We start from the raw sequence: 70,438 nt of genomic DNA on the forward strand, positions 1-70,438 counted from the left end.
TCGCTGATGTTCAACATCCCTTCACGGCTGCTGATCAATAGTTTATCAGTTCTCTCGGGGGAGACGCCGGCTTTGATTCTGCTCTCAGCTCTGAACACTGGGTCCCCATTCAAACCACGGACCTGAACCGGCTGCTCCGGGCTTCAGAGGACCCTCCTCCTTTCTCCACCCGCTGAGAGGGGCCCCCATGCTGAGCCGAGGGGCCCCTCCATCTTATCAACACACTGTAATTCTGTCTGCACAGCGGGAAGGAGTCGCTTCTGTTAGAGCAGCAGCCTCTGATGTGAAGGTGAAAGACAAGTGCTCCACATTTACAGCGCACTGTTACTGAGAGTTTGTCTTTGATTTGTCTGACCAACGTATAAATCACAGAGATTCTGAGTTTACTGTGATGTAAAGCAGAAAACTGAATTTTCTTTTAAAAACAGAAAAGTTTTAAAAGCCTCAGATCAGCAGGAGGGGTTTAATTTTACACTGTTTAAGGAGAAAACCTAAAATATATCTATGTGCCTCTCAATGCACACTGTACTCTACATGTTTATGTACTTTTGTATGTGCAAAATAAACTTTTCATGTGTTAGAACGAGTCTCTGACATGTTGATGATGATTTACAACTTCACAGACATGAACCTGGTCAGATTTCAGTCAGAGTGATGTGTCAGTGCTGTGTTTCTGCCTCGCTCAGCCTCACATGTTGGCCGGCCTGCTCCTTCTACATTATACAGGTTTTCTCTTTTTTCTGCTGCCAAGTCTTTCCATTTTCTCTTCGCCAGCTGGTCAAGGGTCTCCTGCTGCCGCTATGGGCCCATAGCTCACTTCCTACTTTCTCCAGCACCTGTTCCTATTTGGCAAGGCCGACTGGGATCCTGAAAGCTTGGATAAGAGCCATCTGCTGCCCAACTCTGCACCATTTTACCCCACAATCCCCTCGAGTCTCTGCACACAGCCGGAGTTTTCTCTGAAATGCTCAACGCCGCTGAAAGACGGAGGGAAAAGCTGAAATGAGCCGACTGGTAAATCCCAAAATCATTGTTTAGCTGAGGGGAAAAGCTATGAAGACTCAGATTAAATCAAAGCTGGACATGAGTAGCAGGTGGACTGACTGATAACTGTCACTTTTCATCTCAAATACTCAGAGTTATTCTGACCTTGACAGACCAACAGGGGTTTACTTTTAATGCCCTGGTCCAAAATGATGTTTTCAAATTCATAAGGATGAAGGAATTCATTATGAGACACTTTAAAGCTGCAACATGTTGTTACTGTGCCACTAAATCCTGCATTAAACATCACAAAACCTTGAACGTGTCTCCAGTTTTAATGGTTTTCACTCTGACTTTAAAGATTATACTCCTCTGCTAGTGTGCAGCCAAACAGGAAGTTAACTGATAAATAAAAACTTTTTCTTGAAAGCATCCTCGCATCCTCAGGTCACATAAATCACAAAAATAGTAAGAAAGAAATACATGTAAAAAGCCACATCATATAATAATAATAAAGTAAGCAGTACCTTATGTACAAAAAAACTGCTCATATTAGCATTAAAATAAATACATAGACTAGTAGAATCAGTCAATAAAAATAGAAAAATAAATGAATTAGTACATTAAACTGATGCACTGTTTTCATACCGTATTTAACAAAAAATTCTGTCTTCAAAGTTTACTGCTCAATTGTAAAGAAGCTAGCTGTTTTGGACTACAACTCCCACCGTACACGGAGAGCTCCGTCTGCTGCGCATGAGCAAAGAGGAGGGACGCGCGAACCCATGCGGATGTGCCGCTATGTAAAATGGCGGCGTGAGATAGGCTCGTTCAAAACACAGCGGTTTGTTTAGTTTTACCTGTGAAGGTGTTAAAGTCACGTTTGTGAAGCGGTGATCGTCACCTGGAGCTGTCACACAGTCAGTACGGATTCACATTCCACAAAAGGTATGACAGATCTCTTCAGCCCGGCTGTGATCGGAGCTAATGTTAGCGCCGAGATGGGCTTTAACATGACGTTAGCCGCTAGCCACCGCTAGCTGCGAACGTGCGGGCCCGGTTAGCTTTAAAGCCTGCCGTTAGCTCACCGGCTAACAGCCCGAACATGGACGTTAAACACCCGATGAACTTATTTACAGGGTTTTTAATCTCTACACAGTTTAATCAAACTGTTTTACCCGGTTAACTGTCAATCTCACCTGAGTCTGGGCGGTTATCTCGTTAAGTTGAGGCTCTGATGGATGTTAGCCGGGTGGAGCTAACTGACTGAAGCTAAATGACCGATCATTAAGTTAAAGTTTACACGGCAGGTTTTTAATATTTAACTGTGGAGCTGTGTGGAAAGAGAAATATTAGGCTTAACTGTCAGATCAGGACGTTAATGGACTGATGGATGTTACGCACTGAGCCTCAGACTAACTGCTGGGGTGATTGTTACAATACAATGAATTATTTACACCAACAATGTGCAGTTTATTTATCAGCTGTTGTACATAAATGTTTATGTACATATAAGTTATATCTTAATAAAGTTATATCTAAATAAATATTTACTGCGATTGTTTCTGTTACTTAAGGTTTTTTATTTGTGTTGTGCCATTTCCTTTTCCTATTCTTTGGTTATTTGTCTCTTTAACTGTCTGTATTTTGACTTTTTATTGAACATTAACCTGCAGCTACTGATTACAGGTCCACAATTGTATGTAAACTCACTCGTGACTGGTCCCGATCCTGGTCCAGCTGTTGATGATGAATGATTAAGATGAGCCAGTTGATGTTTGGCTGCTAACTTTACTCCTTCTTCTTCTGTTGTTGTTGTGTTACAGAGCAGGTGGGATGGCGAAGAGGATCGCTGATAAAGAGTTAACGGACAGGAACTGGGATCAGGAGGAGGAAGGAGAGGAGGTGAGTATCAGATAATTTAAACTACTGCAGCGTTAACTGGACTGAGACTGAAGATTATAAACAAATAAAAACAAAGATATTAAAAGGAACAAAAAATGAATCTAAACCTGGTAATATTTTGTCTTTCATCAGGCAGGGACGTTTTCAGTTGCAAGTGAAGATGTGTTGAAGAACCGAGCGATTAAAAAGGCCAAACGCCGAAATATTGGAACAGAGGTAACACACGCACACTTACAGCTCCCTACAATGGATGAAATGTGCAGCAAATATTCACAGATTATTTGATTCTGTGGTTGATTTTCAGTCTGAAGCTCTCAGTTCTTATCCAGCAGTTGATCTGTGAATGTCTCCGTCTGTTTCAGGGTGAAGGTGGAGGTGCATTCAAAGGGTTTAAAGGGTTTTCTTTGACCACGTCGGCCACCAGCGGAGGTGCAACTCCCACCATGTTTTCAGGTTTTGGGAACGGTGGAGGCTTCAAAGGCCTTGGCAGTCTGACCAACGGAAACAGCATCACTCCTTCGTTCGGAGGTTTCTCATCTCCCGCAGCATCCACTGCTGCTCCAGGTCAGTTAAAGCCGTCAGTGTTGCATTCTGGGAGCACAGACGTTGTCTATCTGGTGACTTGGTGGGGAGCTCTCTTTGTCACATGGTGGAGAAGGTTTGAGTTTGGTCTTCAGCTCAGGGTGTCTGAATATTTCACAGCGTATTTCTCTCAGCTGTTTCCAGATCAGTGATGATGGGAGCTGCAGATGTCAGCTGTTTCTCTGCTGGGGTTTGACCCAAATACAGAACAGACACAGGTTCATCATGTAAATTACTCATCAGTTTATCATTGTGTTTCATTGTGATAATTACAGAGACAGTTTTATCTTCTGCTCTCATCAGCAGTGAAACAAGGACACATGTTTTTATAATAGAACTCAGAGCTGCTCAGGTGAAGCTCAGTCTGTTTAAATGTTTAAACCAGACTAGCTGTTAGGACCAGGTCTCTGTGGATTTTATGACCAGACTGATCTCAGCAGACCTGGTCAGTACCTGGTCTGTCTTCTCCTGGAGAATCTGATTGTCTTGAGTTTGTGATCCTGAATTTCTCTGTTTAAGATGACACTGTTGTAACTGACTGAGCTTCTCTGTTCTTGATGCTGCAGATGTTTCGCTATAAAAGATTCAGGAAGTCTTAAAAAAGCAGCAAATAAATAAACTTAATAAGATATAATTTTCTGTTATTGGGATAAAGAGCTTCACCTGCATCTTAGAATCTACTTTTGCAGCAGAAATCCATGTATTATTATTTTTACTAAAACAAACCATTTTAATTTGTTTGTGTGTCTTCCTGTAGAGTTTCTGTTCCTGGTGTTTGATGTGATTTTGTGACCTGGTTCGGCTAATGTTAATGTTCTCCTCTGATAAAACCCTGATCCTCAGTCGACTGTTGACCTGTAATGAGGTTGAAAATCTGCTCCATTGTTGAGGCTCCTGCTCTGGCATTAGAGTGTAATGGAGCTGAATCAGCGAGCGTCTGTGTGTTTGCGTCTGGCTGCTCGTTCATTTCATGTCGTCGCGTCGCTGCAGGGCAGAGGGAGGGGAGGGGGTGAGGGGGGGACTGCAGAGAGAGGGGGGAGGGGCTCCTCGCTTCTCTTCTTCCTCCAGCTGTAATGTTTCTCCCTCCATCATCTCAGGTCTGACATTCAACGGCCCCGCCTCCGCCAAACCCACCGCTGACATCACAGCCAAGCAGACCAATGGCTCCACCCCGAGCCCGACTCAAAGCTCCGGCAGCAGCAACAAGGAGTACAGTCGGCAGCTCACGGCGCTCAACTGCTCCGTGCGGGACTGGATCACCAAACACGTCAATGACAACCCTCTGTGCGACCTCAACCCCATCTTCAGGGATTATGAGCGACACCTGGCCAGCATCGAGCGCCAGTACGGAGCCGGATCCTCCGCTGCTCCAGCCGATGGAGGCTCGGAGGAGAAGAAGCAGGGAGGGAAGCTGCCAACCACAGCCTCCCCTCCTCCTCCTTCATCCACCTCCACCTCCAGCAGCAGCAGCAGCAGCTCGGCGGCTCCGGCTGCAGCTGCTTCTTTATTCTCCTTCAGTAAAAAAAACACAGAAGACTCGTCCCTGGACAAAACCTCCAGCGCCGCTCCGATCCCCGCTGGCGTCACGTTTAACTTTGGTCAGAAGGTGGATAGCTCAGTCCTCGGCTCCTTAGGGTCCAAGACGACGACCCCCAGCTTCTCCTTCTCCTCCTCCTCCGGCTCCTCTTCCGGTCAGACGTCTCTGTTTGGAGCTGCTGGATCTGCTGCTCCGCTCTCCTTCAGCGGGACGAAGGCGGAGGACGCTCGGCCTGCAGGTACACCGACAGGATTCACTAAAGTCCTGAGACGTTCAGAGGAGGCAGACAGACTTCTCTCTGATTTATTAGTTTGTAAAGGACAGTTCTTCTTCAGCCAGAGTCACAGGAGGAGGAAACAACTTTTAATTAGAGCGGCAGCTGATACTGATAAATTATTATTGATTAAAAGATTTGGAGCTGCAACAACCAGTTGACAGAAAAAAATGAAGAGTGACGAATTGTTTAATTAAAAAATATCAAATATTTGCTGGTTCCTGCTTCTCAAATCTGAGGATTTACTTCTTCCTCTCCTGTCAGACAGTAAATGAAACATTTTAAAGTTTTTAACTGTTGGTTGGATAAAACAAGATGTTCCAGATCATCACTCTTGAGCCCCAGGAAGTTGTGATGAAAGTTTTTCATCAAGAGAATCGAATGAGAAAAATAAGTGTGAAGGAAAACTGGATATTTTCACATTTGAGCTAAAACCAGAAGATTTCTGCATGTTTCCCTTAAATGACTTAAAATTAGTAAATGTGTCAGCTCTAGTCCTCATGTGAAATAACCTAAATGACAGAATTTCTGTTGATTAAAATTCCATTGAGTGATCATTTCAGCTCTTTGATCAGAAACTTCAGTTTCAATTAGTTTTTAGGATCGTAATAAATTAAAAACTCAGTTTTGTGTAAATGTAAACTGCAGTGTAGTGTCAGTTAAACTGTGGTTACATGGATCCAGTCGTCTGTCCTGAGATTATTAGGAAAGTGTGAAAAGCAGAGATTATTTTCATCTTTGATTTGTCTGTCGATCGTTTCTTTAGTCAGTCATTGATCGTTTGTAAAGAGTCAGAAAATAGTGAAAACTCTTCGTCACAGTTTCAGATTGTTTCATGAGACCAACAGTTCAAAACCAAAGATGTTTAGTTTCCCGTCAAACAGCAGCTTCACATTTTAGAGTTGACAGTAGGCATTAGAGAGAGAGATTTAAACTTTACCTTCAAACTGAAGCTTCATGAGATGTCGTATTTTCTGTTCGTAGACGAGAACGGAGACGAGGAGTCGGAGGAGCCGCCCAAACCTGAGGTGAAAGAGGTGAAAGAGGAAGACGCCTTCTACTCAAAGAAGTATGTCTGAGTCTGTATTAAACCTCAGCTGCTGCGTTTCATCACTTATCTCTGTTCTTTCACACGTGAATATTGAGATATATCAGCAGTAACTGTCTCTGTGTTCAGGTGTAAAATGTTCTACAAGAAGGACTCCGAGTTCAAAGAGAAAGGAGTGGGAACTCTGCACCTCAAACAAACAGCAGAGGGAAAAACTCAGATGATCATTCGAGCCGACACCAACCTGGGTAAAAAAAAAAAAAAACCATAAAGATTCAACTACAGCAGCAGGAGTTAGAAAGATAATGTTCATGAGGAAAGAAGGAAATTAAAGTTGATTTAGTTTGATTTACAACTACTGTAGACAGTTTGGTCGTATCTGTGATCATTTAAATATATAATAATAATCTCACACAGGCTGAAAAGTGGAGCAGCAGCGTTTTTTCTATTTTACCATCAGCTCACAAACAGAAATCCAGACTGAACTGTGATCAAACAGCTCCACCTGCTGCTCACTCACAGGAACTGTTTGCTCTATTATGTGGCGCTTTTACTTCAGTAAAGTATCGTGATTACTTCCTCCACCCCAAAAGTCACACAATAACACACACACTATTTTTGAACCTGGACCTTACTACATACTACACACTACATACATATATATATCAGTACCAGACTCCAAAGTATTGGCGTTATCCTTAATAATCTGATGTATTGATAATGGATTATGGATCTGTTAGGTGTGTTAACGACCTGCCTCTCTCCTCTCCGACAGGAAACATCCTGCTGAACATCCTCGTGCCGTCATCCATGCCGTGCTCTCGGGTCGGTAAGAACAACGTGATGGTCGTCTGCGTCCCGAACCCGTCCATCGACGACAAGAACCCCAACAGCCCCGTCCCCCTCCTCATCCGGGTCAAAACCGCTGAGGACGCCGACGAGCTCCACAAGACCCTGGAAGAGAAGAAAGGCTGAGCCTCCCCCTACTCCCCCACCTCACTCCTTCCTGAGCTTTTAGCAGACTTCACCCGGTCATCCTCAGACCCTCCAGACTCACCGACCTCCCTCGTCATCACACCGGTTTCACCCACACACACACGTAACTTCACACATCCTGGTAAATCAGCTGTTTAATTGGTGGTCATACTGTGAAATCTTTTTGTTTTAAATCAGAAATATTAGAAGCAGGTCGTCGTCGTCGCCACTCCTACATTCCTCCGGTCCGACGCTGCTGCTGCTGACAAACAGAGCGACGTGTGTGAGATCTGTTTCAGTTTTACTGTTTTAATTTGGTCGCCGAGTGACTGAACGTGTGAATCCAGAAGAATTATTATTATCAGAACGATCATCTATGATTCTGATCCTTACCGCTGAGGTTTTTTGGGGGAAAAGCTCCAAATAAAAGGTCCAGTCGATTTGGTTTTACAAATTAAACTCTTGCAGTAACAGTTAATTTTTTTTTAAATGAGCGTGTGTCGAGGATTTCGAGCACAGAGTGTCTGAGTGTTTTTCTTTTTGTGCTCTGGAAACTATTTATTGTGTCGGCAGGATTTGTACTCCCACTGATTGAACCTGGTGTGAATGTTTCCCCCTGAAGAGCTTCTGAGAACGGTGTGAATCAGACCAGATGTTTTATTTTTATTTTGTTTTGTTTTTTCTGTAAAACATGGACTCTGTTGTTTTTCCAAGTGTCCTTTGTGTGGCCTTCGGTTCGGCCTTGGAGATGAGGCATGCTGTCATCGTCTGAGAACATTTGTAAAGGCATTTATTGGGGAATAAAAGGAAACAAACCAACACGGCTGCTGCTTTGTAATTTCTGTGTTTTTAGATTAAAGATCCATTTCCTGGTTTTGTTCTGGTGCCTCTGAAAACCTCAAAATGTCTTGAGGAGCTGCGACAAAACCAGACAAGAAATGACCTTCATCTAATGAATAAATGAACTCCCAGCGAGCATCAGTTTTTCTGATAATGTGTATTTCAATAAATAAATAGAGGAAAATGTTACATAGAATTTGGAAACTGAGCAACAGAAGAACGGACTGAAACATGCACAGTAACTGTGTGTGTGTGTACAAAAGCCGTGATGAAAGCGTTTCAACGTGACGCGACGACAAAAAGGTTTTTAACAAACAGGTTTCAAAAAGGTTCTAAAAGCGTTTTACAGTGCAAACTGTCATCCTGCTCTTCATTTCAAATGTTTGTCAGGTAAAGCAGTCTCTGCTATTGATCAGCGTGGATACATTCAGCTGGAGAAACTATAAACTACATCATCATCATTATCATCGTTATCAATAACACTGAAGAGACGAGCGATCAACTCGTCTGAACTCAAAGAAACAAAGTTTCACTCTTTAAATACGACACGGAGAAAAACACTGTGGACCGACTGATCATGGATGGCTTTGTCTCTGAGTGCAAATCAATCACTGATAATATCTGATCAATAACAACAGCAGCCGACAGACTGAACTGTTTCCAATCAGATCAATGATTCTCGTCAAATTCCAAAATCTTCACAGCAGATCACAGACTCTTTAAAATCCATTTTACAATTAATTCTAACTTTCAGTTGATTGATCCAATAATCAATATCTGTCAGTTGTGTGTGTGGATTTAAACACTGGAGGATTTAAAATGATCAGTATCATCAGTATCAGTTTTCTGTTAATCTGCTTTTTCTGCACTAAATTAATAAAACTCCAGGTAACTGAAGTAATTTGGATTAATCAATATCCTGGGAACTTGACTGATTGATCGATGATCAGTTCAGTATCAGTGTGCAGCTGAGGAGCTGATCAGGTTTAAAGATCCTGGTTCTGAGAGGAGAAATGAAAATGAAGCGAGGGGAAAGAAGAGACGTCAGAGTTTAAGGCTTCAGGAGCACAGAGGGAGAAAAACTCTACACACCAACCAACTGAAAAACATCTGTCCACATCTGGATCCACAACATCAGCTCGTCCCGTTAACGTCCCACAGGTTTTCACTGTGTCCCAGTTTCCCTTTAACATAATCTTCACTGTCGTTGCAGTTTTTCAAGTCACTTCCAGTTTGTGAGTCGCAGTTTTTAAAGTAAAGCCGCAGCAGTAAAAAGTCTGAGCTGGGTTTCTGTGACATGGTTTTTTGTTTGTTTGTTTTTCGTCTTTTTTTATTTTTAACTTTTTGGTGAAAAAAAGCCACAGGAGGGAAGTCGACTACGAATCATCACACAGCTGGACTCGTTAAAATACAGATGTGTCGTGGTCAGATCCATCTGGAGTTTGTGTTTGATCTGATTTCACTGGATAAAACAGAAATAACTTTTTGTTGCTTAATTTAGTAAAAAATAACAAAACTGTTGCTTTGTTATCATTTCAACTCATTTGCCAAGTTTTTAACTAAAAAAAAATCTCAGATTTTACAGAGTTTTAAAATTTATAATTGTTGTTGTGCACATTTCAGATCCAGTTTATGGCCCAAAACATCTCAGTTTAACAGACAGTAAATTATCTTTATTGTTAATTAGTCATTTAACTTAACACTGAAACAGATTTCTGATAATTAATTGATTATTTAATTCATTATTTAAGTCATTTTTCAAGTAAAAACACCAAATAGTTGATTGTTACAACTAATTCAAATCCCTTAACCCCTGACCCTGTGTGTGTGTTTATTGTTGTTGGATTTTAAAGATCCAGATCCAGTTTATGGTCCTAAAACTCCTTAGATGTGACTAAAAAACACAAGAAAATAAGTAAGTCAAACATTTAAATCATAATTTTACAATTTTATCAGAAAGGAAAATAATTATTTCAATAATAAATTCATGTTTTTTGTTGTTTAATTAAGTAAAAACACTGAATATTTGCTGGTTACATGTTGGTAAATGTGTTTATCTTTGTCCCAGAAAAACTGTAGTAACAGAAATTCAAGTTGTGCTGAACATTTGCTAATAACTAAGTAACTAAGTATAGTATGTGTAAAGTAACTTGTAACTGAGTAACAGTTGGTTTCCCTGTATAAATGTGTATGAACAGATGGATTTGACCTGTTTCCCGTCGCACAAAAACACGAGTCAGACGCAGAGTCTCGTTCCCGTCACGTCGCTGGCGATATTTAAAAAGAAGAAAAAGAAGGAACAGACTCCACGAGGTCACGACGAGTCGAACGGGTACGGGACGTGTCGTTAAAAGCAGAACCTTTGTTCAAGGCGTCTCAGTGAGTAAAGCAGCAGGATATTTACAGAGAGACAAACACACATTCTTCCTTCCTGGTCAGAGTTCAGCCAATGCCTGTTCGCACTGAGGTCATGTGACCCTGACGCCGGGCCCGTTTCCATGGAGACGACCTTTTGACACAGCAGGAACTGAAAAGAAGAAGAAGAGGAGGAGGAGGCACTTCTTGAATGGCTGGTTTGTTTGTTTGTTTGTTTGTTTGTTTGTCGTCGTCCCTCCGACAGCGTCTGTGTGTCGGTCGTCTCCTCCGACCGCCTCCGGCTGAAGCAGGTGTTTGGTTGTCGGTCTGGGGTCCGGACACCGGGGGGCGCTGCTGTTGGTCTCAGTGGCCTGATGCTGGAGGCACTTGGTAGTGATGCTCTGAGGGGGAGTCCAGCCCTGCTATGTCATCAGGATGGGCTTCTGCCGCACCTCCAGGATGTCTGACGGACGGACACACACACACACACACACACACAACCTGCTGTTAAAAGGTACAGTCGTCAAACGACAGTTAATGTAGCTGACTGACGGCCCCACTGTTATTGCTGACAGTGAACTACCCACAGTTTAGCTCATGGGTTAGTTCACTGTCTGTTGTAACAGCGGGACAGTCGGGTTAGCCAGCGATGCTAATCTGTGGTTAGTTCACTGTCTGTAATAACATCAGGACAGTTGAGCATTGATGGTTAGTTCACAGACATTTCCTACTTGACGTTAAAAAAAAGAAGGAAAAATAAAAACATTAAAATCTTCACTAAATGTTATATTTAATGTTTAAATATTAAACAATTTTACAGTTTGTAAATTAGATAATAAGTTAGTTTTAGATAAGTTTAAAGATGAAACTTATGATCTGATTGGACGATGGATGATGTAACTCAGAGTTTTAACAAACATTAAAAAAAGAACAGAAACCTAAGTCTAATGTATTTTTCATATAATTAACTCAGATTTTATTTAAATCTGCTCCACCTGTTCTGCTCACTCTCCTCTGTGGTTTTACCTGTTTCTGTCTCTTCATTCAGTTTTTATGTTTTAAAGCTCTCTGTAACTAGAAACCTCCTCTGTAAATAAAGTTTTGATATAGATTCAGATTATCTGTGTGTGTGTGTGTGTGTGTGTGTGTGTGTGTGTGTGTGTGTGTGTGTGTGTGTGTGTGTTGACCTCTGACCTGTGGTGATGCGGTGCAGTGGCAGGGTGACGTAGGTCAGGTGTGAGTACAGCAGGAAGTAATCCTCAGTCCGGTTCAGTTTGAGCCAGGATCCGACCAGAGAGCGACCGGTGCCCGACAGAGAGCGGGACCGAAGGTTGGTGGCTGTGTGGAGATCTGAAACACAGATGTACGTCACCATCGTCATCATCCTGAGATCTTTTACTGCAGTAAACCTAGCATTACGTCTGATATGAGTAAAAGTATCAGCATCAAAATAAATTTAAAGTACCAAAGTAAAAGTACTCGTTACACAGAACAACCTGAATAATGATTCTTCTATAATACTAATTACTGACACGTCATTAAAGTAATTAAAGTCTGATAATAACCTGTAAAAATAATAATCTATAATAATCTATGTAGTGATTATAGTTGTATTAATAAAATAAATACAGAAGTAAAAACAACAATATTCCTTAATACTGTACTTAGTTACTTTACATTGCTGTCAGTTATTTGGAATTAATTAAGAAAAGAAGAAGGTAAAGTAAAAAATAAAGAGAAACCTCTTTGTTTAACCAGAAACATCACTATCTATAACTACCAGACTCCACTGACAAAAAAAATGTATCTCTCAGAACACGGGAGCTGCTGGAATACCTCTGCCTCCATCTGTTAGTCTGTGTTACTGTAAGATTTTCAGTGGTGGACGAAGTATTCAGATACTTTATTTGAGTAAAAGTACCACACAATGACACAAACTAACTAACAGACGGGGCAGTGGTATTCCAGCTGCTCCTGTGTTGCTGCTCTGTAAAATCACTATTTTTGTCAATGGAGTCTGGTAGTGATATATCATACACCCAAACACATGAGAAAATAATGTCCAGGTTCAAAAATACCAGAGTCATCACATATTTTAAGGGTCATAGTTGCAGTTTTGTACTTTTTTAAAAAAAAATCAGATCACTTGACTGTAACTCCAGCAGGATGTAGTGAATTTTGTATTTAGCTCGAACTTGTCCTTTGTGACATTGGACATCTGCCTGAAAAACATCTGTGAGGATTAAAATGTCTCTTTTCTTTAGTTAAATCAAGTTCCTGGAGTTTTAATCCTGTGTCATGATTTCCTGAAAGTAGAAACAGACTCATAAAGCAGTAAAACCAGTCTAAGCAGTTTGGTGGCATTTTTTTTTTTTTTTTACCTTCGTCCTCTTCCTCCCTGAAGAACTCCTCGCTGTCATTGGCGGAGTGAGATTTCTTCATCTCTGCGATTCGGTTTCGGGGCATCTTACGCCTCAGAGATGGAGAGAAGAAGGAGGGACGGTTCCTCTCCGGGGTCGGGGGAGTGCTGAAGGACGTCACCTGGTTGGGAAACACAGGAAGACATGTTTAAACAGAGAGTTTATGAGCATTTGAAAGCTGGTTAATCATCATTTTAGGACATTTATCAAACCGATAAATGAGACTTATAAACTTGCTGGAGAAATTTTAAATGTGCCTGCTGACTGGTGTGTACCCAGGATAATCAGCTGTCAGCAGTTAAAATGACTTCAATGAGACTAAGACTTAGTCTAATTAGCCAATTAGAGTCAGCTTAGTCCACTTCCATCCAGAAACTGCTGAGTAACTGGTTGCTATGGTGACTGGGGCTCATAAAGGTGGTGGGCCTCAAAGGAGCCGTTGTCTAGCCAAAACTTTCCTTCGAAATTGCCCTCACAGCTCGAAAAGTACAAGTCCTATCAACAAAATGTCTTCACTATGAGCTCCACAAAGCTTCAATAAAAACACTGATGTATTATAGATGTATGTACTGTTTATGGTTTAGGCTCCATTGCAGTTTTAAAACACCCACCATCTCTATTTTTAACAAGAACTTCAGAGCTCAGTTCAACATGGCAGTCTATGGGACTGTTGGTCAGCACTCTCTGCGCTTGCAGGCGATTTATTAAAAAAATACATGAGTCATGTCGCAATGGGAGTCACACTAGATGAGAAAGGACAAATTTCTCTACATTTTTATATATAAAGTGTCTATATACGTTGGAAATTGTGGGGATTAAAAGAGGTTTGAATGGGATTTTCTGGAATTTTTTTCACAAGTGGCAGTTAGAGTGTCGGTGATGTCACACACTCTAGTCCAGAACATTCTAAGCAATACACACCTATTATAAAATCTGAAACTGTAAAAACAAACAAAGAAAAAAAACATAAAACTTAAACTGCGATTTCGTCATAACCGTAGTAGCTATCAAAATGGAGATTTAACCCAAAAAACTCTCCAGTCTTGTGACCTGTTTAAAGTTTCAACCATGTTTTTATGTGAAAGTATGACGAAATTATGTGGTCTCAAAGAGGGGTGGGTTTGATCATCTTCGTGACGACTTCCTGTTCATTATCAGTTGGAAATGTTTCGCATTTTTTGCGATTTACATCATCGTGGTTATTAAAACGTTACTAAAAGACATAGAACACTATTCCCAATTGAACTGCATATTCAAAGCTGCAGGACTTGTAGTGCACCAAAACTGAAATTTAAACAAGAAAAATAAATGTGTCAGATTATAACATAATTAATAATAATATCGGACTGATCGTTTCAGCTCTAGTCTTTTTAACGATCAGCTGCCACAGGCCCAGATGTTGAGATCAACAATCAAAGGGTGATTTCCTCCAGAACTCTGATCAGACGACTGTGAGACACATCTGGAGGACAGACTTTTAAATGATGCATAATCCAGTCCAGCAGCATTTATTATTCATCATGACCTGATTTCATCTCTTTGTACATAGAGCTCTCTGTCTCAGTCTTTGTGCTGCTTCACACTCGACTCTGTTAGTTTCTGGGGTTTTTTCAGTTCAGTTTCTCGCAGCAGAGAAAACCATAGACGGGAGGAAGTGAAAACAAACTCCTCGTTGGTTCACTGAGGAAAAAAAACGCCTCAACCTGTAAATAGGAAGTTTGGAGTTCCTGCTCTGTGGAGTTCTGAGATGACTTTTTATCACGGCTTCAGATGTGATGTACATGGTTTGTGTGTTTTTTTGTCCTCACCCTCTCGTGCATGGGTGACACCTGGTCCTCCTCGGTGCCACAGGGGGAGGTGTCACCCGTGGGGACCCGGCTGACGGCCATCTCTGCATGACCTTTGCCCTGTGGACCCTTCATCCTCACAAACTCCATGTTGTTGTACTTGTAGAAGCCAAAAGACATCCGCTGGGCCATCTTAGCCGCTACACTCACCTGCAGGAAGAATGAGTGGTTAAAGCCACCTAAACTCGAGCTAAAGGTTTAGAGATATCCTGTCATGTTTTCTGATCCTGACAGATCCAGGCTTTTTACTGATTCCTAGTCTCTGGTTTCAGTTTCTCACCCGGTTGTCGTAGACTTTCTTGAGAGCCTCGTAGCGGATCGAGCCCTGGAAGATGACGCCCTGGAAGGTGTTGCTCTTGTCGCTCGCCACCAGCTCCACACAAACCATCTCCCCCTCACCCACCTGTCATGTCGCTGAACACCTGCACAGACACACCGCATGACAACACATATAAAAACACAAACAGCCGAACTGTGCAGGAAGCAGATTTCTCTCCTCCGAGCCCCAGAAACTACTCATTGATTTCCTCCCTGGAAAGAAATCGAGTGTTTTTCCCTCCAGTCGTCCTGTTAAAAAACAACATCTTAGTGCAGGAGCTGGTTTTTAAATGGAGTGAATTGCACTTCATTACATCCTGCAGCATCAACTCCACCCGACCACCAACCAGGAAACACTGTAGGTTCATTATTGTGTCATATTAAAGCATTTGTGCAGCTGCATAAATACTGCATTTTCACAGACTTATACATAATTCCCTGCTTTTATTCTGAAAACCAGGTGCATATTTCATATACGTTTTACGGAACTTCCTGTTAATCAGTCCACATTAATATTATTTTAGGGATACACTTCAGCTTTTATGTCCTAATTCTACGCAGGTTTTCGGGGCTGTAGAGTGTTCACACAGCAGACTGAAAACTATTTAATTTTAGAGAGCTGTTGATGGACAATATACTCCCACTCTTCTCCCACAATGCACAAAAGGAAATGGAGGAGCTGCTCACAGCAGCAGATTGTTGTTTGACAGCTGCAGAAAAAGACTGAACAGTTCAGTTAGGTACTGAATCTTTAGAGAGACAAATTCTCTCTGTAAAAGTTTCCTCTGGTTCAAGTTGTTTAAATGTCATGAGCAGGTTTCTTTTCAAAAAAAGATGTGATTTCTGGTCTCTTACAGGAGTCACAACACTGTCACCTACTCTTCTTCAGTATTTATTATTTTCTTTAAAGGATAACTCTGGTCTGTTTCCCAGAAACATCACTCTATATCTCTACCAGACTCCATGGAAAAAAGCAGCAATTTTATCTCTCAGAAAACAGCTACTGCTAAAATACTACTACCTCCATCTGTTAGTTTGTTTGCGTTATTGTATGATTTTCAGTGGTGGAAGAAGTAATCAGATACTTTACTGAAGTAAAAGTACCACACAATAACACTAACTAACTAACAGATGGAGGCAGCGGTATTCCAGCAGCCTCTGTGTTCTGCTCAGTAAAATTCCTGTTTTTGTCAATGGAGTCTGGCAGTGATATCTATTACAACAAACAAACATGGGAAAATAAGGTCCACGGTCAAAATTACCAGAATTATCATTTAAGGGGGAAACTGCATCACATATTTTAGGTGTTGTGTTTTAAGTTTTATACATTTTTAGTCAGATTTCTCGACTATAACATCAGCAGGATGTAGTGAATTTGTCAAGAACATCTGCCTGAAAAACCTGTGAGGATTAAAATGTGGCTTTTCTTTAGTTCCAACAGTCTGTCCCGGTGCTCACGTATTTGCCTCGTTCAGTATTGTGTTTCGTTACCTCCTCAAAGTTGTCGATCATGAAGAAGATGTTGGGGTAGCTCATCTTGGACTCCTCTCCTTTGCTGTCCATGGCGTGTTTACTGGGCGACGCGAACACTTCCTGTCAGAGGAGGAGACAAAAAGATCAGCAGTTTCATTAAACTCTGCTGTGATAAATGAGGCCTGGAGGGAGCTGATTGGAGCTCAGCTCTGCTTTAATCACAGCGACAGTTTCAGCTGCTGCAGTCTCTGACCTGACACTTCTTCTTGTGGATGTGGATGTCTCCTGCGTCTGAGCGTGTGCAGACGGCGCATGTCACCACGTAGTCCAGCTGGAGGAGAGAGGAGGTGTCAGGTAATCAGGAGAGGAAGTTAACAAACACAGGTGTTAAACTGAGTGTACAGCATCATCCTCACCTTCTGCAGGATGAGGTTCAGGTAGACGCTCTCCTCCCAGTCGATGTCAGGGTCACCGAGGCCGGGCAGCTTCTTCGAGTCCCTCCTGTAGACCTCCACCTCCACCTGAAACACAGTCCACAGTTTCTGATGTTTAATGTGCTGCACTGCTGCTGATTGGATGGCTGCATGAACGAGGAGGTGAACAGGTGTTCCTAATAAAGCGCTCGTTGAGTGCTTGGGGGAAATACAAAAACTCAGAGCCAATAAAAGCTACTGCAGAACAAACAGCAGCTGATGTCGCCTTAGGAAAAGACCATGTACGTGAGCGGGTCAGACTCAGTTCAGGTGTAGAGGAACCAGGACTCTGGAGACCACCTGTCACTACAGGTAGACATCAGAGGAAGGAGGGGAGAGACTCCTCCGTGATCTCAGGTACAGAGGAATCTACAGATGTTTTTTAACCTCGTGCAGACAGGTGATTTTCTTCTTTGTTTGTTTGTTTGTTTATTTCTGCAGTTTGTTGACAAGCCTCGCTTTAAACGGAGCTGATGGAGGTTAATGTCAGCCGGGCTGTGGGGAGATACGTCTTCTCTCCCCGTGTGTCAGGACTCATATCGCTCACAAACCATCTAGAGCAGCACAGGGAAGGGATGGGGGGTGGTTGTCATGGTTACGCTGCGAGGGGAAATCCCCACCCCCCTCGATCGATGATCAGAAACAAACAAAAGAAGAAATTCTCTGATTTCCTGTCCTCACACTCAGAGCTCACTGAGTCACATGATGTTTATTTTAATTTTTTTATTTTTTCCCAGAGAGGAAGTGAACGGAGGCGGCAGCAGCGGCGGCGGTTTGGACGGTTGCACTTCCTTCATCCCTGCTCTGTCCGTCTTTACACTGTTTAACATTCAGCTGATGTTTGTCAAAATAAGTGCTGACGCAGTTAATAAAAGAAGGAGATGAAGACAAAACATTTCAAATCTAATCTACACGAAAATGATATTTTGCTTGTTGTTGAGATAATCCTGAGAACTTTCTGTTGGAATATATATATATTTTTAACTCAGGTTTATAAAATTTGATTGTTTGTTTATTGTTTTCTTTAAGCTTAAGATTCTGTATGAAAATTAAGTTATTATTGTGTACTTGACATTTCTGTGCAATAGTAATAATAAAAATAATCCTGATGTTCACATTAGATTTATTGATAGTTGTCATTTGTGGTTTGGTAACTTAATGTAATTCTGGATAAATTCATGACAGGTGATGAATTATTTTTCTCTTACCAACGACACAATAACAATCATAACAATCAATAATAAATATAATGAGCAGCTTCTTAATAACTGTAGTAACTAACGCTGTGATGATGATTAATAACAGTTTATTTACAGCTCATTTTTGGAAAATTATGAGGAAAGTTTCCAGGAAAATAACAGAACTTGTATAATAAAAACTCAAGTCGCTGCCATTAAACCACCACAGAAGAAGAGGACACAACGAGACACAACTTTGTCCTCACCAGACTACAACAACACAGTCAGACACCATGATGACGATGATGATGATTGCAAGCTGTTAACCATGTGTAACCATGGCAACCAGAGACGGAGAGGGATGTAGGACAAACTACAAAGGGCAGACGGAGTCTGTGCTGCTCAGTAATTAATTATAAAAGAGAAGAAGATGAGGAGGAGGAGGAGGAGCAGAGCCAGACCTTCATCAGACATCAACTCTGTGTAGAAGTACTCTTATATCAAACATTTATTCATTCTTTTATACTTTTAAAAGTTAAAGTTTTAAAGTTAAATTTGACATTCTGACATTTAGATTTCTTTCTTTCACTCACTCTCTCTTTTATTCATTTCATATCTCTTTATTGTCTCATTTTTTGTAAAATTATTTGTCTCTTTTTAATCACTATATTTATGCTGAAATATATGAGCTTTTTAAATAATGGATTTTATGGTTAGTTCATTGCTCTGCAGATGTCCTGCTTTAGTAGAAGTCAGTGTGAATAAAATTTATTTTCATTTCTGTTCAGACTGAATAAAGTTGGATTCTGACAAACAGCTGTGAGCTGAGGCTGATGGGAAAATTGACGGTGGCTGTCGGTGCCATTTGTCTCAGTCGAGTTATTATGTTTGGCCTTTGTCTCGTCTCTCTTCAACATGACAGAGAAGAACAATAACTGCTGCTGTTCACTCCTCAAACTGCTGATCTGAGTCCAGACTTTCTTTAGATCGGTAAATATACTCGTATCCTGTGGCTCTGGAGGAGTTTTGTGACGTCTGACATGGAGACTTCAGATTTATTTCAGAGCCTGTTGGGAGCAGAATTAGAAAATACAGATGGATGGAGCGAAAGCTGGAGCTGGTTAAAACTGTGAGGCCCTGAGACTTGAATCTAGTATTCACAGGAAACTGCAGAGGATGGATCCTTGTTTATCTCTAACAGAACAGTTTGTCTTCAGTTCCAGAAAGTTATAATACATCTATGATAATAATGTCTCTGAGTGGTTAAACCAGAAGCTTGTTTTATGAGTCAGAAACATCAGAGCTTCTCAAACAGTTTTCAGATTTGTTTTATTTTAGGCAAATTTAATTTTGGAAATCTGTTTTGGGTTTTCCATAAATCTGTAAATAAATCACATCTGGTCACCTTCTTGCCCTCGGTGTTGTCTGCGCTGACGTAGGAGAGCTTCCTGCGGACGTAGAACAACATGTCGTCCTGTCGAGGAGCCCACTTCTCCATGAAGTATGTGGAGAACATCCAGGTCCAGAACACGATGCGGTCATCCTTAAAACAACCTGTGAGAAGAGATAAATACACAGTTTTATGCATCATTTTAAACGCAAACAAACCGTGAAATGTCATATTTACAGGAGGAACGACAAGTCCATTATGTTAAAATCAGAACTTGTTTTTTTAAACTTTGTTTATTTGTTTTTCCCTGCTCTGTAGGCCTGAGGAAAGCAGCTGCTCTAACAGGAAGTTTAACTTAGTGCCGTGTCATCCTCTGCCCGGTTGCCTGGCAACAGTTACCAGGCGGCAGGCAGGTGTCTCGGCCTGTAAAAAGGTAACAGTAGCACCCCGGGGTGATAGAGGGCAGGTGGTCGACGCATCGATCTGGCTGCAGCTCAGTGTTTTTATAGCCTGATGTGTTTTGGTTGTTTGATCATTTTTCAAAATAAAAGCGTGATAAAATGAGAGAGTGTAACCATCCAGCGGCGCGTGAATAATGTATGAGCCGCTTTATTGGCCGTAAAGGGGAATGACTGTAGATGTGAAGGTAAGCCAAGGCAGAATAATGGAATAATAAAGTGTGATATTAAAGTCTGACCACAGGAGGAGATGCTGCAGGATCGAAATGCATCAAACCCACACGTCGTTTTCAGAGCTTCACTTCCTCTGACGTTAAACTCACCAACTGAGCTGCTGTCTCACAAACACAGGAATGATCTGAAGCTTTAAATCAGCAGGTGTTTAGATGTACAGCAGTTTTCATCTCCTCTGAATGTGGTTCAGACTGTACGTACGTGGCGTTCACAGCCACAAACTTCACAAAGCTTCATCCAGACTTATTAACCTGCGTGAGGATTAGCTGCACAGCGTCAGGATTAATTGACTTTGTCAGACTTAACTATTTTATCAGACCTGCCGACAGGAGCTCAGCATGACAAGACATGACAAGCATAAAGAAGGAAAACAGCTAAATCAGAGGAATTTATACTCTGGTTTACTGAGGGTAAAGTTATTCTATGACAAGATGAATAAAGAGGAACAGAAGGAAAACACTGCATATTGGCATTTCATTTAATTTCACAGACTAAATGAATTAGATTAACCTAATGTGAGACTGTGGGGATTAACCTCGTTTTCTTTGATCGGCTCAAGCTTTAATTTAATTGTGGAAAAACCTGAGCTTCAACAGAAGGTCATCCTGTATTTTACAGAATCAGCGTACAAATATTTCTGACAAGGTTTGACTAAAAAATAAAACTTTTTCTACTTGTGTTCTGAAAATATTCCTGCCCTCCAGAGGATGAACCTTTCAGATTATAACGACTCCACTGAAAATGGAGATTTTCCCTTAAACAAGCACATTAATCAGCAGTGTGAACACCTTGTTCATTTGCTGCAGTGAAGCTGTTCACATTTCACTCAATACAACATCTTTCTGTTCAGGCCGACAGCCAACCACAGCTTCTTGTTGTAGAGAGGAAACGACCCCTGGCCTCCATCCAGTCAGACCTGGCATGAAAGATTTTCTTCTCGGACAGAGGTGAGTCAGTGAACAAGACCTGCTGGCAAAGTGAAGAGGTGAAGCTTCCAGGAAGCTGCAGCCGTCACTGAGCATCAGATCTAAACAGAAACAGGAAACACTGCACTGGCCAGAAAGAGTTTTTTTTATCTGAACAGATAGAAGGTGTTCTGTGCAGATCATAAAGATTGTGGAGGAAATTCTGATTACTGATTTTGGGGCTATAGAAATAAAACTGACTTGACTTAGAACCTCACTCACTCCCACGCATCTCCGCACAGGGTAATTTCAATAGTTACTGTTATTATTACAGTTACTGCAACAGGCAAAGGTTCTCCAAGTCAGTGGAACTCTACTGGAGGGATAAACAGCGTTCTTCCAAATCACCTTAAAGGATCTCTAGACCTTGGTGATAACCACTAAAACCATCTATAAGACAACAAAACAGTCTAAACTACAATAACAAACTAGAACGTGTTAAAGAACTACTATAACCTCCAAAGTGAGCATCAGAATCACCTGACTACTAGAACCTAAATGACAAAACTAGAATGAGCTAAAGAACTACTAGAACCTCTTCAATGACCAAAAGAACCACCTAGACGGTCCTCAAAACCTCATCAGTGACTACTAGAAACTTCCACAAGACAACAAACCAACCTAAACTACAAACTGCAAACTAGAACAAGCTAAAAAACTACTCGAACCTCCACAGCAACCATTAGAATCACGTCCAGGACTCCAACAATCTCCTGGGTGACTCCTAGAACCTCCCAACTCCAAACCACCTATAAAACACCTCTAGAAACTCATTAATGACCACCAGAACCATCTAAAAGACCCTAAAACCTCCTTAATAATCACTAGAAACCACTTAAGAACCTCTAGAACCTCCTCAGTTCCCACAAAAACAACCTAAAGCATGTCTACAACCTCCTCACTGACTGCTAGAACCTCTATGTAGCAGCCAGGAATTGCTGTTACCTTTGTTAAACCTTCGAGACACTCTCTCCTTATTGTCTGTGGTTTTATTTTGGCCTTGAATATTTCACTTAAAAAGGTGTGAACCATCTTATTTTGGCTTCTCCCGCACATCTCTGAGTGTTTATGTTATCCCAGAGTGAAGCAGAACACAGTTCTGCAGCAGCCTCAGAGACGTTGCTAAAAGTCCTGCTCTATTTATAGCTGCATATCCCATTTTAAAAATACATCAACTGTGTTATGAAGCCCGGTGCACTATCACTCATCATCTGATGAAAGTGAGCCGAATGGACCAAAATCTATCTCTGCTGGCACTGGGAAGAAATATCATGAGCCATGTTCGGCCTGTTGTATTTTTTATGACAGTTATGTAATATGTGGTGGGAGCACAGTGATGCTCTGTCAAAGCTCCAGTGACCTGGATGAAATGACAAACAAAGGGATAGGTGGATAGACTGGTGGATGGATAGAAAAAGAGAAACTCTCAGTGGAGACTGAGCCTCCGAGGTTAAAGGTTTAAACTCCAAATTCATGAGTCTGATTATTACAAATCCGCAAAATTCAGACTCATTTCCAGGCAACACTTATACAAATTAAAGCAAACACCAACATAAAGAACTAAAACCACAACAGGATCCCTACAGTTTCCTCAATGAACCACAGGATCTCTGATATCTCCTGTCAATACAATCTAAAGGATCCTTAAACCATCTTAATGACTTCAAGAACCATCTAAGGGACATCTAGGACATACTGAATGACCAAAAGACCCAGATGCAAGACCTCTAGAACCTCGTCATTGGCTACTAGAACCACTAAAACCTCTCAAAGGATCCCTGAACCTCCAACTTTTGTATGTCTCAGCACAAGTTGAGAAAGAAATAAAAGCAAACACCAACATAAAGAAGTAAAACCACTAACACGATCCCAACTGTCTCATCAGTGACTACAAGAACCAACCACAAGAACCACAGCATCTCTAGTATCTCCTGAACAACCTACAGGATTCTTGAACCCTCTTAATGACTTAAAGAACCCTCAAGACCAAAAGAACTACCTAAAAAGACCACTAGAACTTCATTGACCTTTTGAACAACCACTAGAACCTCCACGAAGGACCCCTGAGCCTCCAGTTTTCGTATGTCTCAAGACAGAGATTAAAAATGATGCCTTGTTTCTATGAAGCTTCAGCATTTCCATTTGAAGATAAATGTCAATAAAACTAGTACTTGTAGTTTTATAATGACTGGGTCAATATTTTTTTGCTTTTAAAAGTGCAGAATTACTTTTCTTGTTATTGTGTTCTATATCTGTGTTTATTATTCTAATTTGTCGTCCTTCACAGATAAACTGCCATGAAAAGAGAAGATTCCTGGTGCTTTCACGTGACTGTAATCCATGTGACTTTCTGTCATGTGTTCACCCTGAATGAATGAATGAATGACTGAATGAGATCTTCACGTTCTCTGAGACAAAAAGTGCTGAACTGATGACACGCTGCATTTTGGATGAAAGGATTTATCCTGAAGACGTCACATGGATCAGAGTCTCCCTGCAGGACTCTACAACTGGTTTCATCATGGCAGCACAGACTAATCCAGATTTAGTCATTCACTCTCACGGTGCCAGTCATTTAAATCTGCATTAGTTTCTTCTTCCATCACGCTGCATTTTTTATTCTTTCGCTTCAGACCAGAGGTTTTCAAACAAACTCAAACCCAAAGACCTGACTCAGAGCTCAGTCTCAGGTCCCCAGCTTTGTCTTTAACTTTCTGATCACTGACCTACCATCAATAAAACATAACATTTCCACACACATATACTTAACATTTAAAACCTGTTGCAACAAACACATTTTCTTCTTTTTTTTATTAAGTGACTAATTTAATTTCCCAAAAACAGAAGATATTCTGTTTATTGTGATAGAAAACACTGAAAAACATAAAATCGTCTCATTTGTAAAGCAAGAACCAGAGAATATTTGGCCTGCAATGATTAATCGATTATAAAAATGATTGTCAATCAACTGATTTATTAATCATCTGATTCAGCTCTAATGTTGATGGACCTGCACTGTAGCTGAAGTAGTGAGTAGAAAAACTAAAGTACAAGTTTAGTGTCCAACACTGGGTGTCAATGAGAATAAAGTCAAATAAAGTCTTTTATTTTCTCTGATAAATTTAATTTTCATACTTTCTTTGCTCAAAATCTCCCATCATGCCCAGCAGTGATATTTACTGTCACCGTTTTTTTTTTTTTTTTCTGTTACAAATAGTTTTATCAGGACGGAGCACCTTTACAGTGTGACCACATTAATGTTATCTACAAACAGACTGCACAATGTAAACAGATGGGAGGCCTCCTGCTGTGATCTCCTTCTGCCTGTGAAGTCCTGCAGTCGTATACACAAACACATATGTGCATATAGACTCTACTCTCAGAATAAACTGAACAGAATCACATGCAAAACATTGGAAATGAAACGTTTCACTGACTCAGACATGACTGTAGTTTTCTGCTCAGCTCAGCCTCAGCGGCTACATTAAATATTCAGCAGGATTTGTAATAGTTTGTGTCTGTCAGAGTGAGTCACAGACAGATCAGCTATTTTTACTGTACAGTAACACTGCACTCAGTCACGTCACAGAGTTTATGAAGAGCAGGACTCAGCAGATGAATCTATTGATCGATCTGCATCTACTCTCTGCAGGTGAACCGACCGACTGAGTGGACTGATGTCGGTGTATTTATAGCAGCAGAGCTGTATTTCACTTGTGTGTTAGGAGGTAATTAAACCTGAATCATTGATGTTCATCTCTGTGTCTCGTCTGACTGAACTCTGCTGTTTCTGGTTTCTGAAAAGGTCCCACAGAGCTCTGCAGATCACAGGAATAGTCTACAGAAATAAACTCAGTTCTCTGAGTTTAAAATCATATGAGGTGACGCAAACAAAAAAAAGCTGCTCCCTGATAAAAGCCTCATAAAGAACTTAATGCAAGAGGGGAATTACCTGCAGCTAAAGCCTGGTTTATACTTCTACACATGGGATCAATTCTTCTGTCTCACACTGAGCCTGGTCGTTACCTGTCAGCTTCATGTGATTGATCACTGATAGAAATAACAGATAAAACTACCAAAATAAAGAGTCCAGTTGAGTAAAGACCTGAGTCACTGTTGAGGCTAACTGTCAGACTCAGACCTGAGTCACACTCAGCAGCCTGTAGAGGACCATCCAAGGACACGGACTACAGACTCTGAATAAAATAAAGAACCACCAGCTCCCGTCAGAGCCGAGGCACAAAAACAGAAAGGTCAGCGAACCTACAGCTATGAAGCAAAGTTGCTGGGTTTCTGTCTGTAGACTCACCACAACATAAAACACCTGAAACACCTCACACGCTGCTTTAACTGAACCTCTACTGTTGTCACTGTCATCATCTGTTCTGTTTATAACTCTACCTGCTTCTCTTATTTTTATTTCTGTTAATTAAGTGTTGTTGAAGATGCTGTGCATGAACAGAACAAACCTGAATTTCAGATTTTAACAATCCAGCTACACCTGGGAAAACATCTTTTCAATTCACCCATCATTTAATTAAAAAACAGTAACTTCTCCTTTTCCTCTAAAACCAAACCAAACTACATTCAAAAACAGGTTAATTTAAAATGTTATTGTTCATACATCTAATTACAGATGAACCAGAGAAGCAGCTCTGTGTTTTTACAAATCAACAGGGTTTCCTGCTAAATTCTGCATACAAGTAATTCAGTTAACAGCACATTACTTTAATTAAATTCTAATTAAAATCTGTTAATTCAAACTGGACAATCGTCCTCCGCAGAATTACTGCCGTAGGTTAGCGAGTGAAGCGGGGAATATCATTTACATTCATTTTAGGGCTGAAACTAAAGATTATTTTTAGTGAAAATAGTGAAAAATGTCAATCACTAAGGTCACGGAGTCCAAGAATACAACTTCAAATGTCTCGTTTTGTCTGACCAACAATCCTAAACCCAAAGATGTTCAGCTGATGAGGTTATAAAAACAGAGAGAGACAGAAATATTCACACTGGAGAAGCTAGAGTCAGAGAATATTTGGCTTTTTTTTTTTTCTTAATAACAGACTGAACCTTGTATCTGAATCCCAGGTCGCTCCCTGTGTGTCAGTGACAGCAGCAGAGCAGCAGTAGTTCAGCAGCAAACAGAGGCTCCGTGTGCTGTGATGAAGTCATGGGCTGTGAACAGAGCTCTATTGATTTCTCCATCAGAACAAACGACCCAAGAAAACAAGCAGCAGGACGGTCTGCAGGGATCTGATCGTATCTGCAGACCAGACGTCCATGGGCTACACACACACACAGAAACACACAGTGAGGAGAAAACCCATCAGGGAGAGGAGAGAGTCTGCAGGAGGTTTAACTGCAGAGCTGGAGCTGGGCGGGTCTTCACAATGATCAATAACAACTTTCACACCTGAGAGAGGCTGGACTTATACACCTGTTGTTGCCCTGTGTGACTTTGGTTTTTCAGGTACGATCTCCTTCTAACTGAGTGATAGTCAGCAGCTTAAACTGCAGGAATCAGACCCAGCAAGTTCACGAGTGATGCTGAACTGTAGATCAGTTAAAAAGACTCAGAAGTCATTATAAACCTGTGTTCAGCCAGGGAACAGACGGAAATATCAAGAATTTTAAATGGAGTTTGGTGTGTTTGTTTCAGCCACAGCACTTCCTGCTTCAGAAGCCAAGGAACTGACAGCGATAATCTATTGATTGTTCAGTGAATGAAGTGGCTTATTATTACCCGAAGCCAAAGTTAAGATATTTATTTTGCTTAAATGATCGATCAGTTAACAAATGAATTTTCTGTCAGTTGATTAATCAACTAATCGTTGCAGCTCTGGTTGGTTTCTGGAGAAATACTGAAACTGACACATACAGTGGAGGTTAACAGGAAGTTGATCCATCATCAGGTGCGACCTTAACCTCATTATATTCTTAATTAACCACGTCCACATTGACCTCCTGAGGAGCAGCGGGGCAAACATTTGTTGTCAGGCCCCTGCTGACCCCCCTGGGCACCCAGAAACCAACCAGAACTCTAGGGCTGAAAGGATTAAATCTATCAAGACTCAGTTCATTTAGATTATCGATTAATTGTTTAAACTCTGTGACAGACTGGTGATCTGTCCAGGTGATCCTTAAAGGATGAGCAGTACAGATAAATGATGGATGGATTAATCATTTAAGTCTCTTTTTTTAAATTAAAATGACAAAACTCATAAGTTGCTGCTTCTAAAATGTGATTTTTGTTTAAACTATGATAATATAGTGAATATCTCAACATTTGAAAACGTTACCTTGACTTTTATTTTACTATATTCTAAAATTTGACACCCTGAAAAGACTAATTAATAAAAATAAATCATCAATACTAATAATTAGTTCTGGATCAATGATACCTTGCCTCAGGTCTTTTTTTAATTAATTAAAATGGCAAAAGTTCAAAAGTTGCTGCTTCTAAAATGTGAATTTCTGTTTATTTCCCTCTAACTATGAAAACAAAGTGAATATCAATGAGTTTGTGACTTAGTTTGAAGACGTTATCTTGACTTTTTGTTGAAGTTTCACTCAAATTTTGCACCCAAAATGATCAGTTGATAAAAATAAATCATCAAGACTAATAAACAAACAGTCCACTAAAAATGCTGAATCAATAATTCCTGGTTATAACGCTCTGTAATTAGAAATATATACATTTAAATAATAATAACTTTGATACTGGCCCTGTACACCAAGTCATGAAGGGCCCCTCTTCACTAATTCCTGCTCATAAACCAGCTGATATAAAGGGGACTTGGGGACTCTGGTAGTCTTGGTGATCCAGCCTAGAGAACCAGTCTTGTCCCAGACCCCAACATTTAACTGTCTGTTCTGATATATAAAGATTAAACAGGCTGTTTAAGGTCGATAAACATCAGTTAAATAACAGATATAAACCTGGATGGACCCGGTAGCCCTCCTCCCCTGATCCCGGACTCCCAGGCCCACAGTAAACACACAGAAGCCGGATCCACTCACCCAGCCCGCTGATCTCCTGTCGGACGTTGAGACGGTTCCTCTCATCGGCGATGGCCTTCAGCATCTGCTGCAGAGAATCGTCCCGCTCTCCGTTCTCCTCCTCCGCGGGCCCGACAGCCTTACACAAACCGGGGAAGGACGCCATCTCCGCGCCGCTGGGATCATGACAGTCCGGGCTAACAGCTACCGACGGCACCGGTTCACGGCAGCGACAACTGAGGAGGAGCTGGGAGGAGAGAGCGGGGAGGGCCGAGGTTCCCCCCCTGCCTCTTCCACTGATTAATCCCCGGGTTAGAGCCTTAGTGCGGCGGAGCGGAGCCGCCGGGGGGTCGGTACCGGTGGAGCTCCGCTGTGGTGCCGGAGGACGGAGCGGACTGGTCGGACTGCTGGTTGGGGAGGGCTGGGGGGGAGGCGACTCTTCTGGTCCTTGTTCTGTTGATCAGCTGGAAACACCCCTCACACTTCCTGTAACAACACGAGGCTTTTAAAGAGACAGAGCACCTGAAACACCGTTCACACTCACACCGACCCGGAACATACACGAGTGTTACACACAACTCTGTCACCTGGTTTATCTGGTGCCTCACGTCCGGTTTCACTTTTTATATTTCGGTTTTTATCAAATTCTTCAGCAGGAAATGTAAAATATCAAAGGATCAAGGACGGTAAATAAAATTAGGCAAATTAATTCATAAGAAAAATTCACTTTGGATATTTTAAAAATCATGTTTTCGTTGAGAAAAATATTAATTATTACAAAAATATAAATAAAAACACATGAAAACAGCTAATTATGTGAATATAATCTTTTTTAATGATTTTTAAAAATGATTAATGTGTTAATGTATTGACGTTTTCCATCATAATTATAATTCTGAATTTTCATTTTCACTAATACTCATGAGACAATACTGTCAGTGAATCAAAACTTTCATTTAATATCTTATAATTTGAACTTTCTACCTCATTAGTTAAATCTAATTGCCATATTCCATAAATTAGAATTTGTAACTCCAGTTTCTGACTTGGTATCAAATAATTGTGAAACAGTAACAGTTTGACTTAGAGTCTGATAATTTCAGCATATGATGAGTATGTTCTTCTTTTCAGGTGTAACTTTTTGTTTTTTGTATATTATACTCAATTATCATTCAGTTTAACACAGGCACTGATATTTTAATGAGGCTAGAATTAAACACCGTCCTTTATATTTTTGATTTCCTCTGTTTAAATGGGGTGTTAATCCACTGTAATCCTTTAATTACCAAACTATCTGTTAGCCACAGCGTCAGTGCTTTTGTTTTTATCTACTTTTGAATCTGAAACCTCAACTCCGGTCAAGCCAACCACCGTTTGCTTCTCCTTGGTCAAACCAGCCGACACTAAAATTAGAATGCCCCCGTATTTCAGCCTTTATGGTAAAGGCATTGAAACGTCACCGAACGAGCAGACAGGCAGAATTAGGGACATCCGGTTTTCAAAATAAGATGTTGAAAAAGCAATTGAAGAATTTGTGAGAACCAGATGCTATGAAAACACACTGCTCCATAATTTCCGGCAGTGGCTGATATATCAGTGCAGAACATCTCTGGCTACTCACACATTGAATATCATTCATTTTTACTGTATCAGTTTAGATAAATTTCAAATTAAAATTCTTACATCTGTAACTTGATATGGTTACATTTGCACACACATATAATGTCAGTCATTTGTAGCCCCAGTGGTCTAATGGATAAAGCACTGGCCTCCTACGCCAGTGGACTGGAGGGTTTGCGGTTTTCCAACATCTTATTTTGAAAAACCGGAAGTCCCTTATGCTGTCTGACTTCTCGTTCAGGGACGTGTCAATGCATTTACGTAAAGGCTAAAATACGGGGGGACTCCAATTTTAGCGGTTGGCTTGACGCCAGTTTCTCCTCCTCCCTCTCTCCTTCTCCGCCTCCGGCCCCACCCGTTTGACTCCGCTCTCTCAAGCCACAACTTGAGGGTAACTTTATGCAGATGAATCGATGTTGAGAAATATTAAAGCGAGAATGCGCGGGGAACGGGGCTGCGCGTTATAACAACTGTAACACACTACCTGGCCTGTTGCTGGTGAAACTTAAAAGTTTTTTTTTGTCTTTTGGTGATGCGACTGGGAAAAGGACAATGAGCGAAAACGATATTCTCGAGATGGACTCCGTGTGTGACACAGATGAGTTTGAGGGTGATACTGAACTTGGCATGATAGACGAGGAAGTTGGTGAGAATCACTTCGTCTTTCGCAAGAGATTTGGTGTATGGGTGTTAGTGTGGATTTTATTCCAGCTCTGCCTGTGATAATTATACAGACTAATCTCTGGGAATGTGACCACTTACTCTCAGTTTACTCAGTGATGCTTTGATCAGTGTAACTTTTAAAGTTGTTTAAAAGTGCTGGACTTTAACAACACCTCTAATGAAACCTGTACTTTGCATTACATTACATTAGTAACAGCTGGAAATGTACTTTTCATTCTGCTGCATGTATTTGAAATGAACAGAGGAAACAGATCTTACACAGTCATCTTATTTTATAAGTTTTGAGTGTGGGAGTCTGTTTAATACTCTGAACGTGCTCACTGCATGTGGGGGTGTGGTGCTCTCATGTTTTTTTCACTGAACAGCAACACAGATTACAGATATCACCAGCTGATCAAACACAAACACAGATCCTCCAGAACATCTAACATTCCTGTGTTTATTACAGATGTGTACTCAGTTGTTCTTTGCGTGTCTTACATTCCTGCCACGACAAACTGAAACCACAACCTAACTGTAAACTCTGCCAGGCGCTCAGCTGTCAGCGCCCCTCGCTCTTGTATTTTAGATTTCTCAATCTGTTGACTCCTTTGTGTCTGTCTTGTCCACATACTTGTGACATACTGTCTGGTGTTACATTCCTCTTTTTTTATTCAAAGCTCACCCACAGACAGATGTTTTTTGGGGCTACCATTAATAGTTGGCATCAGTGCATGGAAAATACTATTTAATGGGGCCTACATTCCCTTTTTAATGAATTATTAATGTTCATACTTTGCTGCAGCTTGTGAAAACACCATAAAAACACAATGGGACTGCCTCAAATAATACACGCTTCACCTTAATAGCATGCACAATGAGCACACTGTGGTAATCCAGGAAGTGTCATTCATGCTTGACACCCACCCACACTTCTTTGCTGTTGGTGCAGTAAACCTGCATCATCACAGATCGGACAGGTCACTGCAGAGGAGGTGGAGGAGTCAGGGAGATACATTCATCTATATTACTCTTGTATTACAGATGCAAGAGGTGTTTCTGTTTTTGGGAGAGGCGTTTTACTGGCCCTCTGCCAAATGTCATAAGATGCCACCATGTTTGTTTCAGAGAAGAATTTCCTGTCAGATGGTATCACAGAAAAACTGAGTAAAACTTGAGAAGTGAAGTCTTTAAATCGTAGCCCACAGTTCAAATAAATGTGCCCTAATGCTGTAAAAACAACTGTAGGAATCCAGTTTGGCAGCGTTGTCTCTGTTTTTATTATTTTTGCGTGCTGTTTCAGAGGATGAGCTCTCCAGAGGAAGTGAGCACTGACAGGGCTGGTGGGTGGGTTGTGGTGAAACGGCCTCTGCCCAACTTATCGCTGCAGCATGTGGGCATAGGTTTCGACGTGCCTTACTTACATGTGATATTACAGGATTTGGGCCGACTGTATGTCACTGTAGAAAGGTGAACACAGACTCCAGACAGTTACAAAATAAGGATAACCAGAGGCACTGGCATTAAGGATTAAACAGTTCTTTTGTCACTGGTTCATTGACTTTCTACTGCAACAAGAGGGAGAGCCATTTTTAAAAAGGAAAATCTTATTTGATGAGCAGTGATTCCACTGTTAAGTTTCCCAGGGTGTTACTATGGCTAGTGTTTTGAAAACAACATCTGTCTCCAGTTAGTTTCCTCATAGTGTTCTACTTTAAATGGAAATATCACAGGACTTTCCCTATTGGGTGATTTGTCATCTGTTTTGTGAAAAAAAAAAAAAGTAACTTCTGAGGCTGATAACAGAGCACACACTGTTTAGTGAAGTGTGTTGTGTTGTTGTGGTCTGTGGTGTGAATACTCAATGCAGATTTCTTAATGAAGTTTTAGGGAAACACCGCAGTAGGCGGCGACCTAGTTATTGCTCCTTTTTTTCCGAGGAGTAATATAACATTGTGTGGTGAGTCGGCAGGGAAACAGGCTTGTAACAGGAGAGTCGCTGCTTCAAGTCTTGAGACAGTTCTGGTAATAAGTAACAGTCTGTGCTGCTTCAGTGAGCAGAGGGAACATTAATACTGACCCAGTCAGTTTGAGGTGAGAGGACAGTGCTCTACAGCCATGCTAACTGATGCTAATCAGTGCTAAACCCAAAGTAGCTGAGACTGATGTGGATGTCATTAATTTTCAACAACAATATCACCTTACAGTTAAAACATTCTTATAACTGTTTATTTAATAGTTGTTGGGGCATTTTACTGTAGCACACAACATTAACCTCATGGACGATAGTCAAGAGGTCGGCAGGCTCGTAGGATTTATCCTCAGGGGATCATGAACATCTGCACAAAATGTCAGCAAATCCGCACACATTGGCATCTTTAGAGCCACGTCATGAGCTTGCATATTAATGAATCTCACTCAGAATCACCTTTTTTATGAGAATGTGTTGAGGTTAAAAGAGATAATATTACACCTCAAAGTTTAGGGAAATATTAGAGCCTGACTGCAGCTGGATTTTTGAGGGTGATACTGATATCAGGACTTGAAAATAATAACACACAAGAAAATGTTATATGTTTATGTAAACACATTGTAGCATCACAGAGCACCTAATAAACTAAGTGTAGGTTAGGATAAATCAGATAAACCAGATCTCACAGAGGGTTACTGGACTTAATTGATATGAGCACAGAAGGAGAAGCACATCACATCTCATTATCTTTGATAGAGAAATCAATAAACAACTCTAAATCATATCAGCTCATCAATACATCTGCACTTTCAACAGATCATAATCACATCAGAATTAATTTAAGAGATTAGATGTAGAGCGTAAGCATGACTACTCATTAAATGCATTTAGCAACAGAGGACAGGGGGAACCAGCTTAACTAAAGTGAAAACAGTGAATGACCTCAGGACAAAAGAACAAAAGACACTCAGTGTTCCTGTGTTACCTGCCCAATCAGCTCACCTGTGGCTGCTGCCAGGGAGCGTGCCAGTGACCGTATACAGTCACTTCGAGTTCTCAGGTCGTCAAGATAACAGACTTTCACAACATGGCTGCCATGAACGAAAGTACTCAGATAATTCTATTTATTATGTATCTGTAGAGAATTAATCTGTTTTCCCTTTAATGTGTCTCATCTGTTTTGTTTTTGTTTTTTTGTCACAGTTTATCCCGAGGAGTTTCTACCAACGTATCATTCTATTAAAGAAGGAACAAGAGTAACCAAAACACAACTGGTGAGTCGATCGGTGCATCAATCAGATGGTATCTGGGATGTAATCAAGTTGTCGTACAACCCAGGAGCCAAATATCATGCACATATATACCTGATATTAGTATTATTATTATTATTTCGTTTTAGTTTCATGCAAGTAGTCTACATTTGCCTGCATGAGCTTCATTAATCCTTAGTGGTGTCACAAGTTTGATTGTGTGTGGAGAGAGAGAGGTAGAGAGACAGAGGGCGGGTTTCAAACTGTTTGTTGACTCTTCCCATTTCTCCTGCTTTGCCCACACTGTGGGTTAAATAGACCAGTCAAGGTCAGTATTCACCAGTATCTCTGCGCAGACTTCCCTCACACCAGCCTTCTTCCTCCTCCTGTCCTCCTCTGTCTGTTCACCATGTATGACATTATGGAGGAAGAGGAGTATGAGTTCCAGTCGACAGCTTTACCCGACAAGCCTTGTTTTTGCCCTCAGGAAGAGTTCAACGACAAACCGGACTCCCTGTTCTTCAACGACGGCGTGAGGCGGATCGATTTCATCCTGGTATATGAAGATGAGGACAAGAAGGATTTTGAGAAGAGGCACACCTTCCAGCGACGCAAGGTAGGCTCTCATAAAGGGGGAATAACATCCGGGCTCGAACCAGGGACAGTAAGATTACATGGTCAAAGCCTCAAATTTCTGAGCTACAGGAGCACTGTAATGCAAATAAATGACAATATGACAATGTCAGCAAATCATTTGAAATAATATTTTCCAGTTATTGTCACAGTTTAAAGTCATGAATGAATTTTATGTAACATTTTCACCATAAAAACATTAATTACTACTTTGAAGTAAATACATGGTCAGATATAATATGCATTGTATGTTTTATTACACATAAAAACTGTGTTGACTCTTGCCTGTTTGTAAAGGGAGTTTTTATTTGCACCAGGATGTCAGTGCATGACGTTAATTTAATTAATCGTGGCAGTGTATGTTCAGCATCGTGTTCAGAGACTTAAATATCACCTCCACCTTTTGTTAACCAGGAAGTGGAACAGCTAAGCGTACATTGTTTTAATAGTGCTTTTCTCCTGTACTTCACATTCCCTCAGCACACATATTTTCACTGCAGTGCAGTCAACACAGCTTCTGTTTAGAGGGAGGGAAATGAAGAGCGTTATTCCACTTATATCAAATCAGCCTGGTCATAAGTCTCCTCATCTAAGCTTGAACTCCATCCAGCTGTTAGTTAGCCACATTTTCTCAGCCCAGAAATCAAAAACTTTCATAAAATACAGGTTAATTTGCTGCTTCTGCTCTGCCATTAATATCATAAATATTTAACACCACAAATCTGAATTTCAGTGATCTGTGCAGGGATTAAAGTACAGAAAAAAAGGACACCGAGGCATGAGCTGACAGGTGTGTTGGTTGCTGCCTCCGCCTTTCACAACAGGTTTACAGTGAGGTTGCTTTGGAAATATTGTTGATCCACAGATCTTAGTTACCTGCAGTGTTGCAACTGTTTCCCTCAAGTGGCTCTGAAATGAGACTGTGAAGGCTAAAGTCATAAAATGGTAAAAGTTGGAAAACAATAACAATAGCACATAATAGTGCATTCCCCTCGGATTTGAAACTTACTGATGGGATATGATGATGGTGACGATGGATGTGTTGTTTTTCTGCAGCAGCAGTAAATAGAGGTAATGGGCGTAAACAGGAGACATGCCTTGTGACTTGGATCCACGTCTCTCCAGCATAAAAAGAGCGGCCGGTAGAGCTGTCACACACACATGCTCAGAGACTGAGGCAATTCCTCGCTTCCTAATCTTCACAAACACAAACTAAATCCAGAGAGGGATGAGGAGGGCAACAGTCTCTACCAGGCACACCCTCTCTAAAGCCAAATGTTGATGTCCAACACGAGTTGCAAAACCTTTTTCTGCGCTGCATCTGCTGCAGGGGCGTGGTGCAGTTCACACAGTGTTGGCTGAATAATAAGTTTAAAATTCTGCTAAATTTACTTTGAAATACTTTATTATGTTTGTCTAGATTTACCTGTGCCTATGGTATGTCCTGTGAGTCATGAAAACGGGTTTGGCTGAAACAAACAAAGGTATTTGAGTTTGGCTTGTCAACAGTTCCTCGAAGGTATTCATTAGAAAGGCATGAAAATGTATACAGGTGAGACATTAAAGTTTGCATTCACTCAGAAAGACTGAATCCTCTTGGATGATAAATGATCTCGAGTTGGATTCAGTTACAACGTACCACCAACAAGAACCTGCTCAGACATGCTGGCCTATGTTCAGTGTAAATACTGACAATGCTCTGGAACTGGAAAATGTCCAAAGAAAAATTAGCTTAAAGGTAATGTCAAAACAACATATCATGGTTTAAGGATTTAAATGCCCGAACACAAAGGCTGGTGGCAGTGTCGATATTTTAACTGAATGAAAACTGGTTTACAGACAGGTGAAACAGGGAACAACACACAAGGAGGGGTAACGTACAGGAACTAAAGCACAGGAACTAAAGCAGGAGCATGCACAAACTGACGAATAACACAAGGCAAATTATTCATTCACATGCCAAATCTTGATCTGTAGAGAATTCTTATATCGATTCATTTGAACTATTTCTAGAGGGTTTTTTTGACTAGGGTAGTGATGAAGGAGGAACAGGTGAAGAGATACCAGGTGACTGCAGGGCTATTTGGGAAAACACAAAGGCAGGAAGTAAAAAGTAGATAATTTCAAAATAAAACAGGAAAAAACTGGAAAGTCACTCAGAGGGACAGATAGTGACAGAATAGTTGCGTCTTCCTGGAATACTTCTGTGCGCCTTCAGGCGATTTCCTTTGATAATCCTTTGACAAATGTTCAGAGTATTTACTCTGCTGGGTGGACACACACACACAGTAAGTCATGCATGTTACAGAACATCCAGCACAGAAAGTGAATCTGGCCGGAGAGGAAGGGTGAGCATTAAAGTAAGAAGCCTGTTGAAGCCATTTTTCTGTGTTCTTCTCTGCAGAGACGGCGAGAGTACTTTGAGGCCAGCTTGATGAAGATGGGAATAGAGCTGGAGGCCACGCGATCTGTACGTGGACCACGATCTTTGCAAGATGTTCCTTCTCCACCCGTCTCTCTTATTTCAGCTAAACTCTCTCTGTCTTCTGCAGGTAGTTGATGAGAAACTGATGTTCGTTAAGGTCCACATGCCGTGGGAGGTGCTGTGCACCTACGCTGAGGTCCTGCACATCAAGCTCCCCATCCAGCCCAACGACCTGTCCTCCCGCCCCTCCCCATGGCGCTTCTTCTCCTGCATCACCAAGCACTTCTACCCCAACGAGGAGCTGATCACCAAGGAGAGCGAGTTCTTCACCGCCCCCTTCGAGAAAGACCGTCTGGAGTACTTCTACATAAAGGACAAGGACCTCTTCTTCACTCCGTCCATGAGGAGCAGGATGGCAAGTTGCCACATGTTGTTGTCCTCAAGTTCTTTTTATTAGTTTATTTCTGGAAGTGACATCAAGCTCTTCCTCTTTTCCCAGGCATATTACATCCTGAGTCGTGCCCCCTATGAAATAAGAGGGCATATAAAGAAGTTTGGCATCACCAAACTGCTGGATGGTGGAGTGTACAAAGCTGCCTATCCCCTCCATGACGTATGCGGCACTGGTTTCTACTTTCTGTGTAGCTAAATGCATGAACATGGTGTGTATATGCACACATCCTTTGTTTAAGTCACTTCCTTTGTTTGCTGTTACAGTGCAGGTTCAATGTCAGGTCCACAGAGGAGGACTGCCCCAACGAGAGGTTTGTGCTCTATGAAGAATGGGCTCATCCCAAAAGCTTTTACAAGATGCAACCACTCGACCTAATCAGGTGAACACAAGCTTTTATGATCTCCTCACAGAAAATAATCTGAGGAATGCTAGACTTACTCTAAGTTTTTTCTTCTCCACAGGAAGTATTATGGGGAGAAGATCGGCATTTACTTTGCCTGGCTGGGTTTCTACACAAAAATGCTCGCTCTGGCTGCTGTTGTGGGACTCGGGTGCTTCATTTATGGATACAAGACTCAAGAAACCAGCACCTGGAGGTACATTATCTTGTAGACACCTCATAGAAGATCTTGTAAATTAACTTATTATATATTCAACCACATTACATATCATTATTTTAGTCAAGTAAAGTTCATTCTTGAATTTGGAAATAGTAGTTCTGATGAAGACCCTGAAATGTAGTTCAACCAGGAACAGTATTCTTCATTTAGCAATGACACTATGGCCTTTAAAGCACGACACATCCATATTCCACATATTTATCTCTGTGCTGCACAAATGCTTCATTTTATCGACTTCACTGTTTCTGCTCTGCAGCAAAGAGGTGTGCGACCCTGAGATCGGAGGAAAGATAGTGATGTGTCCACAGTGTGACCGGTTCTGCAAATACTGGAGGTTAAACAGCACCTGTGAGGCTTCAAAAGTGAGTGGTGTTTAATCTCAACATGAGCTAAAGCTGAAGAATGTGTTTATAAGACTCATTGGTGTCACTCAGTGCGCCCTAAACTAAAAAAAAACTTTTATATTATGTAGATTTTTGCCCCATCAGTGAGTTCAAGATGGCAGAAAAACACTTAGACTCACACTGTGTTTTTAGTGTTTAGAAAACAACACATGAATCTAAGTGTGCGGACGTCTTTTTTTGTGTGATTACGTCCTGTAAAACTATAAGATTAAATATATAGTAAAGGGATTTTACTCTCATCAGGAATCATGTCTCTATCAGTAACATCCACAGGTGAGCATTGAAGTACAACAAAAACAGGTATAGAGGAAGATTTTGGACCTCGTCACCTTGTGGTGAAGACAGTTTCACTTTCTGCACCAGCTCACGACACAGTTAGAGAGTTTACATATTTAAATGTGTTTGGCTGCTGTTACTCTCCAGTGGCGCAGCAACAGTTTTGAACTAATTTGCATTTCAGTCGCACAGAACTGTGACAGCGTTTTGTTTTTTTCTCCTTTTTTTCTCTTTTAGAAACTTTGCATATTTGATAACTTTGGAACCCTGGTGTTTGCAGTTTTCATGTCGATCTGGGGTAAGTTTTCTATATGTCAACAAGATCCATCCATTCAGTGTAAAACATGAATGTTGACATTTTTATTTTGGTCTCTTCTTTAGGATTATTGTTTTATTATTGTAAAGTTTTATGGAGGAAGACGCAGACAATACTGCCCTTTCCTTCTTTTTCATCATTGCCCTGCTTGTTTCTTTTCCTGCTCCTGTTTGTTTCCTGGCTGTAGTAACTTTGTTCCTGGAGTTTTGGAAACGTTACCAGGCGGAGCTGGAGTACGAGTGGGACACTGTGGAGTTCCTGGAGCAGGAAGAGCCGCCTCGCCCAGAGTATGAGGCCAAGTGCATCTATGAGAGGAAAAATCCTATCACAGGGGTAAACCACACAAACAATCTCTTTCCTGTTGTTTTTTTGCAGCAATGATACATCCCAGAGTCAGAATATTGTTTGTAATCTTAGAAAAATATGAAGATGGCTTCAAGCAGATTTTCATGTTGTTGTTAAAGCGTTTGTTTGTGATTTAGGTGAAAGAGTACGTACCTTTTACAACCTGTGGACGATGTGTTCGGGTGTCAATAGGAATCGGGACAGTCTTATTCTGGGTAAATAAAATTGGTAACACTTTTATTTTACCAGTCTGTAATTCTGTAACAATTTCCAATGAAGTTTCTGTTTATAAATACATAATTTGATCCTAATTATTGGCAAAGTTGTAATCACTTTTGAATAAAGGTCAGTTTAAATCTGTGAAAATATTCATTCATTTCTCATTTATTATTGGAAACTTAACTCTCCTTTAGATTCTGTTGATCCTGGCGTCCATTGTGGCCATCACTGTCTACCGCCTGGCCGTCTTCTTCGTCTTCTCAACTAAACTTAGAACTCAGGAAATAAAAGAGTTGGAGCCTTTCAAAGAGTATGTGACGCCTCAGATGGCCACCTCTGTCACCGCCTCCCTGATCAGCTTTGTTGTGATTATGATCCTCAATATTCTGTACGAGCGCGTCGCCATCTGGATCACTGACTTCGGTAAGTTTGAGTTGTACGTCTGTCCTTTCCTGACCTCACCGTGGTTTAATCCCAAACCTTTTATTGTCTGATGCACAGAGCTCCCACGGACCAAGTCAGAGTACGAGAACAGCTTAACCCTGAAGATGTTCCTCTTCCAGTTTGTCAACTATTACTCCTCCTGTTTCTACATCGCCTTCGCTAAAGGGAAAGCAGTTGGCTATCCTAAAGAGCCCGTTTATCTTTTGGGAAAATACAGAAACGAAGAGGTACTGTTTAACCTTGCTGTTTCATAGACCTGTCTAACCTACTCACGTGTAAATTTTGAGTCTTAACCCACATCTTGTTTCTGCAGTGTGATCCCGGTGGTTGTCTGATTGAGCTGACGACTCAGCTCTCTATCATCATGGGTGGAAAAGCCATCTGGAACAACATCCAAGAGGTCTTGATACCGTGAGTAGTCAGAAAGACGTCTGTTGCTAATCACGCACCAGCGCTCCTCTGTCACACTAAGTCACTGTTCTCATCCACCCCCTCCACAGCTGGGTGAAGAATTTGATTTTCCGCTACTGCACCCGTGTGCCCTCCCAGAAGGTGATTCCTCGCTGGGAGCAGGACTACCAGCTCCAGCCCCTTCCAAAACTAGGACTGTTCTATGAATATCTTGAAATGGGTAAGAGGGAAACAAAAGTCTTCTTCAGTCGCTTCATCTGCCACATTTACAGCTGCAAGTTTAAACTTTGTGTAATTATAATGCAAGAGTTTATCGCTAGAGCTAAATTACTGAACAGCACCACAAATGGCAATAAGTGGCAATATAATGGTTGAGATATTTGATTTAAATGTTAAAATACTGATGAATAATGTTTTTTAAGGAATAGTTCAACGCTGACAGTGCATTAAGTAAGGCATAGTACAACTTAGCGTAGCTTAGCGTAGCTTAGCATAATGACAACAGCTGTCCAAAGCTCATAAATACACAGACTAACACCTCTAGAGCTCAAAAGTTCATAATTATCATGTTGCCAGTGAGGAGTAGAGAATGATTTCTTCTCATAGGCGCTAGAAGGTGTTTTTTTTTTTTCCTTATTTGAGGCAGAGCTTGCTGCATTACACATTTTGATGCTGCAGTGACAGTGCTCATTGCTTTTGATGAGACAATGCCAAAGATATTTATCTGTAGCGCTGTCTGATACACTAGCAACCGGCAAAGGTCTTCACCAGCCAAGAAACTCTTTGAGGTTTAATGGTGCAACTAGTTTGAAACTAGCTATCTGAATCCTGAGTTGTCTCTCACAGTCATCCAGTTTGGCTTTGTGACCCTCTTTGTGGCCTCCTTCCCTCTGGCTCCGGTCCTGGCTCTGGTCAACAATCTGTTTGAGATTCGGGTCGACGCCTGGAAAATCACCACTCAGTTTCGCCGCGTCGTGCCAGAGAAGGCCCAGGATATAGGAGCCTGGCAGCCCATTCTTCAGGGCATCGCCATCTTGGCTGTTGCAACAAATGTAAGTTACTGTTACTGTAAAAACACTTCAGTAAGTCCGATTTTTGTAAAACTTTCTGTTCAGTTTGTCAGTATAATGCAGTTCAGTGAAATAAATGACCGTGTACGTGTAAACAGCGTCCTGTTGTTTCCACAGGCCATGATCATTGCTTTTACATCAGACATGATCCCACGCTTGGTCTACTACTGGTCTTTCTCTGTGTACCCATACGGAAATCACCCCAACAACACCATGGAGGGCTACATCAACAGCTCGCTGTCCATATTCAACACCAGCGATTTCTCTGACTTCAGCAAGCCTGAGCAGTCAAATAGCTCCTTAATCATCAGCACCTGCAGGTACAAAAATTGAAAACACCACGTTTGAGTTTTCACTTTAACTACCATCCATTTCAACAAAGTCTCTTTGTATTTATAAATGTAAATATTGAGTTTTAGCTGCTCTTTCCTTTCCTTACCTAACTCTGGGGTTTTTATATACATATCAGGACTCATACAAAGTTTATGTATGTGAAAATTACCAGTCATGCTTAATAAAACCTTCCTTTTAATAGGTATCGAGATTTTCGATTTCCTCCGGGACATCCCAGACAGTATGAGTACAATGGCTACTACTGGCATGTCATCGCAGCGAAAGTGGCTTTTATAATTGTTGTAGAGGTGAGTGTAATCTCCCTGACACAAATAAATGATTAAATATGAAATAACGCATTAATGGAGATTCCTCTTTTTTTCTCCTCACAGCACATAGTTTACTTTCTCAAGTTCGTCCTGTCCTACGTGATCCCAGACGTCCCGTACTCTGTCAAAGAACAGATCAAACGAGAGAAATACCTGACGCAGGTTATCCTCCATGAGACCAACCTCAAAGCTGGTGACCAAACGTCTGAAACCAACTGACCTCGACGACGCTGTCGAGCACAAAGAGGTGAAATTGGAAAAGGAGGAGCTGGAGCGTGATTTCTGACGTGACCGCCCAGCGGCTGCGCACACCTGTTTGAATGCTGACGAGCTCCTTGTGAACCACTGACAGAATTAAGACCCAAAATAAAATATGGACTTTAGTTATGGAGAATGTGTAGCAACCAGTCAGACAGAAGATGTCTGAAGCTTCTTAAGAGGCTGTTGGACAAAGAAAGGAGAAACCACTGTCGTCTGCTCTTCGTCTCTGCACACGTCTTCAAGCCAGAAACTAGTGGTGGAACAAACAGCAGCCTCTTGCACTACTAGTGTAGATATTAGCTGGGTGTTTTAATGTGGGTGTTTTGCCACCTGGTGTGGACGCTAGAGCAAAGGGAAGTGGGGAAATCAGTGCCTTCCACTGTGAAGTTTCACACTAAATGCAAAACAATCTCAACTCAGTGTCTACCTACTAGTTTTTTCCAGGGAGGTGAATCATACCGACATGGTCTTCATCAACTGTGTTTGCTTAACAGGTTTGACGCAGTGTGGTTGAAAGCTCTGGGAAACATTTGGTGTATATTTTTACCAAAAGTGTCTCCAAGTCTTTATGATATAAAATGATATGTTAGCTACATCAGCCCATAGCACTGGCACTGTTTCTGTCTCACTCTGTCCACTGAGCTCAAAGCTTTCACACACAGGCAATCCACTGCTGGGAGTTTAATCCTGTCCTAAAATATCAGTGTTATTAGATATAAAATATGTTAATTTTATATGAATGCAAAATTTATAATGAAGTGTTTCTTCTTTTTTTTACACTTGCCGTCTCTGTTACCATAACTGAAGAGCTGTGGTGATCTGTCAGACAGCTCAGTGTTATTAAAGCTGTTAGACACCTAGACACCAGATGTTAAAGTTTAGCTAATATTTTCATATAAAGGAAATGATCACAGCCATGTAAAGTGGTTAAGTTGAGTGTAGTCTGTCTCTTTCTTTATCCGTGCACTCACATCTGTTGTTCTTTGTTGCACTTTTTGAAGCTCCAGTCTTGTGCCATGACCACTACACTGCACAACGTATTGACCACACGTCATATCCTGTGATACAGGCCATACAGTAATTTAATTATCTCCTGTGTCATCACCGATATCCTGGATCGATACCTCTGCTGTATTATTGCCTCGCCTAAACAAAGGTACTATAACCACCATGTATGTAAACAGTATCACACAGTACACCAGCCATATCTGACAATGCTTCTTTTTTTGTTTGTTTTGTACAGTGCCATTAAATAGTTTTATAAATATGTCTCCCTCGTTTTTCTAAAAGCCTTGTACCTGTGATAAAGCTCAACAGTGACATCTCAGAAGGAGTAATGATTGGCTGAATGGACAAGAGATCACAGATCATATTTATCTTAAATCACCCTCATCCAATTCTATTTATTCTTTCTATTTTATTTACATCTTCTGCTGTATTGCTGCTGGAACGTAATTTCCGAGGAGTCATCCAAAGGATCAATAAAGTCCGTCTAAGTCTAAGTCTAAGTCTAAGATCAATAAAAACACCTCCTGTATCTGACTTTATCTGCTGTGTTAGTCAGGATTATGTGACGAGAGAAAAAGAGTGAACGCTTTAATGTTTGTAGACTCGTACCACTTCCCCTGGATGGCCTAGATTGTGCGACAAATATGCAGCTAAAGGTCAGTGTTAAACACTATCTCTGCACCGACTGAAATGGATTTCAGTTTGGTGTGAAAGAACATGATTTTTATTCTTATAAGGGCTCTGTTAAAAGTTATGTTTCCTTAGTAATAATAGATAGGGGATATTACATCCAAGAACACAGAGAAAATGAGACACTGGACCAGTAAATTTCAAGGATGCATACAGCTCCACTGTTTTCACCACCATTATATTGCATAATATATTGTTTTTAATTATATCTATATTTAATTTTCTTCAGTAGACCTCACTTGTACAGTTTTTGTCAACTATTTGTATTTTTTAAGTGTTTTCCTGGGTGTTTGTTTTTACAGTTTGACAGTTTCTTGATAACTCCTTAACCTCAGCTGATCTCTAGCTGAAACCACTGTTACTTGCTGGTGAAATTAGAAGAAGGTCAGGCGTTAAAACAGCGCTGTAAGGATTCACTGGGATTTTACTTTCATGTCGCTTGTACATTTTTTCCAGGCAGAATTTTCAACGCCCTTTATACGTCATCTAGATGCGACACAGGACCCATTTAACTCACATGTACGCCCACTGAGTGCGTGCCTGAGTTCAAGCAGTTTGGACGCACAGTTACAGACTTTGTTGTATTTGTCTGATATAATCACTCTGTTTCTTCAACATGAGCTCCCAGATCACCTGTGTCGGGTGGGTGAGGCGAGGCGTTGCCAAGGAAACGCCGGACAAAGTAAGTTGCTCGTGCTGCGAGCTAACGTTAGCCGGCTGCTAATGTGTCAACATGGCAGGCACACTGTGTTGTATTATTACTTATAATGACCGCAGTTTTGAGCCTTTTGGGTTAATTTACGTTCCTATGTACAGATAATGTTTAACTTAAGACTGTCAACACAAAAACCGTCGTGTAGTATAATGTGACGCATTTTGAGCAGTAGCAGTTACAGCTAACGGAGCTAAAAGTGAGACTTCTTGAACACTAGGATAAGTGGAAAGAATTTAAAATACCCTTATCTCATACTCATAGTTGTTTCCAATTATATTTTAACCAAAAATGCTGGAAGAATAAATCAGTTATACTCCAACTCTCTCTCTTTTTCTTGTATCTGATCAAAGCTTGAGCCACATGAGCTCATCATCTAGTTTTTTTTATTATTCCACTGTAGGTTGAGTTGAGCCAAGAGGAGCTTCAGCGCATCATTACTGAAGCAAAGGAGGAGCTGGGGTATGTAGATATAAAAACCACAGTTTTATCTCTCTGATGATTTCCTTTGTTATATACAGATATTTTAGTTTTGGACTGTTGGTCGGACTATAGGAAATTGCAACAGGCATTTTACACAATTTTCTTAAGTCATAGAAACCAAACGATGAATTTAGATAATAATCTGCAAATTAATTGATGATAAGCCTTACATGAAATATTTCTGTTCTCTGTGTAGCCGAACATGATGCAGTGTTGTTTTTAATCTACTTCTCTAAATCAGGGAACTAGCAGCTGAGGAGGAAGAAGAGGATGATGAAGGTATGGCTCCAGAGCAGAATCCTGGTAATGCTACAGCTGATGTTGCTGAAGTTCCAAATGATGAGAATGAAGGAGGAAAGGACGAAGATGACGATCTGGCGGAGTACGGCCTGGATAAATATGACGAAGAAGATACAGGTGAGTGGGGTGTTTACTGTCCAGACTAATTTATTTCTGCTCATTGCGCCAGTTAATTTGTGTCTATTTAAACTCTACTGACTCGTTATCTGACGTTTGTCTCTCTTCAATCTCAGTGACGGCTAATCTTGGTGACAGTCTGGCTGGGCTCACTGTGTTCAGCTGTAATGAGGAGGATCCTTACATCACCATCAAAGATACAGTGAGTGCTCACTTACATGCAGAGTACAGTCCCAGTACCTAAAGCGACATATCAACAACAATCATCTTTTTTCTTCTTCTTCTTCCCTCTAGGACCAATATGAGCGAGAAGACTTCCAAATCAAGCCTGGTGACAATCTCATCCTGGCTGGCAGGGCAGAGAAGGATTGCTGCAACTTGGAGATCTATGGTAAATATCTTCATATGTGACATGATAGATGACTGGGAATATTCTTCAGACACAATAAAATATCATCTGTTGTTTGGATAAAATGTATTAAATCCTTTCCTGAAACATAATGCAAACCTTATATATTGAATTCTTAATTGTATATCTAACAGTCGATTGCTTGTTTTACAGTTTATAACTCAGAGGAGGACTCTCTGTATGTTCATCATGATATTCTGCTGCCAGCTTACCCACTGTGTGTGGAGTGGCTAAACTTTGACCCAAGCCCCGGAGAAGGATCAGGTAAGAAAAGCCTCGAGCCAGTGTTGAAAATGTTTCTCGCTCTGATCAGTATCCAGCTCATGTGCACTGTCCGCTTTGCTTTCCTCATTGTAATCTTTTGGATAGATTTCTCTCACAAAACCTGTAGTGTATCTCAAGATTTCTCCTCTGTGTGTCCGTACTGCAGTCAACTACGCCGCTGTGGGCAACATGACGCCTCAGATAGACGTGTGGGACCTGGATATAGTGGACTGTTTAGAGCCAGCCTTTTCCCTGGGGAACAAAAAGGCCTCAAAGAAGAAAAAGAAGGGCAAGAAGGTACAAGCCTGTTCAGTGTCTCATAATGGTATCTGTGTGGTGAGATTGTGGTCTGGTAAAAGTCTTACTGAACATTTAAAATTGTTAGAAAAAAAATTGTTGAGTTTATTTTAAGTAATTTAGGACTTGTGAAAGAAAGTTTTACATTTGAACACAATTCTTGAGGCTTGGTTTTGCTAGAAAAGAGCTTTCACAGGCAGCTCTGATTCACTGTACAGGCGCTTTTAGTAGATATGCCGAGCTGCATTATTTCCAGCTCTGTTAGACATCACTAACACATTGCTGTCTGTTCTTGATACCAGGGGGCAGCAGCAGAGCCTGTCGAGGGGCACACAGACGCAGTGCTGGATTTATCCTGGAACAAACTGGCCAGGTCAGCACACTGACGCCTGGGAGCACTCACTGATACATTTTTTTCATACTGTAACTGTGTATGTGTACACTTCCGTAACTCAAAGTCAGAGTAACCCGTAAAGTAAATGCACCCTCTCTTACTTAGGAACGTGTTGGCCAGTGGATCAGCAGATGACACTGTTATCTTGTGGGATCTGTCTCAAGGCAAACCAGCCACAACTCTGCGAAAACACACTGACAAGGTGTTTAATTAAATAAAACGAACGGTGCTGAATGTGATCGTTGGGTATTACAGCCCCAGAATTTTGCTTCAGCTTCTAGAAAAACAAATCTTTTATCTTCCAGGTTCAGACTGATATCATTCCACCCATTTGAGGCACAGACTCTGATATCTGGATCATACGATAAGTAAGTGTTGTCTGGTGTTTATAGGATGAGGTGAAAGGACATAAACATAAATATCTTCACATTCAGATTAACATTTTCCTCTTTCCAGGACAGCCATCCTGTACGACTGCCGCAGTCCAGACAGCAACTATCGAACCTGGAGGTTTAGCGGCCAAGTGGAGCGTCTGGTCTGGAACCACTTTTCACCCTGCAACTTCCTGGTAGGTAGACCAACTGTGGGCAACATTTTTTGACAACGGCTATTCACACTTTTCCTCTCAGACTACAAAAATGGGATGTCTGTTGTGCTAATTTGCTTGGTGTTGACACTTGATGTTGTTTCCAGATTTTCCCCGAACACAAACAGACAGAACTAGCAAATCAGCTTCATCACATGTCTGTGTCGTAATACTGTGTCCCAGTCTCCCGTCATCTTAATGTCAGTTACACCACCTCCCAGCACTGCTGATTGGAGCTCTGCTGTCTGTGATCAAGTGATGTCTGAATCACTCAAGCTTAAAAACTTGACTAGATAATTATAAGTAAAACTGCAAATAAGTGCATGAGGAATAATAATCATACAACTCAGAAATGCCTCCTTTCAGACACATTCCTTTTAAAACAAGGTTCTAATGGTTGTAAGTAACAATTACTCCAAGAATAGCAATTATGAACCTAGCTGGTGCGTCACTGGTCATTGGGTAACTCTCTGCTGTTTTTTTTTTTAACTCGAGTGTGTGTTTGTGTTTCAGGCCAGCACAGAAGACGGCTTTGTGTACTGTCTGGACGCACGGTCTGATAAACCTGTTTTCACTCTGAGGGCACACGATGAAGAAGTGTCAGGTGTGTGAAAGTTTTATCTTTGTCAATGTCAACAATGTTCAGATTTGCCTTGAGTGAAGTATGTCGTAAATTAAGCCTCACACATAATTTGACACTTGTTCTACTGCAGTGTGAGGAAGTGGTTAGGCAGTAATCGTCAAGGAGGGGTTGACATTGCTTGCTCATAGAGAAATGTGGGTAAACCTGTGGGTAGGCTCTGGCATCCTGCAGCCATAAACATGAATAAGCAAGCACAGATGAAGAATGTATAGACATTTCCAGATAAATCCTGAATACATCTGCTCCTGTGAAATACTGATGGATGCTCCTGTTAATGTTTTTGTCATAAGTTTACTTCATGGTGGACCTACAATGACTGTAATAAATCTAAACATCTCACCATTTCTGCAGGTTTGGCCCTAAGCAGCCAGGTTAAAGGATGCCTGGTCACCTCCTCAGCCGACAAACACGTTAAAGTTTGGGACATTTTGGGTAACAAACCCAACCTGGTTCACTCGCGGGATATGAAAATGGTAAGAACATAGACAGCAGGTAGATCTGAGATTCTTTCAGACGTATATCGCCCGGTCAGAATCATGACGTTTGTGGTTAAAGGTGTCATAACAATGTACTCTCTCGCTTGTGAACAGGGAGTGCTGTTCTGTGCCTCATGTTGTCCTGATCAGCCCTTCGTCTACGCCTTTGGGGGACAGAAAGATGGCTTGAGGGTTTGGGATATAAGTGACATTGCAGCAGGTACAGTCGACACTCAACTTTCTTCTTTGACACTGAATTTATTCTGTGCATTAAACCCAGATAAATAATTTGTTGCTTAATTCTTTGAGGAACATGTTTATTCCTTACTCATTTTATCATTGCAAGCTTCTATTTCCTGTTTAATAATTCTCACGTTACTGTGACTGTTTTCCTTTAGTGGCCGAGGTGTTTGGTAGTCGAGAGCGTTTAGTGGTGAACACAGGATCACAGGCATCCAGCAGTGCAGCCACAGCAGAGATGGACGTCTCTTAGTGACCCTTCGAATGCAGCAACAGCCTGTAAACATGAATAAACTGAACTTCCCAGGAAAGACGTCAAGCTGCTCCGCTTGTTGCTGCGTTCTTCGCAGTGCAGCACTTTGTTTCACAGGAAAGGATTGGATCAAATGAAGCCGCACGAATGAAAGACTCAGCCAGAGTGAAAACTGGGGCTAAAACTAAAACTGACTAAGACTTCCACGTTTGTTCAGTTTCTCATGAAAAATAACAACAGATAACACTCAATGATGTGTTAAGAAAAGACAACAAAATGCTTCTCATATTCATATAAGTGAATATTTTTGGGAATTCGTTTTTGATTTTGGAAGATTCATAGACTTGAATCGCTGTTTTTGAATTGTTGTTTATTGGATATCCTCCTCAGTTTGCCTTTCTTTGTACAAATAATCTCTGACATTTCCAACATCTGGTAATAATGAGTAATAAAATTAGATATATAATAGAAACCAGTGTACAAAAATCTGTGCACAAACACAGACTTTTCAAAATGATGTGTATTCAATAAATAAATACATTTATTACCAATGTGTAAACCTTTACTTTCTTGTTCTTCTTTTGCACAGTCTCACTGCCCTCTCCCTGCAGCATCCACTTCCATCGCATGTGAAAGTGACATGGTAATTCTAATCTAAACAGTATAGAAATTAGACGTTTCTGTCGGAAAGTTTCAAAGCTCTGATACATATATAACCTTGAAATTCATAAAATAGGACACCCTTTCATTAACTACATGTACAGCAGCCAGGATCCCATTCTGCTGTTCAAGCTGCTCAAAAATTATGTAAAAAATTCGATATTAGTTTTTAAAAAAATCTTGAGTTGTTGCTTTGTGTTCAAGATCTCTTTTCTGTAATGGTCGCTTGTAAAGTGGAACTCATGTGAGTGAATCGCAGCGCAAACACGGAACTATTATAGCGATGCACAGCTGAAAATAATCTGAGCATGGCGTCGTCTCATCTGTGCAAACTGCACAGTCTATTAACGCGGTTTTCCAGCGGCACCACGCTGCGACATGTACAAAGTAAGCTCTGTTTCTTTCTATTTGAACAGATATCTGTATGAAATGTTAATTTGAATTAACCGTTAATAACCGTTAACGTAGCGGTGATAGCAGCAAATGCTAACAGGAGCTAACCTTGAGAATATGTCCAGTAGGTTAACGTTTATCTGACGGAGCATTACTTCTGTTCCCACTGTCAGAACCGTATTTTATGTATTTTTCTGTCGACATAAAATCCCAGCTTTACAGTGTAGAAGAGTATACTTTATTTAAAACAGAATTATGAGTTTCCTCGTCGTTGGTTTACCAGGTCATAACTTCTTGACTCTGTCCAACATGAATTGTGGTCTGCAGCAGATTTCTGATTTAAAAACAGATGCTTTATCTCCAGCTTAGAGGTTGAAACGTGTCTTTTTTCCCTTATTAATTCTGTTAAATATATAATATCTTCGTGTTTTTGTTGTAGCATGTTTGGTGCCAGTTCGACAGAAGTCCAGTGTCAGTGGTCCTTCACCTGATGGCCCAAACTGGTATGTTAACTGTTTGAGTTCAAAATAAGAATATTAAACATTAATATTTAAGTAGAAATGTTACCTAGAGTAGGTAGGAAGTGTTAAATGTGCCTGATCAGGGCTCTATCATAGCTGGTTATTATTAAGAAGTTAGTCAGATTTCTCACACACACACATGATCAGGACAATAACTCTCCAGTCTCTTGGATTTAGTAACGTGGACATCGGCGTGACTTCAGATGGGAAAACCGTGGTGTGCTACCATCCCCCTGTCGACATTCCTTATGAGCTTACACAAGTAAGAGAATGATTTCTATCTTGTCTCATGAATGTCAGGGTGCAAGTTGTCTGATGACAGAATCTGTATTTGATGACTGAAAGACAGATAAAACCCTGCAGATTCGTTGCCCTGTTATAAATATTTAATTTAATAAGAAGTTAAACACAGTAATTGTTTGAATGGTAAGCAGGTTGCCTGAATTTATTTACAACTAGTCACAGAACTGCCACAGTGGAACCCTGAGACCACAGTAACGTCACCTGCCTACACAATCACTCATTTCTCAAACCAGACAGCAGCTACACAGAACTGCAAACAGATTTGAAGTACCGTCAGCATGACTGTATATTATAGATGTACATCAGTATGAAATCTATCAACATCAATAATCTGCTTCAAAAAGATTGATGTGTACTGTTGCTGGATGGTTGAAAATTACCATATAAGAGGAACCTTTGCTCATGACAGTAAATGTTTGCAGCCTATAGAACGACCGGACCCCATCTCCAACCTGGTTGAGACCCACGACCAGGTTTTAAAGGCCCACCTCAGCAAGGAGGTGCTGAGGGGCAAAAAGGGGCCCACCATAGAGGAGCTGAGCAAGATGTTTTTCACCACCAAACACCGGTGGTATCCAGTAGGACAGTAAGTACACACATAACACACAGCATTGATAAAGGCCTTTGAAAACACAGTTGGTAGAAAGGCTGGTTTTATAATACTTTACATTACAGCAGTAATCTTGAGTTGCACTTTAGCAGAAAATGCCAAAAAAAGGTACAGGGAAAAAACTGGAACCTATGTGGCTGTGTTGGTTTTTATAACTGACACATGACCTACCCACTGACAAGTTGCTGGTCAGAAATGAGAAGTCAGGGAGCATTTTTCCTGTAATCAAACCTTAGCAGGAGTGGGTTACTCATTTTCATTTCTAAGCGCTGATTTGTCGTGTTTGGTTATCAGGTCGGTAATTTACCTGTGCAAGTTGTCAGGGCTAGAACATTTGCCAGCTTTGTTGAGGACACTCGGTAGCTTCTCGTTGTCGTTTTTTGTTATATACTTGTGAGGATAAATGTGTCACCCCATCAAAATCATCCTGGTCATAATGACTTTCTTTCTGTTTGACTGTTCACAGGTATCACACGAGACGCAGAAAGAAGGATCCTCCAAAGGACAGATAGTTAAAGGCCCAAGTTACAAAACTGCAAATGTTTGTGTTATTGTGACGATGATGTATAATAAACTGTTAAATATTGACTCAGTTGTCACGAGTCTGTGAGTCAGTGGAAGAGTTATATGACTTTGAAGTTATAGTTTAATTCTATTTAGTTTAGAGTGATACTGTGTTTATTTACTGAATTAGAGTTTAGGTTCTCTCATAATTTCTCCTGCAGATATAAATAATCAAATGGATAATGTGCCAGTGTACCATAAAAACCATGATTAAATCTTATTATCACTTGAGTTTATACTAGAATTTACTGAGCTTTAAGATGTGTTCATATACAGCTGAATTCTGTTTTATGACACATTTTGCTTTTAAACAGCCAGTAGTTTCAACAGAGTCAAATTGGTAAAAAGAATTCGCTGCCATATGTTGTTCTTTATTTATAATGTTCCTGCAGCAGAAATGAAACTTGCATCTAAAGCAGGCAGAGCAGTGAAACTGTAATAAACATCAACGGTGGATGCAAATTAACTGCACTATTAATAATTGATAATGCATTAAATGTAACTTGTTGATTTACATTCGAGAGGTAGATTGAAGAAAATGTGCCCCCTGTTACTGGATTGGAGGAAACCACCAATGCAGCTGCAGTTCTGCACCACAAGATGTGAACAACAACCAAGATGTTTTACACTGCTGCAGCAAAGAGCAAGTGCCCCTGTGTTTGAGGTCATGAAGACACAGGTGTAAAACTCACATTACAGACAGATTTTATTCTTGCCCATAGATAATGGTCTCACATGTTTTAGCTCAAACCACAGAAATCATATAGCTATAGGTCTTGACACAAGTGAACAAAGTTTCACTACACAAACAGAAAGCAAGACTTACATTTTTGTAAAGACAGTTTTGTATTCATCAGAATATGCTTTTATTTTCTGTTTATCATAACAGAAATGCTCTTGTATATGGAAGGTCCAATAAAATCTTATAAGAGGGAATCTAAAACAAAAATACAAGGAAGGGAGAAAAATGAGTAAATACAGTAAAATGAAATGTGTATCAGCTCTCTCTGGCTTTCTTTTAGAAAATCGACAACTTGTGAATTAAAAACTTTTTCCCCATCATACTGCGATAAAATATATTTTTGGTGCATTCATATTATAGTGTAATATATTTAAAAATAAGCTTTAGATTGTGTTCACATGTTTGAAGATGAGTTAAAATGTATTACATTTAGTTTTTTAAAATATTTTTATTACATTAATGTTAATGTTTATATACAATTCTTGTCCATATTTCTATTCTAGTCAGTGTTATATATTTTCTTACACTTAGTATTTATATTTTTTTATATTTTGTGTTTATATCTCAATCACAGTTGATATTTACATTTTGTTTTACACTTAGTTTTCATATTTTTTTTACATTTAGTGTTTATATTTTACATAGCCTGCAGCAGAACTCCTTACGTCATCTGAAGCCACCGGAAGACTGAGTTATCTGTCCCCGCCCCGGCAGCTCAGTCAGTCCAACCTGAAGAGAAGGCGAGTCCACGGCTAAAAATATAATAGCTAACACAAGATGGCCGGTTTGCCTCGTAGGATTATAAAGGTACACTTTTCACCGGACAGTTTTTATATATCTTAACAAGCGCTTGTGTTTGTATTGTAAAGATTATTTATTGCGATTGTTGCCGTAGTTACTGCCACCCAGCGTGTAGCCTGACGTTAGCGCGGCTAGCACATTTAGCTCTTATCTAGCTAGTTATCGAGCTAGCTCGCTGGTCCGTGCCTGCAAGTGTTTTGTTTGCCACTTCCGTTTACTCCCTTCTGCTCTGTCTGTGGTAGAAATTTTGTGCGAGTAGGTTTGTTGTCGTACTTATATTGTAATTTTAACGCCGCCGGGTTGCTAATTTGTAGCGTGAATCAATAAATTATGACAAATTATCCCAGTCGCCATATGAATGGATTCGCTAAGTAAGCTAGGCTAGCAGCGGTAGCTTTGGTGATTGGTTCACATGTCTGGCGGTGAGGTGAAACGCTGCCCTTGCGGTCCTCAAATATGTAAATGCTCGTAGCTAAGTAAACATGTTTATATTGCTGCTTTTGTGTAAAACGAAGCGGAAAACTGAGCAGTATTGAAAGGCCTGTTGCGCTGCGGTCTCCTCCCTCAACACCACCGCTACTTCACTTCGCTGGGCCAGGCCCGGCAGTGGGCGCGATCAGCCTTTTCCGCTACATCTCGCAGCTGTTTCTCAGGTTTAGCTGATTTTCACAGCCAGAAATATAACGCTGACAAAGTGAAAGCGCAACCCAGCTTCCATTATGGAAACCTGTAGATCGTTTTCCAGCCTCAACGAGGAAATCATTGTATTTGCAATGAGACCAAACCAGTTTCCTCCCAGTCGACTGCAGATTTTTCGATGCACCTGCTTGATCAAATACAGAAATATGTAATAATGTTCCACTTCCTTCTTTTCATTTCCATTCTCTGCTTGTGTCGCATAATACTCTGCTGATTTGCAGTAAAACTCAGAACACTACAAGGCCACTTTTAGTAGAAATGACTGAACTGTAATCCTCTGTTAACTAAAACCTTGGAAGAAAATGGACCTATAAACTGATTTAGAGCTGAAACTGTGCACTGATCGCTTGATTAGTTGATTCACAGAAAATTATTTAGTTAATTATTAATCATTTTGAATATAATATCTATTTAAACAACCTATTAAAAATAAGATGGATACTTTTCATTTGTTAACTAAATGTCTGGTTTACAGTATAGTGTGGGAAGTTAATCTGTAATGACAGGAATAGTTAGGTTATGTGTACAAATTAGCAGTTTACAGTAAGAGGAAGTTTTAGTGAGCTTTTGAATCGAAGTAAGTCCTCCAGCCCTCAGGTGTATTTTAGTTTCTGTGAAAACAAAAGCATGAGGAATGTTGTTTTGTGTGTCTGTGGGTTCGCTTCAAAGTATGAGTGTGTGACTAAGCAGGGTGAAATTGTACATTATCTTCCATTATGTACCTGAAAGTCTGTTGTCTCTTGACACCTCCACAGTTCTTTGTGCAGCACTATTTTATTTTTTTAAATTCAGAATTGTCAACAATAGCATTGTGTGTTTCTCACTCAGGAGACACAGCGGTTGATGGCGGAGCCTGTTCCAGGGATCACGGCTACGCCTGATGAAGGGAATGCGCGTTACTTCCATGTGTTCATTGCGGGGCCTCAAGACTCTCCTTTTGAAGGAGGCACATTTAAACTTGAACTATTTCTTCCAGAAGAGTATCCCATGGCAGCTCCCAAAGTGCGATTCATGACCAAAATCTACCACCCCAATGTTGACAAACTGGGAAGAATATGTTTAGACATTTTGAAAGGTAAGAAAACACAACAGAGAGACACAAACAAGCAAGAAAAATTTTTGTGTTTGCATATAATTTTATTCTCCACACAGGCAGCATACAGCTTAGAGTAAGCAATTTCCTGACCAGTAAGAGAAAGGAAAAACTGATCAGAATGGAAAATGTTTCTTCACCAAACACTCCTTTACCTTGGCTTCCTGCTGTTTTATGCCGAGCCGGTAGCCAACACCAGACTTGTGAAGCTTGTGGTATCAGATCAGCTCGCACTCTTTCACAAAATAAAACAGCTGAGAAGCAGCAAGTTGTATTTGCAGAGAGCACTGTTGTGAGACAAAGCTTTTGAGGTTAAACAAAGTCAAGGTAATGTTTATTTGGCAAGAGCAGAAGAGATAACAGAAGAGGGTTTGCCAGACTTGCTTTGAGATATTAAAGAAGATACAGCAACAGACTGTGATTTGTAGGCACACTGATCTGCATGTAAAGCTTGTTACTGTCTCATATTAAATTGTTTTGATTCATTACATTTATATGAGCTGGAGTTGTTTTCCTATTATTAAGTAGCTTTAGGAAAAAGTGGATCTCAGAGCAGTGGACTGTTTGGCTTCAGCTGTCAGCCATGATTGTTGCTGCTCAGTGTCTGTGTCACTGGCCACATGTTTTGGCAGCATGGGTCTCCTTACCCACTAATGCCAGTGCTGTATCGCCCTTGTTTTCCAAATTTGACATATAATTATTATTTTTGTCTCTTTTTGCGCCTTTTTCCAAACTTTCCTCCTTCCAGATAAGTGGTCTCCAGCCCTGCAGATCCGTACAGTGTTGCTATCTATCCAGGCGTTATTAAGTGCTCCCAATCCAGATGATCCCCTGGCAAACGACGTTGCAGAGCAGTGGAAGAAAAACGAAAGCCAGGCCATTGAGACAGGTGAGGAGCAGAGTCACGTCTTTGTTGAATGCTCATTAAAGCACCCTGGCATCAGCTGTACTCGGCTTTACCGCAATCACAGCAAGTGGTCACAGATTGACAGGATGAGAAATACTTTGACAGATGGCGGCAGCCGTTAGCTCAATTCCAGACCTTAGAATTGCCACCCACATTTCAAATGTATTCAAATTATTCAAAGTTCAGGTGTTGCCCTTTTGAATGGCAGATTTCCTGGTTTGAGAGAAAATGCGACAACTTTTTCTGCGCCTCTGTGGGTGGGACTGAGTTGGTGACCTATTCTGACAGTAAACACAGACAAATGTGGCACAGAGCCATGAAATAAACAACAAACAGTTGAAAGATGTCTTTGCTGTTCTTGTAGCATTTAAAAAGCTCTGGTATGTGACAAAATGAGAGAGAATGTGTTGGAAGGGTCTGGTGTTTCTAGTTGTTTGTCCTGTGATCACCTTGTTGGAGGATCAGAGAGTCTTGCCTTGAAGCCTGTGCAGCATAGATCATACAAGGGCATTGAGGTAGTTCTGTTATATAGACATTAGTTATACAGACAACTGTTGATAGATCTTGTATGACATTTAACCTAACGTGTGGTGTAATTTCTCTTGCGTTTTCGGTTCATGAAGCTTGAGGTTTTGTGGGTTCTCTTTGACTTTTCAGTGAGACAGGTTTTTTTCTGCCTTCAAATCTTTACTTCATCTGCCTCTGAACTAGTGGACCAGAATACCATTCGAAATTATGTTTTCTTGTCTTTTTAATGATTATGAGCAAAGAAACTGAAACAAAAATGCAGCGTTCAGAAGCTTGTCTTTAAGGCTGCAGCTAGCACTTTTTTCATCATTGCCTAGTCTAGACATGACACGAAGCAGTGAGGAATTGTGATGTCTCCAGATTACTTGTTTTTGTTTGTGATTTCAAGTCATTTTTAAAGAAAAATACCAAAAAATTTACAAAAAATATCTGAAAATATTTCAGTTTTCTTGGTCTTTTGTGACAGGAAAATGAATATCTTTGGTTTTTGAACTGCTGGTGGAAAAAAACTATTAATTGAAATATGTCAGCTTGGACTTTGCATAGCTGTTTTCTGAGAATTTAAAGACCAAGTCATTAGACGATTAGTCAAGAAAAAAACTGGCAGATTAACGGATGATGAAAATAATCCTGTTCCTGCCCTAGCTGGAACCAACAAAAGTTTGGTGTTTTTTTCTTAATGGACTTTATAAACCATTAATTGTTCATCAGAATTGTCTCAGATTAATTTTCTGTGGATCGACTAACTGATTAATGAATTGTTTTCATTTCCTTTTGGAAATCCTGGGATAATTCAGTTACTGTGGGATGTTGGTTTTTCTGGAAGTGCTTTTATTTTTTGGTAAAGCACATCTGTCAGCACTCTCCTACACTTCATCCACAGTCCCGCACCCTCCATAACTCCCCCCTCCTCCTCCACAACCGTTTTATCTCTCTGTCTCTCCCCCCTCAGCCCGAACATGGACCAGGCTCTACGCGAACAACACTGAAGTATAGAAGAAGAGAGACGAGGCGACTGAATGTGATCCACAAAATGTACTCCTATTCTGTCAACATTTGAATTTAACGGACACAAAAAAAGAGAAAAAAAAATAAGATTATAAGTCCAAATCTGTTTGAAAGAAATGACGAGATTTACTGCTGCAGACCTCTGGGTGACTTATTTTCCCTCTAAGACGCGTTAAATGTGTGTTAGTCTTTTTTTTTTCTTTCTTTTTCTTTTCTTTTTCCTGTGTTGCTATTTAAATGCATGGGCAGAGAATGACACCCTCCCCACTACAGTCTTAAAAATAACATGCAATATGGTGCCCTGAACTGGGCACATACTGGTACGTTTGCAAAATCTACATTAAAGCTGCCCTTCTTTTAACACGTGCATCATTTGTCAACACATCTGTATGTCTTTTTGTGAGCGATGACAGGGTTTGTTATTTCACCACATAGAGAGTACAGCTTTCTTTCCCGCCCCCACTTATAGTAAACAGACAAAAAAATATCTGAATATGAATGATGAAGTTTCCCCTTTACTCTTTTCAGGGAGTGCGATGAGTTTTTTGAGCCTGTTCATTCAACAAAAAAAAGGTTAGTTGAACACCAACATTTAACACTGAATACTTAGTTGGTGGTGCAGCTGCTGTAGTTCAGCATCATCTCATAGGGCACTTAATACTGAACACAGGTATTACAGTATTTTCCTCACACAACAACGGTGGTCTTATTTGTAGAATTGGGCATAAAAATAAGTCAATTTAAAGGTTTCCACACAGGAACTACATCCTCAAACTGTTCTCCAATCTTATATAAATTAACTTCAGCTGAGGAGAGAGAGAAGGTTTCTGTATACCTGCCAAATCTGCAGGTAGAGAACACACAGCTAACATTTAAAAGCATTTGGTCCCCAGCTTGTGTCACTTTGTGGCCCCAACAGATGTAATTTTAACTCTTTTCATAATTGACATCTTAGCATTGGTCTTAGATTAGAAACCTGAGCCCAACTGGATGAGGATTGTGTTTAAAATAATTCAAAATCTGCCTGTTTAAATGTTAAACTCTGTTTGGCAGTTGTATGAAATGTTGCCACATGTTTGAAAAAAGTCCCCAGAAGCTGTGGATGTAATGTTTGTTTCATCCACAGTTTTTTTTTGTTAGATTTAAAGTCTTTACAACCTCTGTCGGACAGTTTGGGGAGGGTGAGCGAATCACTTCCTCACACTTAAAAGAAAAGCCCATTCCCAACACATCCACAAAGGTAGCAGACTACAAAGATGTGTTGGAAACGTCTTTTTCTTCTAAGCGTGTAGGAACCTGAGCTGTTTTTATTTTATTTTATTTTTTTATTTTAAGAAAGAAAAATGTCTGTCCATGCTTATCTATGTTGCCTGTTCTCTATTTTATTTTCAGTGTTACTTAATTAAAACAAAAAAGGCATGTACCATAACCAAACTGATATCAGGACAGTTTGAACTGGTTTTCTTCAGGGGTGTTTGTGAGAGTCAAGGTGCTTTCTTTAAAGGGATAGTTGAGGCTTTTTTTGAAGATTTTGCCGTCAGTTTAAAACTCGTTTTTCAGCGTGACGTCCCTAAGTCGGTCTTAACCTGCTCTTGCTCTTTCTACGACACTGATCTGTGATGATGGTGGAAGTGAATTTAACTTAAATCCGGAGGAAAGATTGGCTCTTTGATACTGATACTACGAATAAAAAATACTTGAGATTAAAGGTCTTCATCACGCTGTTACAGATTTTCTATTGGCTACAAATCAAGAGTTCCTCAAAAGCGCATGTATGAAATTCTGCTTTGTCGACCTGTAGAAAAGCTTTCCAAAAATCCTCAAACTGTCCTTTTAAAAGATACTGTATTAATGGTTTAGAGGGATCAGTGTGACTCGTCGTCCAGTAACTTAGACCCTCCATGATCATATTGCTTCTGTATGGCTCATCTGAGGGAGGACTGTAACGTTATGCTGTAGTAAAACAATTTTTGTTAAGCGTTCTCTTTTGGTTGATCTCTTTTCTTGCTCTTTATTGGACTATCGCAGGCTTGATGTTGCTTAGATTTGTTTGTGTCCTTGTCCTCGCCCAGAAATATTAACTGTTTCTAACCGCTGCATTTACTCAAGTCTGGAAAGATGGAGCACGGCTTAAAACCGGGTTAATTTATTGTTTCCCTGAGGAACTTGACAGCAACCTAAAACAAGAAACAGTCACTCACTGGAATTTATGAAGCATCTAGATCAAAATAATAAGAGAGATCAAACTCTGATTAATCAGCTCCCCATGTGTAAAGGAAAGGAAGAGTTCTGTCGGTAATTTCAGTACATTTGCATACATGGCTCTTCAAATACTCTGTAAATAAACTGAGTTGAGTAAGTAAGCAGAGGCTTGTCTGGTTTATGTTGTGTGGAGTTTGTGTTCCCCCGTAAAGGTGAGAATTCACTGCTAAGGTTGAATTTATGGAGGGTGACGTGATGCTGTGTCGCTCGCTATGACAGCTCTTTAACACACAGCCATTTGGTGCATTTGAATTTGCAACCCACGTAATTTATTTTAGGTTTCTGTGGCGCTTGGTGCAACCTTAACCAGAGCAAGTACATGAAAATTTACTACGGGTGGAAGGAAGTTGTGGAACGTCCCTGAGACACATTTAGCACACACACACTCACACACACACACACCACCCACCCACCCTGAAAGGAGGTTTGCAGGAGGTAAGACCGTTCATGTCCAGCTGAGGGAGGCACTGGTACAGTCACACACTGCAGTGTGTGCTGCTGTTTTAATACAAACTGAGGTTAACTTGTTTGTCCCCAGATGGACCTTTGTAATAAACAAAAGCCTATAAAAACACATACAAAATAGAACAAGACCTAATCAAAAATACACACAAAACACAAAAATAATACAACATATAACCAACAACCTCTAGATTATAACTACATGACATTTAAACTTGGATCCTATTCATAATCCATTTTATGTTGATTAGTCAAACGAAGAAGTCCAAAGGAGGATTTACCAAATGACTCTTCATAGTTGCCAATAAATCCACCTGTTATTTATCATTTTAAGAAGCTTAATAGTTGTAGGATCTTCTTTAACCAGAAAGAAAGGGAAGTAATCTGTGAAATCAGCTGGAATGAAAACCTTGACACTCGAGTCCTGATGACACCTGGCTCACGAACGTGAAGGAATATTTTTAAAAAACCTTTTTCATTGCAGACATTGCAGCTCTATAAGTAAACATATACCCAAGTCTGCACTAAATTGGTCTATATGGAAACAGTGAGACTACAGTGTGCTAAATTTTACTTTCAAACCCAGCCGATAATGTGGTTTGATTCCCCTCGAGTGCAATTTCCAGAGCTTTAGTTTTAGATGTTGTTTTTATGCGGTGAGAAAGGTCGAGCCCTCACGCCCTTTTCCCTGCTGTTCCATATAATTTCACAAGATGGTGCTACAGTCAAATGTAGCTGGACCAGACAACATAACATAACGTATGTTTATGTTGCTATGACCTAAGTACCCTAAAAAATAATGCTGTTTCTCTGACAGTTTGTTGCTGTGATTTAATCTTTTTCAAGTTGAGGCTTTAGGATGTGCTCTACCTCAGGGCTCAGTTTAATTACTGGAAACTGCATCTTCTCGGCAGTATCCTATTAAGACACGAATATTTTCCAAGAAAAGATGTGTAGGAACGTCTGGAAACACAAAGTTCAGCCTTGTTGTTTGGCTTGTACTCAATACCAAGAACGCTTCTGTGCTGCACCTGTCCTGGAAGCCTGTGTTTTTCATGCTACCCCAAAGGTTTCACAATGTTTTATGATCACGGCTTGGTTTATATGGCAACAGTGAGTCATTCAGGCTGGTATGCAACCATTCTTTGAGTGGAATTGCAGGAAACGATTCCCTCTCACTATCTGAAATATCTGACAAAACATTAACTAGTCTTGGAGGCTGATGTCTCCCGAGAGGGTTTGTTGTTGTTGCGCCGTCCATCCTCAAAAAATCTCAGGTTGAAGTGATAAGTCAGTGAATATAACTTGAAACGGCTCCATGTGGGTTATTTATTCATAGATATGAGCTCACACATGAGACACTACTCTCACAGGAGTTTGTAGTTGTAATCGTGTGTAATGGTTTTGCTGTTGTATTATCTTATGTGGTGCTGTTAACTCACAATACTGCAGCTACACACTCTCTGTTTAACACACCTGGTGTGTGCTTCACCTTTATCCAGACTTATGACTTCATGCCACATTTTAGGTTTTGCTTTAACCATCTAAGGACGATAGACGTACAGACTTTACAGCATATGACAGTAGAATATGAGGCAGAAACACGAGATGATAACATTTTTAGTGGATTTACTGGATTTCTGAACATAAGTTTGTTGAATAAAAACCCACAAATATTTTGAATTTCCACCCAAACACTGGACTGTAGCCAGGAATTTAGAGACATTGAGGCCATGTCCTCAACAACCTATCAAAAAATAGCTTAAATATTTGTATTTCCCATACTTTTTTCACTCAGTATATTTTATGGAAATTGTGTTTCCTAACATAAACAAAACATGCACTGGCTGTGAGAACATATTTCCCTCTGGGACAATAAAGACGATCTAAAGGAACTACCACTGCCTTCACAGCAGTGCCAGGGATAAAATTATTATAGAGAAAATATCTAAATATATAAATATCTGTAAAATACCATCATGTGTTGATTTTTAATTGCAGGCAAAGATTCCCAGAGGAAATGCTGAGGACATGAATTTAGTGTCTTCACGAGGAGCTACTGCACTTTTATAATTAATTATCTATGACTCAGACAAAATGTCAAAATTCATTCTCTCCACACTTTATTATATAAAAAGTCAATAAATTCTTTGTTCTATTACAGCTACATTATATATTATAGTGTTACTAGTCAGTAATTTAGTTGCTGAGGCTTCATATCAGAAGTTAATACACAATTAAACACTTAAAAATGTTCTAATATCTGCTCTGAATATTACATTAAAATTATTTATGTTATAATTTCAGTTATAAGTGATAAATGTGGGCATTAAAATGATAGTTTGACATTTTGGGAAATACTTTTTTTCATCTGTGCATTTAATACAAATCCAAAGCCAGCAGCCTCGTTAGCATAGCTTAGCATAAAGACTGGAAACAGGAAAACAGCTAGCACGGCTCTGTCTGAAAATAACAAACTACACCTACCAGCATGTGCTTTTTTTTTAATGCATACAAAAGCCAAAATGTATAAATCTAAATGTTCTTTTTTTACACTGTCTCGTCTGACTGTGGCTGGCTGGGGTTAGTTACCAGGTCACTGCTCCCAGCCAAGAAATACTACGACACATATCCAACTGTAACACATGCACCAACGTGTTTTTATGCTACAGTTAATGTGCAGATTAAACAAACAGGTTATAACACGTCAAATAAGCTTCAGAGGTGCTGGTAGGAAGATTTAGTTTCTGGTGGACAGAGCCATGCTAGCAGTTTCCCCCCGTCTCCAGGCTTTATGCTAAGCTAAGCTAACAGGCCGCCGGCTGTGATATCATCTGACTCTCCGCCAGCGAATAAGCATATTTGCTCTGACTCTAGTATTCCTGTCTAACCTGGACTACAGTGTAATGTACACTGTAAGTTTATGACTACTACAGTGATGATGGCCACAGATGACACAGAGCCAGCATCCTAAACTTAGCCCTGCTGCTCTGACAGGGCAGATCATCTCTCGCTGTGATTGCTGACTGCAGGTGACAACATTCTCGTCACATGCTGCCGGTGTTGAGCCGACAGGTGAAGACAAACATCCTGTTTTGGGTGTCGCGTAGCATCGGCATCAGCACTTATTTGAAACCTGACACTGGTGTTGGCCGGTTGTTGTGGAGGATGGTGCGGTTTTTCTGGATGGAGACTGTGTTGCTGTTTGTTTTGAGAGCTGATGGTTGTGTATGTGCTGCTTCACTGGGCTTTGGCTGTTTGTTTGTTTGTTTCTTTATCTTCTTCCCCTGCTTCTTTCCTTCTCTTTATTGTTTCCCTAATCCATTTTCTGTTTTACCTCCTTCTCTGTCTCCATCCCTTCACTCTTTCCTTCAACCTCCTCCTCCTCTGCCCTTTCCTTCCTCTTATATCCACCTTTCTCTCCTCTCCCTTTTCCCATCCTCTCCTTTCCTCTCCTCTTCTTTCACCTCCTCCTTTCTACCCCTTACTTCCCCCATTTCTCCCCTATTTTCCTTTCTTCCTTCTCTCTCTCTTCTCTTACTTGGCTCCCCTCTCCCCTCATTCTTCCTTTTTTTCTTTCACTCTCTTCTTCTCTTTCCATCCTCTCCTTTCCCTCTTTTTCTCCTGTCCCCTTCTTTCACCCCCTACTCTCCCCATCTCTCCCCATTTTCCTTTTTTTCCCTCTCCTTCCCTATCATCACTCCCTTTTTTCTCCTCTCATTTCCTCTCATTCCTCCCTTTCTTCTTTCACTCTTGTCTTGTCTCCCTCTTCCCATCTTCTCCTTCCCCTCATTTTCTCCTCCTCCTCCTCCTCCTCCTCCTCTCTGTCCCACTGCAGATGTAGTTACAGGGGGACTGCAGTCAGAGCCCTCTCACCTGTACCCTCTTCACGTTATGTAACCGGCCTTATTAACCTCTCATGCGTGAAAACAAGACTCTGTCGACCACAAAGGGAAATCCCTCCTTCTTTTACCTCCCTGACCACGATGGGACTTTTTCAGGAGTTCGATAGTAAAAGGACACAGATGTTATACAAATTACAGCTGAGCGTTTTCAGCCATTTTTAAAAATTAGATATAGCATTATGTGTTTAACCTCTTGAACCTGAGGCAGCTGTTATTCATCTTCCACTCCCTTTAACTTCTAGGTTATTTCTAGACATAATACACCATTCAGGGTAATCAGAAATGTAATAATGTGGCAGGATTTAACGTGAGACAAGGAGAGAACTTAAATTGCAAGTACACACACTTACAGTGTGCTGTAGATATTTGTGTGTGTGTGTGTGTGAGGTAGCGGCCGGGATTCCCTTACTGCTGTTGTGAGTTTTCCATCCATAGCGAGAACATGTTGTCCTGGGCCATCCTTCCATCTCCCTGCTCGCTCTCTCTATATATATAACAGCCACTGCGGAGAAGGATAGATGGGCGTGTTTGAGTGTGTATGTGTGTGTCACGTTATATGTTTGCACAGGCCCCCTGAGTGTAAGGGAAGTGTCCCCTGGGATTTAAGTGTTTATGTATTATAACAAAGATACCTGTGCGGTACCATCAGTCTCATTTATTCCTGGTAGTGGCAGTTTTTAACTTGTGTCATTTTCCAGTTAAATGACAGGATGTTCTGTAAAAGTTATTGTACTTTAACTGATAGTAAAAACACAGGATCACACCTCCCTCATTCCACACACTGTTCTCGCTCCTTCATGCCAACTCAAATACTCAGAAATCAGCCCGGACTCGTTCAGGAGCCTCGTCTTTTCTCCTGTCACCTCCCTCTCCGTTCAGCTCCGACAACTGTTAGGGATGACACATCATAAAACCAGCGTGTGGTTTTGGATAGGAATCCACAAGTTGGGCATGAGTGTGTGTGTTTTGAGAGTTTGCTTCTGTTGACCGAAGATACAGTATGTGTTTAATTAATGACTCAAACAAACAGCGCCCTGTGGTTGGGGCTAATGAGGTAAATGAATCAAGCCTGGCACCCTACTATTTTGTTTTGTTTGGATCGGTGATAAGATATTAGAAATAATTATGTCTGAATGCTGATCTCGTCAGAGGCATGGTGATAGTCATGCCCAGCGGTGTTAAATGTTAATAATTAACTCCTCATCTCTGTTCATTGAATGTCCCTATGGGGCCACCACCCAGACTTCAAAATAAACCCACGACTTTGCACTGACAAATGACCCAGTACTGTATCAGAGGGGAGTCACAGCAGCGTACGGCATGCAGGTGCTGACAATGCTGATCAATAACCTGTCAAACAGTGTGCTGATAGTGAGCGTTTAGCACTCAGGGTTCAATATGTCTTGTCTGTTGTGCTGGAGTGGGTTTCCATGGAGAGATCAGATTAGTACAGAGTGACAGATTATAGGAACACCAGGCTGCAATATCCAATATTTATAACACATTTCAACTTTTATGGATCAGTGACACTAAACTAGATCATTGACCGGATGATTCAAAGTTTCAAAAATGAAGATTGCATGTACAAGTACTTGTGATGCTGATGTGTTGCAGAGGTGCTGACCCATGACCTTTGACCTCATGGTGGAGCAGGCCAAGTAAAAAAAGATTTTCTCTCCACGGTGAATTTGAATTTCAAATTAGGCATTTGTCCAGAATCAGTATTAATCAGCACTGCAACTAAAATATCTGTTGATTCTTAATCTTGTTGCTTAAATGTACCTTAAAGGTGCTATATGTAAGGTCTTGCTATCACTACACAGCCAAAGTTAGCGTTAACCACTATTTACCTACCAGTCTAGAGGAAACGTTGCAAGTTCACCATCAAACTTCGTTCTTTTATTCATCAAAAGTGATGGAAACAACTCTTGTTTTGCTTCTAACTCCATCACTTCTTTTCTTCTAATGACGTTAGCATGCTAACCAGCTAGCCCCTGGTCTTGTAATACCACTTTCTGATAGCGAGTCGCTGTAGCATCCACTCTGCCCTCAGTCCAACAAGAAGTAGTGCTGCTCAGAGGGTGTATTCTTACTTCTTGTTTTGTTAATAAAATAATAGCTGACGCTCTTGGTAAGTCAACAACTGTTAATGCTAACATTGGCTAGGTAGTGTTAGCAAAAACTTACATACAGCACCTTTAAAAAGTGACCTAAATGATTAAGTGTTCATCAAAGACAGACAAAAGACAAATTGTTTCAGCTTCACTAACGTCTGACTGATTGATCAGCAGAACCGGCTGCTTCAGATTCATGTTGTAAACACTGCACAGAGACGACACCCAAACCCAGAATGACAGAGATAAGCTAAGAGGGATGGGTCAAAGGTAAACTTTGTCCCAGTAGCTGTTGGAAACAGTATTCAGCTCATTGTTCAGCAGCTCTAAAAACACAAAGAAAACAAAGTACAGAGGTCAAACTCTCACTATCATTTAATTCATCTAATAAAAAAACTCTTTAATCTGTTTTAGATTCATCACTAACACACACTTTTCCTCTCACGGTCAAATCAGCCTCAGTAATGAGAGAAAAAAAATGCTGTTGGGGGGAGATGTGAGCTTAAGTGGATTTACTTTGCAGAACTGCACACAGAGTTCAACTGTTGCACATCAGGTGGTGACTAATAGATTTTCACATGCACCTAAACCCTGTTTCCTTGGCACAGTGTCACGCCGTCTGGCAGAGGCACTGCTGTGATAACCGCAGAATCAGTGCTGGTTATTATCAGGTCATTATGATGATTATACCTTGAACATCTTGATAAACACAGGTAAATCTCCAGCTTTGGCGTGAACACAGGACGTATTTATAACAGTACCTGATGTGACCTAATTCACTGCAGTTGTCATTTTGCTGCAAACAACCACAAAAAAAAAATGAATCATTTGATTTGGGACTTTTTTTTTTTCTCACAACACAATGCTGTCACTTGAATTGCTTCCCTACAGTACTTTTAGTCCTCCCTCCCTCTCTCTCTGCGTCTCTGTATTCAGGTCACTTTTCCTTGCATAACAGCTCATTCATAAAACAGCACCACACCTCAGGGAAGGGATGAGGAAAAGACTGTAGACGTATAGAACACGTCTACACACAGGGAGGGTTTTGCTGCAGTGGGAAGAGTTGTGCGATGTCAGATCGAGCCAACGTACTTACTGTTCATGTTGGACAAAAAACTTCTTAACATTTCTAGTCAAGTTAGAAGGAGCAAGTGTCAGGAACATGTCCTGTTCACTCTATAGGGACTATTTAATAATGTTATAGGTTGCATGTGTCTTGTTACTGCTGTCCTAAAAGGGACATCTGTTACCAGTGACTTTAAATAAATAATATTCTCACTTACTGTGCTGTGGATAATTAAAACTGTAACGACTAGTCCGGATTATTGTGTTTAAACAGTTCATCTTTTAAAGTAGTTGCAGAATTTCCACTAGCATTGTAAAAAATGATCACAGTATCACAGAGCTGCTGTTTCACATAGAAAACACCATATGGGTTTAGAATTAGTTTGGGTCATTATTCACTCACTATATCGATCACTAGACAAGATGCTTCAGGATCTGAGTCGTTAGTAGAAATAACAGAAGCAGTTCAGACATCTTTATGACCACTCTGCAGATTTTGAAGCTTTGCAGTGCCTCTGAGTTACATTCATGTGACAAAGAACAAAGAAATGCCCTGTGATGGCGTTATGTTGTTCAATATTGTGTGTTCTGACAGGCGTGGTTGTTTTGCCCACATTCAGTAATGGTAGGAAAGAAAAAAGGCATTTGAACCACACAGAGTTCATCCGTTGTCACCTAATTTATTTCCTGCCCTTTCACACTTCACTATGAGGGCAAAACAAAACAAGGCCTGTCAGATCGCATATTATTGAACACTATAATGGCTGATTGTTTCCTGGCCCCATGGTGACTTTGTCATAGGTTTTTCCTGCCTCTGCCTTCGTGCCAACAGAACTGATGGTGGCCTCTGAGGCAGAGCATTCCCTTTTTTTAACACCTTTTTGTCACTTACAGCATGCATGTGAGACTATGTTTTTGTTCTTTAGAGAGAGTTTTCGAACCATATGCACCTGAACTTTATTAACTATGAAATTAAAAATCCTTTTGCACATAAAATCTTGCAGCTCTTCATTCCTGGTGTTGTGTACTCTTAATGTATGTGTGGAAGTTTGATTTCCTCTTCCTTCATCGGGCCTCACCACAGTCACACTCTGACTTTTAACCCACCTGTCTGGGTGAATTACATCTTTTTTATAGCCTGCGTGTGTCATCAGCCCTGTGGGGTTTTCTTTCAGACGACTTTCCCACATTCTGGCAATCACACTGCCACTGTCTGGCTTTGTTTATGCCCCTTAAAGCCTAATCTTCACATGATTATAGAGTGTCTGTGTTTTTGTTCTACCTCAAGGAGACAGAGGCATCATTGTGAGAGAAACTTTTGCCCACAGGTAGCCTCAACAGTCTTAACAGCTGTAGTTAACAGTGGCATCATACTAACATCTTTATTATTCTTGAAGCTTTACAGTTTCAATCGTAATATTTCAGAGGATAAAGAAATAAGATAAATGTTTATTGTTATCATACAGTTGTTTTTGATGTCTGTTCTCCTTTTTATATTAAACTGCTGACAAAAAACATGAGCCATGACCTCACCCCACCTCTCCTGGTCTTGCTGATTGCACCAGATAATTCATCCCTAAGTGATGTTTACTCATGTCAAGTCTATTTTATGTTCAACTATCGTAATGACAGGCTTTAATACGCAACCAACAACCACCCATTGTGTCCTTCAGCCCTCACAACCCAAGTTATTGTCATTCTTGCATCTGCAGCCTTGAGACCTGTATTTATTCTGTTGTATAAACTGTTAAGAGAGATGTTGATGTGAGTTGTTTTCCACTGTGAGCTCATGGGGCACAGACTGGAAAAAGGCTGGCGTCTCTCAGACCTGCACCGAGCACTGATTTTATAGCTGCTCTGCCACTGTCCAGCAGCACTCTGTGAGGTTTTTTTGGTTTTCTTTACAATGGATCAAATGACTGTGTGTCTGAAAGGTGCTGCTTGTAGTAACAATCTCACAGAGCATTACTGCCCTCAGCTATATCGAAACATTCTTTTTAGCCTCTGGCTATGTGGTTTTGATCCTGAATCAGGGCTACCAGATAGCTAGTAAATTAATGTTAAGGTCAACTCATATCACACTGACTTTTGGGCTTTAAACTGAATGAGGTTTATTTAACCTCAGATTTTAGGTTTTCATAAAGCTAGCACAGGCTCTGGACAGCCTTGATGGAGAGACACCTTCAAGGGCGGAGACGTCACTGGCTCTCTGTTCAACAGTGACAGCAGCTGACATCCATCTTAGCAGCCTTTGCCAGCTGTCAGGACTTCACTTCATCACTGGGTGAGACATTCACCTGACCCCTGAATAACTGCAAACGATTGTCCTATCTTTGCTTGTCATGGTGAATTTATAAGGGAGAGCTGAGTTTGCTGGAGCTTAATTTTGAGCTGGAGTGTCTAAAAATGGGGATCTTACTGGATAACAGATGGCCCAGTCTAAAATTAGCCTGATAGCTACTGCATGATTACCCATGAACTAAATTTAGGAGGGGATAAATGATAGTTTATTGTCGTTATCTTTATCAGAACATTTACATCTTTGGTGTCAGGAGGTATTTCAGCTCTGCGGCTCTAATTCCCCCCCGTCTGGCAAGTGGCCATTCCCTCACAGGCCTCATGTCTG

General features: G+C 40.7%; 6 protein-coding genes across 6 annotated transcripts; 5 read left to right on the forward strand and 1 right to left on the reverse strand.

Annotated features, from left to right (window-relative positions):
* The first annotated feature begins 1,754 nt into the window (after positions 1-1,754).
* Positions 1,755-8,124, forward strand: nup50 (nucleoporin 50). Its single transcript, XM_018686970.2, has 8 exons — positions 1,755-1,932; positions 2,811-2,889; positions 3,022-3,105; positions 3,252-3,453; positions 4,569-5,246; positions 6,267-6,351; positions 6,460-6,578; positions 7,106-8,124. Exons 2-8 carry the CDS (start codon positions 2,821-2,823, stop codon positions 7,303-7,305), a joined length of 1,437 nt encoding a protein of 478 aa, XP_018542486.1. The 5' UTR covers positions 1,755-1,932; positions 2,811-2,820; the 3' UTR covers positions 7,306-8,124.
* Positions 8,125-8,283: 159 nt separating this feature from the next.
* Positions 8,284-28,740, reverse strand: kiaa0930. The gene is given in 11 exon segments (XM_018686971.2): positions 8,284-10,963; positions 11,695-11,850; positions 12,882-13,041; positions 14,729-14,917; positions 15,048-15,170; positions 15,172-15,189; positions 16,577-16,678; positions 16,812-16,889; positions 16,975-17,079; positions 19,615-19,763; positions 28,280-28,740. Coding segments are annotated over 11 exon segments (1,266 nt in total). The 5' UTR covers positions 28,425-28,740; the 3' UTR covers positions 8,284-10,922.
* Positions 28,741-30,225: 1,485 nt separating this feature from the next.
* Positions 30,226-43,572, forward strand: ano6 (anoctamin 6). Its single transcript, XM_018686981.2, is given in 21 exon segments — positions 30,226-30,524; positions 33,717-33,787; positions 34,251-34,379; positions 36,801-36,866; positions 36,949-37,236; positions 37,321-37,434; positions 37,539-37,654; positions 37,737-37,871; positions 38,152-38,257; positions 38,813-38,873; positions 39,079-39,224; positions 39,374-39,451; positions 39,650-39,878; positions 39,957-40,126; positions 40,213-40,310; positions 40,400-40,530; positions 41,157-41,362; positions 41,498-41,700; positions 41,916-42,021; positions 42,106-42,228; positions 42,230-43,572. Coding segments are annotated over 21 exon segments (2,769 nt in total). The 5' UTR covers positions 30,226-30,430; the 3' UTR covers positions 42,329-43,572.
* Positions 43,573-44,481: 909 nt separating this feature from the next.
* Positions 44,482-49,740, forward strand: pwp1 (PWP1 homolog, endonuclein). Its single transcript, XM_018686990.2, has 15 exons — positions 44,482-44,683; positions 45,117-45,175; positions 45,438-45,613; positions 45,730-45,815; positions 45,908-46,004; positions 46,176-46,286; positions 46,453-46,583; positions 46,886-46,956; positions 47,083-47,181; positions 47,283-47,345; positions 47,434-47,545; positions 48,077-48,167; positions 48,558-48,679; positions 48,797-48,902; positions 49,081-49,740. Exons 1-15 carry the CDS (start codon positions 44,618-44,620, stop codon positions 49,173-49,175), a joined length of 1,485 nt encoding a protein of 494 aa, XP_018542506.1. The 5' UTR covers positions 44,482-44,617; the 3' UTR covers positions 49,176-49,740.
* Positions 49,741-50,074: 334 nt separating this feature from the next.
* On the forward strand, positions 50,075-52,250 carry mrpl42 (mitochondrial ribosomal protein L42). Its single transcript, XM_018686960.2, has 5 exons — positions 50,075-50,222; positions 50,668-50,731; positions 50,927-51,011; positions 51,475-51,638; positions 52,129-52,250. Exons 1-5 carry the CDS (start codon positions 50,144-50,146, stop codon positions 52,172-52,174), a joined length of 438 nt encoding a protein of 145 aa, XP_018542476.1. The 5' UTR covers positions 50,075-50,143; the 3' UTR covers positions 52,175-52,250.
* A 1,380-nt stretch (positions 52,251-53,630) lies between these two features.
* ube2nb (ubiquitin-conjugating enzyme E2Nb) lies at positions 53,631-60,367 on the forward strand. Its single transcript, XM_018686980.2, has 4 exons — positions 53,631-53,775; positions 55,297-55,543; positions 56,310-56,450; positions 57,949-60,367. The coding sequence occupies exons 1-4, from the start codon at positions 53,746-53,748 to the stop codon at positions 57,990-57,992; spliced, it is 462 nt and encodes a 153-aa protein (XP_018542496.1). The 5' UTR covers positions 53,631-53,745; the 3' UTR covers positions 57,993-60,367.
* Positions 60,368-70,438: the final 10,071 nt, after the last annotated feature.

The sequence above is a fragment of the Lates calcarifer genome, linkage group LG18 (genome assembly GCF_001640805.2).
Source record: "Lates calcarifer isolate ASB-BC8 linkage group LG18, TLL_Latcal_v3, whole genome shotgun sequence".
NCBI classification, from domain to species: Eukaryota; Metazoa; Chordata; class Actinopteri; family Centropomidae; genus Lates; species Lates calcarifer.

Excerpts from the sequence above, each read along its gene's own strand:
- nup50 (XM_018686970.2), top strand. The coding sequence starts at position 2,821 with ATGGCGAAGAGGATCGCTGATAAAGAGTTAACGGACAGGAACTGGGAT. Across the intron at positions 3,106-3,251 it reads GCCGAAATATTGGAACAGAG|GGTGAAGGTGGAGGTGCATT; the intron begins GTAACACACGCA and ends CGTCTGTTTCAG. Across the intron at positions 6,352-6,459 it reads GACGCCTTCTACTCAAAGAA|GTGTAAAATGTTCTACAAGA; the intron begins GTATGTCTGAGT and ends CTCTGTGTTCAG.
- pwp1 (XM_018686990.2), top strand. The coding sequence starts at position 44,618 with ATGAGCTCCCAGATCACCTGTGTCGGGTGGGTGAGGCGAGGCGTTGCC. Across the intron at positions 46,005-46,175 it reads CTGCAACTTGGAGATCTATG|TTTATAACTCAGAGGAGGAC; the intron begins GTAAATATCTTC and ends CTTGTTTTACAG. Across the intron at positions 47,346-47,433 it reads ATATCTGGATCATACGATAA|GACAGCCATCCTGTACGACT; the intron begins GTAAGTGTTGTC and ends TCCTCTTTCCAG.
- mrpl42 (XM_018686960.2), top strand. The coding sequence starts at position 50,144 with ATGGCGTCGTCTCATCTGTGCAAACTGCACAGTCTATTAACGCGGTTT. Across the intron at positions 50,223-50,667 it reads CACGCTGCGACATGTACAAA|CATGTTTGGTGCCAGTTCGA; the intron begins GTAAGCTCTGTT and ends TTTTTGTTGTAG. Across the intron at positions 50,732-50,926 it reads TCACCTGATGGCCCAAACTG|TAACGTGGACATCGGCGTGA; the intron begins GTATGTTAACTG and ends TCTTGGATTTAG.
- ube2nb (XM_018686980.2), top strand. The coding sequence starts at position 53,746 with ATGGCCGGTTTGCCTCGTAGGATTATAAAG. Across the intron at positions 53,776-55,296 it reads TGCCTCGTAGGATTATAAAG|GAGACACAGCGGTTGATGGC; the intron begins GTACACTTTTCA and ends TTTCTCACTCAG. Across the intron at positions 56,451-57,948 it reads AAGCCAGGCCATTGAGACAG|CCCGAACATGGACCAGGCTC; the intron begins GTGAGGAGCAGA and ends CTCCCCCCTCAG.